At 39.8% G+C, this 72,089-nt stretch overlaps 3 protein-coding genes and 1 long non-coding RNA gene across 10 annotated transcripts; 2 read left to right on the forward strand and 2 right to left on the reverse strand.

Moving 5' to 3' along the window:
- Positions 1-1,371: 1,371 nt before the first annotated feature.
- Positions 1,372-2,148, forward strand: LOC135802934 (uncharacterized). Its single transcript, XM_065316547.1, has 2 exons — positions 1,372-1,477; positions 1,733-2,148. The coding sequence occupies exons 1-2, from the start codon at positions 1,372-1,374 to the stop codon at positions 2,146-2,148; spliced, it is 522 nt and encodes a 173-aa protein (XP_065172619.1).
- A 15,853-nt stretch (positions 2,149-18,001) lies between these two features.
- On the reverse strand, positions 18,002-18,632 carry LOC135802933 (uncharacterized). Its single transcript, XR_010550669.1, has 3 exons — positions 18,419-18,632; positions 18,156-18,358; positions 18,002-18,102 (listed from the first exon to the last, which is right to left on the reverse strand). It is a non-coding gene; the product is annotated as an uncharacterized lncRNA (long non-coding RNA).
- A 901-nt stretch (positions 18,633-19,533) lies between these two features.
- Positions 19,534-21,751, reverse strand: LOC135802924 (uncharacterized). The gene is made up of 4 exons (XM_065316535.1): positions 21,218-21,751; positions 21,069-21,162; positions 20,715-21,010; positions 19,534-20,658 (listed from the first exon to the last, which is right to left on the reverse strand). Exons 1-4 carry the CDS (start codon positions 21,413-21,415, stop codon positions 19,534-19,536), a joined length of 1,713 nt encoding a protein of 570 aa, XP_065172607.1. The 5' UTR covers positions 21,416-21,751.
- Positions 21,752-21,810: 59 nt separating this feature from the next.
- LOC135802929 (N-alpha-acetyltransferase 35, NatC auxiliary subunit-like) lies at positions 21,811-23,876 on the forward strand. 7 transcript variants are annotated; one of them, XM_065316545.1, is made up of 7 exons: positions 21,811-21,980; positions 22,040-22,131; positions 22,189-22,274; positions 22,425-22,594; positions 22,647-22,747; positions 22,878-22,941; positions 23,601-23,876. In XM_065316545.1, exons 4-7 carry the CDS (start codon positions 22,472-22,474, stop codon positions 23,790-23,792), a joined length of 480 nt encoding a protein of 159 aa, XP_065172617.1. In that variant the 5' UTR covers positions 21,811-21,980; positions 22,040-22,131; positions 22,189-22,274; positions 22,425-22,471; the 3' UTR covers positions 23,793-23,876. The 7 variants fall into 7 exon arrangements, 6 of the variants coding, with proteins under 6 accessions (XP_065172617.1, XP_065172618.1, XP_065172613.1 ...); XM_065316546.1 differs by having other exon boundaries at positions 22,040-22,126; XM_065316541.1 differs by having other exon boundaries at positions 21,823-21,980; positions 22,189-22,385; positions 22,448-22,594.
- The last annotated feature ends 48,213 nt before the right edge of the window (positions 23,877-72,089 follow it).

Genomic DNA, 72,089 nt, shown 5'->3' on the forward strand with positions numbered 1-72,089 from the left:
ATCACGACCAAAATGGACATTTTGGACTTGAGCTTATAGATGCCATAAGAAGAAAAGTCTGGTTTCAAGGTATGAGAAGATATGCGAAAATGCAAATAAGAGGATGTATTAAATTTCTGTTCAACAAACTACCTAGCGGTAAGAAGGAGGGCCTGCTAAATTTATGTCCAACGCCCCAGAGACCCTTTGTAAGAGTTCATTTAGATCATTGCGGTCCGCTACCGTCATCCAGAAATGGTAGTGATTGACGCGTTCACAAGGTTCATACAACTATTCGCCGTAACGAGCACCAGGACGTCGAACACGATCAAGAGCATCGAGAAGACTTTCAAGATATTCGGTTACCCAAAAAATTTGATAACTGATAGAGGAACGAGCTTCACATCTGAAGAATTCCAGAAATAGAGTCATGTGGGGCAAGTGTGCGCAGCGGGTAAGTGTGCGCAGCGGGTAAGTGTGCGCAGCGGGTAAGTGTGCGCAGCGGGTAAGTGTGCGCATGCCCAATTTCTAAAAAACCGTGGATAGTAGAGTAGGGGGACTGACTACATTCCGCAGTCACTACGACGTAGGACAAGGGACTGGAGTCTTGTCTGGTACGATTGCGTAGTTTCAAAATTATTGGTAGGTAAAAATTTTTGTTACAATTCTTATGATTCTTTTCAATTTTCAATTGAAATTCTTTTATAATCATGGTATGGTTATAACTATTTGTTGTATCTAAGTATCTTCGTTTATGTATCTAGTTTACGTAATTAAGTATTAAAACTTAATAAAATCACTCGCCATTGTGCAATTTTAACCTAATTCTGTACATGCGGTTTGGGTTAAGTGTGCGCATGAGGTAGTGATAGTGACAATTTTGTGGATATTAACATTTATTTTTATTTGTGTTAGGTTATTTCGATAAACATATATTGTCTAAAAAAAATTACAATGCCTAGAAATTATATACGGAAGGCTCCACATAGATCAGTCGTTACAAGTGATCAATTTGATGCTGCGAAGCGATTAATTGCTGAAGGTTGTAGTGAAAGAAGAGCAGCTAAACAAGTTGGAATGAAAGAGAGTACTCTCAGAAAACGTCTTAAATCTAACTCTACTGCAGCTAAGTTAGGCAGGTTTATTCCGACATTTAGTAAAGACCAAGAAAACGAAATCTATAATTATTTAAAAAGATGTGATGATCTCTATTACGGTCTTAATATGACCACTTTACGGACACTGATTTATGAGTATGCTGAAAGCAATAATATTTCTCACCGTTTTAATCAAACCTCGAAGATGGCAGGACGTGATTGGGTATATGGTTTCTTAAAAAGACACCCGGACTTAAATCTTCGGCAACCCACACAGACCAGCATAGCTAGAGCGATGGGGTTTAATCACGATCAAGTTAATCAGTTTTACGATAACTTATTAAGTCTTCAAGATAAATATAAGTTCAAGCCTAGTCGAATTTACAATATGGATGAGAGTGGTATAAATACTGTACCAAAAAAAATTCCTAAAGTCATATCAGTGAAAGGAAAAAGATTAGTAGGGAAAATAGTTTCAGCTGAAAGAGGACAAACAATTACATTGGTGTGTGCTATGAGTGCTACAGGAAATTATGTTCCACCAGCTTTTATATTCCCTCGTAAGAGAATGAAGGGTTATTTACGAAATAATGCACCTCCAGGAAGTATTGGAATGGTATCTGATTCTGGATTTATAAACACAAATTTGTTCTTAGAATATCTTCACCACTTCAAAGAAAACGTACAGCCAACTAAAGAAAATCCAGTCTTGTCGATATTAGATAATCATAGTAGTCATCTTTCTCTAGCTGCTATTAACTTCTGTCGTGATAATGGTATCCATTTACTTACACTTCCACCACACAGTAGCCACAAAATGCAACCATTGGATCGTGGATTTTTTGGACCATTGAAAACGAAATTTGCTTACGAATGTGATAAATGGTTAACTAGCAATCCTGGACGTGTCATTGGGCAATCAGAGGTGGCCCAACTCCTTAATGAGTCTTTTAAGAAAGTTGCAACAGTTTGTAATGCTACTTCAGGTTTTAAAACTTCTGGGATATGGCCTATCGATAGGGAAATATTTTCCGAAGAAGATTTCATAGCAGCTTCTGTGACTGATATCTAGAATAATGTCATTGCTTCTACATCGAGCGCACAATGCACATTAGAGTCTTTGCCCGGTACTTCTAGTGCTTTGATGACAAGTTCTTCGCCACCTGTAGATGGATGCTCTAATGAATTTATTCCACTATCATCAATACAACCATTTCCAAAAGCAAAAATCCAAAATAGACGAAGAGCCGGTAAAAAATCGATAATTGCTACTGATAGTCCTTTTAAATTGGAATTAGAAAAAAAAAGACAAGATGAGGAAGATAAAATAGCAAAAAAAAAGACGTCTAGAATTAAAACAAGAAAAAGCTTGTGCAAAATCACAAAAAAAACACTAAGAAGAGTGATACAACCAAAGGAAGAACTAAGGCGATTGAAAAAAAATTAGAATCTAATGAAAATGATTGTTTTTGCCCACTGTGTAGCGAAGACACATAAATAATATTTGTGAGAGTATATATTTAATATATAAATATCAAAATTTATAATAAATAATTATATGCTTAAAAATAGTTAAATAGTTGATTAAAAATATTTAACAGCATGCCGTTTCAGATATTCTAAGTGCGTATACTTACCCGCAGTGCTGCGCACATATACCCCGATATTGGGGTAAGTGTACGCATTCTGACTAAGTTTAATTTTATTCTATTTTTGAAAAGTACGAGTAGCTAAATTCAATTTTATGATATGTAACTGTTAAATCAATAACGCCTTTGAATGAAAAATTCCTTTTCAATTTATTTCATACAGAAATTATAATTTTATGATAAATTTAAAAAAAATCCGCACTCTTGCCCCAAATGACTCTACTGCTCAGAGAAGTTAATTAAACACGTTTCAAATAGTCCGCTTCACCCGCAAGCAGATGGTGTTTGCGAACGGAGCATCAGAACCATCATGCCGACGTTAATGGCGCATCTGAATGATAAGAACAGCAACGACTGGAACAAAGTACTGCCAATAGTCCAGAGAGAACTCAATGCGGCCAAGAACTCAACAACTGGGTTTGCACCATATGAAGCCTTATTCGGTTATATACCCAATTTCGACCACGATGTGCTCGACATCATTGTCGGGGAAGGAGATGCCAAAGATCACGCGGACGTTTGGAACGAAATCCACGAAAACATTAAAAAGGCGGAGATTACGTACAAAAAAAGGTACGACGCCACTTAGAGACATCCGAGCTCCTACGAACCAGGAGACGTAATCGTTGTCCAAAGACCTACAATCGCCACTGGTGAGCCGACCAAACTTCAACCACTCTACAAAGGCCCTTTCATGGTTTACAAAGTTCTGCCCTCGGACACCTATGTAATAGGAGACCTACCAATGTCGAATAGATCATTTCGAACAACGGCGCACATTTCACAAATGCGTCGATACCTCAACGAAGAAGAGAGTAGCGATGACAATCCAGCACCGGAGAACGATTGTAAGCTGTCAGAGAACGATAGCGAGCTACCAGAGAACGACAGCGTACAAGCGGAGTCAAAGAGAATGAGAAGGCCGCCACAACACCTGGCCGACGTCGTATAGGAACCAGCTGAACCAGCAAAATGAACAACAAAAGTATGTATTTGATACTGTTATAAAAGTATCAAATGATGAAACAGGAGGGATTTACTTCCAATATGCACCTGGTGGTACAGGAAAAACTTTTTTGATTTCATTAATATTAGCCACAATTCGTATACAAAATAAAATTGCACTTGCACAATTTTTGAATTATCTTATCTGCTAACATCACTAACAATTGCTAATTGCTAAATAAATGCTTTATAAATTGCTAATCTATATATATATATAAAAGAAAGTCATGCATCGGAAATGGTTGTGATGGAGCTAGCCAAACCGATTTTGAATAGGGGTCATACTCTCTATTTGGATAATTGGTATTCGCCGCCCAAGTTGTTCCTACATTTAGCGGAACAAAAACACATGTTGTGAGCCAGAGGTCTACCACATGTACACATATTGATTTGGTAAAAACAGTAGCTACTTCCCTAATCAAATCGACAACTTAATTAGCGCTGAAATTCCAGATCCAGAAGGAGATAAAAAATCTGTATGACACGGTTATTAAAAATATGATACATGGTCCTCAAGTGATTCGTAATCCATCAATCTCCGTGCATGAAAGACGGGCAAATATACAAAAAGTATCGAGAACTACCTAGGAGAACAGTTCAAAGTGATAAGTAAGTTACCCGTTATATAGACGAAGGGTCGCTGATGGCGGTAAACAAGTTGTGGGGACTACCATCTCACCATCTTAAGCCTTGAATTCTTCTTCTGCCTTGCATGCCATTTTCCCATGAATTCCCGCAAGATCTTATTTTTTACTACTTTTCTATTAGTTTACAGCCTTTTATTTTCCAACTTCTTGCTGTCATATAAAACTACCCTTTTAAAATCTAATCCCCGTAAGTCGGACGGTTTGGCACGCAGTATCTAGCGTGAAATATCCCGACTCGATTCCCAGAATCCAATGGCTGTTTTCCCCAGTCTTTAATATGTCATACACTTTCTATTTTTAACCAATTAAACTATCGCTTCCTTCCTATTTCTCTGAATTTCTATCACTCACCCATCAACCTGCTGAAGGGTTGCTGGTGAGTGACAAGGGTGTAGGAAGATCACTTCTTGACATTACTCAAACTCTACACTTCTCTACAAGACTTCATAATTTTACGCTTCGTCAACACATTTCAATTTGGTAGTCCCTACCGTCATTAAATAAAACCGTAAGTCGTGATATCAAACCTTGTGTATTATTCGTAATTATAAATAACACACTACACACACCGATCCCACAAAGTTAACAATATTCGACTCACACTCATGAATTCAAGAGTTTTGATTATAGCTAAGTTGTGCCCCATTCACCAATTTTAAAAGTAAAATATTCAACGCCCCTCATAAATGTTGAAGCTCGTAATTCTGTACGTGCAATTAAGTATATATTTAAGTATATATGTAAGTATATTACTCATAGCGGATCAGGTAATCTTCAATTTGCATAATAAAGATGCTAAAAGTATAACCTGAATGAAATACAAAATTATCAAGCAGGAAGATGTCAGTAGCGATGAATCGGCATGGCGGCTTCTAGGCTTTCCACTACATCAAAGCTTTGTTGTGTGTTTATTGAAAATAAATGTTTGTTGAAGAATAAAGGTATGTTAATCAAATTCTTGTATCCCTATTATTTTTTTTTATAATCAAATATAATTTGGAAAATGTCCACATGGGGACGGTTGAACCAAATAATATGAGGATAATATGCTTTCTAAACGTAATATAATAATAACCATTCTCTCTTTATTTTAGATGCCACGAATACGTATTCGCAAAACAGGAAAAGGCCAACATGATGATAGCGCTTACATCAATGCCTATTAAGAAGTAAGAAATGGAGCATCCATTCGAGCAACTGCTTTGAAGTATAATTTATGTCATGTATCTCTAATCAGATATAAAAGAAAAGTCGAAGCATCACAAGAGAATAATATGTACCACTGTTACTATGGGCTATAAAGCTCACAATAAAGTGTTTAATGCAGAACAGGAAAAAAAATTGGCTAAATACTTTATTCGCTGCGCTGACATATATTTCGGACTCACAAAAAACGATGTTAGAAGATTAGCTTACGGTCTGGCTGTCGAATACAACCTTAGTAAGCCAAGTACATGGGATGAGCAACAAATAGCTGGTGAGGAATGGTTTAGGGCTTTTATGAAAAGGAATCCCGAGTTGTCAGTACGCGCTGCCCAAGCCACAAGTTTATCCAGAGCTACAAGCTTCAACTCCAATAAGACTAATGTTAATGAATTTTACGTTCTAGGTGCTGGGTGATGGATTGTTATCATTTTCAACCACAAGATATCTTCAATATGGACGAGACAGGCGTTACTACAGTCCACAAGCCTGACAGGATTGTAGCAAGACGAGGATCAAGACAAGTAGGAGCAATGACATCAGGTGAACGCGGGACTCTCTTTACAATAGCTGTCGCTGTTAGTGCTTTGGGTCATGCTATTCCACCTGTTTTTGTGTACCCAAAAGTCAAATTTCAAGACCATTTTATTAGAGATGGTCCAACTGGTTGGATGCAAGAAGATAATTTTTTAGTTTTTTTGAAACATTTCCAGACGCATTCCCATGCTTCTTCATCTCATAAAGTTTTGCTTTTAATCGATAATCATTTATTACATGTGAATATAGTCTTTGGACTTTTGCAAACAAAATGGAATAGTCTTGTTGTCATTCCCACCCCATTGTTCGCATAAATTGCAACCTTTGGACAGGTCAGTATACGGACCATTCAAAAAAAAGTCGTAAATTCTGCTAGCACCGCATGTATGCATAACAACCCCGGTAAAGCCATGACGACTTATGACATCCCAAGTATTGTCGCTACTGCATTCCCAATTGCCATGACTCTAACTAATATTCAAGCTGGTTTTCGGACCACAGGCATATATCCATTTAATCGAAGTTTGTTCACTGCAGTCGACTTTTCCCCATCTTTTGTAACAGATCGATCAAATCCCAATCTACCCATAGAAATAGCTTTAATTCCCAACAATGCACCTCAAACTCAAGATGATCAATCCAACAATGAAGACCCTTTATCAGGAGACTTAGTAGAAACTGTCAGAATTCCTAACGAAAATTTAGAAGCACAAACCTACTGGAAACTTCAATGGTGACTACTGACCCACAGCCCAGCACTAGTTTCGCGTTTTGTCCAGAACGAATCAAACCTCTACCGAAAGCTCCTCAGAGAAAATCAACACGGAAAGGTAGAAAGAAGTGAAGGTCGACCATATACACTGACACTCCTGAAAAGGAAGCCATTTAAAAGGAAGCAGACGACATAGAAAAGAGAAATAATGCGCAAGCCATAACAAAGAACCTAATAGGAACCTTTGGTAAAAAAGCAACACGTAAGGCTGATAATTATAAATATATCAAGAATAAAAGTGGCAAAGTAGTAAAAAGAAATGAGCCACTGCCTCAAAACGAGGATTCTTCTGAAGACGAGGATTGTTTTTGTATTAGGTATATGCCTAGATACTCGTACATACACTAGGAGCAAGTCGGGATAACAATGGGTTCAGTGTATTGAGAGTAAGAACTGGGCTCATGAGCAATGCACTGACGGAGAACCTAGCTACGTATGCAATAATTGTGATTCCAACTAATTTTATTGTTGCACATATAGCAGGACATTTAAGTATAATTTTAAAAGTGTTTTCTTTATTATAATAAATAAGTTTTATTTCTGTATGGTACAATCGACCCCACCCCCTGGTACAATCATCATGAGATCTGAGGTCGGTTGTACCATTTCTCACCCAAAACAAAATTTACATTTATGAAGTATAATCCTACTAAGCCTACAGGCATACATCTAAAAAATGGTACAAACGTACCCAGTCTTCCCTACATTCATACATTCTCTTCAACTGCAATTTTTTTTATCGAATAAACTATATCGTGCGGTACGTATTGTTCGCGCAATTGGCATGAACGAAATATTTCAATGCAAGAACAGTGTTTTGTGGTTGAACAGTTTGCATAGTTTGCATGAGTGCAGCTAATGGAAAGATTTCAATGTTTACGGCTAATACTATTGATATACTTGAGCCGTTATCTATCTCCACGCACGACACTGTTGACGCACTTGAGCTGATATCAATGATATTTTACATGCACATGATTGCTTGGAGATATATCACACTGTTCTGGATAATTCTGTGTAAGTTCTCTTTATTGATGATTTGCGTGCTTGAATTTAGTTTATTCGAAATCGTCAGTCTGAACCCATCTCACAAAGTTTGAAAATTTATATTTCAATATGACATTGTGGAACCGAGAAAAATTCTTTCTTTCTCTTCCCAAGAGAGTCAGATACTGAGTCGGCTACCGAGTCCATCATCGACTCGGAAACCGAGACTGCTGCAGAGGTTGGCACTGATACGAGTGATAGCGATTTTCCAATTCCCAAGCGTCCGAAGAAGTTTATAATTCAAGATTCAACGGATGAAGAAGATGGTAGTACAATTTGTCCAACGCCAAAGCTTGGAAACCAGAAATTAACACGCCTATTGAATACACCCGAAAGACCCGGCGTCCGTAACGAATTTTTGGAATTGATTGGCACTTCAAACATAATGCTAAAACTAATTAATATTGTAGCATAGCGTATATTTTAATTCTTTTTTTATTCTTGTTTTCAATTTCAATTTTTATTATATACGTTGCTATATTTCTTTTGTGTATAAAATTAGCAATAGTGAACAGGGCGAGAAGTCGGTCAGACAGTCCCGGCAATCACGACAATAATAGGTAGAAACATATTAATAGCCTTTTGTTAAGTGTTCTGTTTCCAGACTAAACAAATGCAATAGACCAAATATTTTATTGAGGGTAGACCAGACAACAAAAGGACACTCTGTTCTTACTTAGACTAAACAGACTTTATACAATTGGGTGCGGGACCCGAGGTGTCCTCACGTCACATGACATTCCGCATCAGATATAAAAGGGACACCTCTGGTACCGAGGAGCAGTTCTTGTTATTAACTCACTAAGTGTACTTGGGTAAAATCTTGCATTCAAAAATAAATATTGTTGAATTATATTATTTGTTATGTCTCTTTTAACTAATATTGCTGAAACGATTCGCACACTATGTTTGACGACGAGTTTTGGCAAAACATCGTAACTGAAACTCACAGGTATGCAGAACAAACAATTTTTAATAAGAACACGATGAAAACAATTGACTGCAATTGGAAGCATGTTAGTTGCAATGAAATTAAAGTATACTTATCATTGTGCGTGATAATGGCGCAGGTTTGTAAGGCAAAAATTCAAATGAAATGGAGTAAACGAGCCATCGTAGATTCCAATTTAAAAAAAAAACTATGCCACTCAACAGATTAGTACAAATTACTAGATTTTTTTTTCATTTTGCGGCTAACACGATCAGCTACATGACGGATAAATTACGTAAAATCAACCCCGTCATTGAGTACTTTAACTAGAAGTTCCAGCAGTTGTATATAATGGAGGAGGACATTGCCATTGATGAGTCCTTGATGAAATTTAAAGGACGATTATCATACCGACAATACAATCCATCCAAACGGGCAAGGTATGGAATCAAATTTTACAAATTATGTGAGTCTGGCTCTGATTACTGCTATAAATTTAAAATCTATTCCGGGAAAGAGAAGAAATATAGAAGAAATGGTTGTGATGGAGCTAGCCAAACCGATTTTGAATAGGGGTCATACTCTCTATTTGGATAATTGGTATTCGTCGCCCAAGTTGTTCCCACATTAAGCGGAACAAAAAACACATGTTGTGGGAACTGTTCGTATGAACAGAGCCAATAGCCCACAATTTTTGCTAAAGCAAAGTTAAAAAAAAGGCGAATACCGATTAAGAAGTTGCAATGGCATTTTCGCTCTTAAATGAAAAGATAAGCGCGATGTGCACATTTAATCAACGAAGCACACATCAGTCGAAATGGTGCAAGTTACTAAGAACAAGAAGAGCAAAATTCAAGACCGAAATGTATTATAGATTACAACAAAGGCATGATTGGCATTGATCAGCAAGATCAAATGCTGGCTTGCTTTCCAATCATGCGGAAATGCGTGAAAGGATACAGAAAAATGTTCTTTTACATGTTTGACATGGCGTATACTGTTCAATAAAATTACCGAAAAAAAACAGTACTACACAGAATTTCGACTCGACGTTGCGGAAATGCTATTGCAACAGAATCCGATAGACCACGAGATGAATCCGGCGAGTGGCGAACTTCCATCACGGCTACACGCAAGGGTATGGGCTCATTTTCCGAAACATAGTGATCCGACACCTACTAAACAACATCCCACACGACAGTGTAAAGTGTGCACCAAAATGAAAAACGAAGCGAAACGACATGGGAGTGCAAAAAATTTAAAATACCTCTGCATGTGCCGGATTGTTTTGTGATTTATCATACAATTCTGGATTATTAATTTTGTTAAAATAATTTTGAACATGTTCATCTTAGAAATGAAAAATTTATATTTGTTTTTTGCATTTAAATTATATAAAATTAATAATAAATTTTTACATTTTCTTCAACTTAATTTCGAATAGGTTCTAATCTTCCGATGTTACGCGTCGACGACGGGCATTTCAACAGTTCAAACTCCTGGAAAAATACTGGCTTCAACTTCAACAGAAGAGGGGGATCGATCATCAGAGAGGGAAAAACATCACTTTGCTGTGTAGGGGAGACCGGGTACAAAAGACATCGCATATATCTATCCAAGCTCTAGATTTTTGTAAAAAGAATGGAATAGTACTGCTGTCGTTTCCGCCCCATTGTATGCACAAACTACAGCCTTTAGAATCTTTAGATAGAACAGTATTTGGACCATTCAAAAAAATTATAAACACTGCTACAGACAACTGGCAGACAATGACTATCCATTACATTCCTGGGATGGTTAGTGAAACATTTCCTCTTTCTGTCACTGATCGAAATGCAATTGCTGGATTTGCCTGTACCGGTATAAGTCCATTTAATAGGAACATATTTTCTGCTGTCGATTATGCACCATCATCTGTTACTGACCGGCCTTTACAAGTTAACAGTGAAATTCCACCAAATGACCAGTTGACCAATTTTGACCATCCTAAATCCAAGACCAGACTGTCCAGCATACATTTCTCTCAAAGATCAAACTCGCCAGTACCAGGACCAAGCGGGCTACAACAAGCAAATTCTTCTCAGCCATTTGATTTCACTCCTAAAGATCGTAGACCTTTACCACAAGCGGGTCCGAGAACTACAACAAATAAAGGACGTAAAAAACGTAAGACAGCAATATTGACGGACACGCCCAAAAAACACAATTGAAGAAGAATACCAACAAAAAAATAAAGCCAAGAAAACGGTTTTACAACCCCATACTGGAAATGACACCAGGAAGATGATATTTACGAAAGGGAAGGGAAAAGGAAAAAAGACGAAGAACGCAGCTAAAGACAAGGAAAATCAATATGATGACGAAGATTGCTTCTGTCTCGTTTGTTTAGAAACTTTTAGCAACAGTAGACCAAATGAGGAATGGATACAATGTATCGAATGTAAAATGTGGTCACATGCTGAGTGCATCAACGATGATGCAAATTATGTGTGCCATAATTGTGAGTCTGACTTAAAAACTAATGCTGAAGAGTCTGTTTATCAAAAATGATTACTATATGTTCTAACTAAACGTTAGACAGATCGTGGTCGCAAAGCCCGCCTTCTTATAACTTTGTGGATCTTATAAGCATTCGATAACACTCCATCAGACGTAGTCAATGTACTAACCGAGAGAGGAGCAGGCAGAAAAACTAACAAACATCGCAAAGACCTGAATACAAACAACAAAACAAAGGTTAAGACGCCCACACACATATCGGAAACCGTCCCAATAACGGACGGAATCAGACAGAGGGAACAGTATGAGCCCACCCTGTTCAATCTGTCATGGACAAAATAATAGGCAAAGTAAAACAAATAAAGCCGGATACCGCATGGGCCGAAAGTCACATAGCATCATCTGCTATGCAGACGATGCTCTGCTTATAACTGAAGAGGACGACCTACAACGACTGCTGCAAACCTTCGCCCGCGCAACCGGGATTACAACCTGCAAGTATCCGCGGAAACAGAAATACCTGGTAAGCGGTAAACACCCCATTCGTGCAAAATTACAGCTAGGTTCACACATCATAGATCGGGTATTGAGCTTCAACTACCTGGGGGTAGAAGTGACAAGCGATAGACGGCTCACGGTACGAGGTTGGCAACGCGGCCAACAAAGCACGACGAATCTCGGGCGCGCTAAACAGCATCATATGGCGCAATAAATACCTATCACGGGGTAAAGCCCGGGTCTACAAGACCGCCGGTCGAGCCAGTTCTCACCTACGCTGTGGAAACAAGGGCAGCACCGCCATTACCAAACAAATATATCGCACAACGAGATGCGTACCCTACGCGCTATCAAAGTCACACTAAGAGACCATGTCGCAGCCACGACATCCGGCAGGGCTCAGTACAAAGATATAGCGTGTTGGGCGAGTTGGGCTGCCGTAATGGAGGATCACGTGGAACGCATGACAGCTTACAGCGCATAACACATTGGCCATGACCGCAAAACCTATGAAGACAAGACCGCTCGGCCGTCCACCTAAGAGATGGTCCGACAGCATGACGTCAAAATCCCAGGAGAACACTGGAGAGACTTAAGAGAACAGGCAGACATGCCTATTAAGAAGACAGAAAGAAGAAGAAGATTCTATATGATAATACTTAATTGATCTCATAACTTAAAATAGGAATAATTTGTTTTGTTCTCTTGAAACATTTTTGAGCATTTAAAGTATAAATTTTTATCTGTGTCATTAATTAAATTAAATGCAAAGTCTATTAATAAATAATTTGCTGATTTAATATGTCTATTAGATTCATTACAAACCCCTTTATCCTGTTACATTCGACCCACAACGCGTTACTTTCGGCCTGCTTAGGTGGTCAAAAGTAACTGACAATTTTTTAAAGTCTCTGAGATTCATATAAAACACATAATAATAAGGTAAATCAAGATACTAATGTAAAGAATATAAACGGAATGTATTTATGGCTATATAAATTTTATTAAAATAATAACACCTAACTAGAAACCAAGGTAAAAGTGCAAAATGTTACTTTTGTACCCGGTCTCCCCTACCACCCGGAAGCGTATTTGCATACTCAAAAACCGTATTGAAAACTTCAGAACCTTTCCTTCAATGGTTAAAACATTTTATCGCCTATACACGATTAGTGAAAACAAACATAACCAACTTCTTCTATTAGCCGGTCATTCTACGCATACAAAAAATATTGATTCCATTATACTTGCTCGTGAATATGGAATCTTACTATTTTCATTCCCTTCTCACACGACCCACCGAATTCAACCATTGAATCGGCGAAAAGACATATCGAGATCAGCAATTCAGACAACGATGCCAAGACGAAATGAGTCAACAGACGAAGAAAAAGAGAGCGAATGAAATTGAATGAGAATGAATTAACGATCCTCGGCCCCACCCGAAGTCGCTGGCAAATGACGCAGAGAAACATGCATGGCCGCCAGCAGTTATTTGATAATGAATAACCGCTGGATAAGACACTCGAGTCAAGAATTGAATAGTTGTACACGCGTTACACACTGAAGTTCACAGTAATATTAATCTATAATTAATAGTTCAGGAATATCCTGCTGCTTTGCAGTGGTATTACATTTAATTTTGATTTATTTTTAACATGTTAATGTAGTCACTAATTTCCATTTGTGGATTTAATATATGTATCGTTTTGTGATACATTTTTTAGTTTTGAATTATTTGGTTTTACGGGTTCACTGGTATTGCATTTAAGTGTAATTCGTTGTAACGTGTTGTGATACTGTTTGCTGTTGCTGCACGTTTTGGTTATGTTTTGCCTAACGAGCACGGCATTTACGTTTAGTGCATGTAAATTTATATTTTTGCAGGTTTTTATCTTGAAGGTATATTTTGGCCGAGTACCTTCACTTGTACATGAGAGCCGTTTCTTTATCCGTCCCAAGAAGTTGATGCGGACTAGCCAACAGACGGCGACAAACGTGACGACGTGCCGCTAATGGTGCGATTCGCGATTCGCACGTTACATACGAAGCAAGCTGGTGGACGCATCGCTTGTCAATGCTACAGAGCGGCGCGTAAACAAAGCGAAACCTGAACTGTCATTTTTCCAATGTCACTTACCCAGGATGTTCGCGAACTCGGTTTTCGGTGCAAGTCTGGGGTTGTATTAAATTTTTAAATTTTATATTTTACTATTAGATGGTATTTCTCCAGCAGAATTAGGCGCTTGATGAGCTCTAAAACGGTGGGGTTTTCTCTTCAGGCAAACTCTTATAGGTGCTCTCTTAGTACTGGAAAAACTTTACTTTCTGCGTCGCGCGCAGCATCATTTTTGAATCCTGGACCAGAATTTGCTTCCACGCCCGCCATTATTGTACCGACCCAGTGATTTATTTTTGATGGTGCGTATATATGCCGCCCGTCCTAGATCGCCCACCTGCGTGTTCGGCACGCCTTCGTGCATCGGTCATAACGGTGGTACTGGGGGTACATGCCGGAAAGTAAATTGGTTCGTATCATGGATGCAATCCCATCTATCCCAGCCAAAGCACCGCGCACTTTTTGACGTGATAACGTCTTTTAAAATCGTTTTACGGGTGACCGGTTCAGAAACTGTGTCGCGAGGGCCTCACGAGGCCGATCGCAGGTATACCCCTGGAACAACCTTAGGCTCCCCGCACACTACAAACTTTTATCGGCCGATATTTTTGATCCGGGATTTGGCGGGCTGTGAGCGCGCACACTACACGCCAACTAAACAGTTGGGTTGTGGTGAGGGTGCGCACACTGAGCAACAGTCGGCCGACTGCACCAATACTCTGGAGCGAACTAAATTGATGATCCAAAGTCGGCCGACTATAAACAATGGAAGCGGGGTAGTAGCGACGAAACTCATACTGATATCGCAGTCGGCGATAGTTGGCCTGGTTGTGCGATAGTTTGGATTTGAACGCAGTTGGTGGCCCATCAAACTTGTTTATCGGCGATACAAAATCGTTGTGGAATGCGGACTTGCATACATCTTCTGGCGCACGGGTATAAGGCGAGCCAAACTATCGGCCGATAAAGTTTGTAGTGTGCGGGAACGCCAGTTTTTATCGTTGAATGTTTAACAGTAAAACAAAATGTGAAGTGCAAGTGAAGTGTTACAACAATTGCAACAAACAAAACTTATATCACCAATAAGACGTTATCACGTAAACATCTCGATCGTAAACCTACTTTTACAAACAACCATTTTTAGTGAGCCTATTTGTTACGTTAAATTTTCTTATAAAGAGGTATGAGCTTTGCTGTATCATATTTCTCCCACTTCATCCAGCACCCATCATCGAACGCGCGCGCCTGCGCACGCCAGCGCAAAGATTCTCCAACATCATTAACATTGCCCAAAGTGAATTCCTCTGCAGCAGGAATTTGACAGCAGAAAGTGTCACTTCCGCGCGCAATGTGCGGAGCGCGCGGAAGTTTCAAATCTATCTGTTCTTCAATTACACAAATTAGCTTATTATTTCTATTTTTGTTCTTTACTGACATTTTAAAAAACGCAATTATGGTATTTATTATTTCTTGTTTTTGATTTTAAATTGCGTTTGAAGAAGAGTAATCGAAAAAATAATATCTTTGATATGTTACATATATGGATTTCTTTATTACAAATTTATCTGAAGAATTTACTGGCTTTTTGCGACTTTTTTCTAATATGTAAACTTTTGGGTGGAACTCTCTTAGAAACTGCATTAGAAAAATGCAGATATACTAAATGCATGTAATTCTCTCTCAGTCTCTCAACTTCGCTTCAGAACGTTTTAAAGTTCTCAACAATATCAACATGATGACTGCTTTTAATCGTGCCTTGGATTTTTCATCTAACTCAACTAAAAATCGCCCTGAATTTAGTCTCTGTCCGCTCTACAACTATTGTATGTGAGCAGCTATAGTGTTATTGCAAATATAAACGTGAACGTCCTCAAGAATATATTGATAGACGCTCCAAAGCAATACATTTCGCCGCCAGCCCTTACGACAAAATCAATTTTATAATTAAGCCAAGTTTTAATACTAAATTATACTTCATACTATTTGAATACAAATATTAAATTGATTATCATTTTAGAAGCAGTGATAAAAGTACAAAATACCTACTTGTCTTTTAGCATCGTACCCCCTGCGTTGTCATAGTTACCATAATTTACTGATTTAATAAGATTTTAGATGAATTTATGAGAATCCCAACAAAATGGATTTGCGCATTCCGTAAGTCCGACAAAAGGAGTTATCCCAATTATCATATTGCTGTCTCAGTGTAACTCTCATATTAACTATTAATAATTATTACTGTTTTATTCATAACTAGCGGACCCAACTGACTTCGTTCTGTTAAAAAAATTTGGAATGTGGCAGATTTTGTTTCTCTCTATTTTATATTCGGTGCAAAAAATTCTCCTGAATAGGACAGTCACTCCCTTGACAGGCCGCTTCCACGAACTTTCGCCACCCTTTCAAGAACAAATTATATTAGTGGGACCCACTAAAACACCCCGAATTGTGTCACATGCAATACTTAGTGATCGTAAATAAATTAACCACTTTGCACAAAAAACGAAATGAAACAATCAAACAAAAATGAATCAAAGAAAACTGCGGAATTTGGTTCGTTTGTCAGTGGACAAAAGAAAACTCAGTAGAAAACACATTGCACAAAACACCATATAAAACAATAAATCAAAAATAAGTCGAAGAAGGCTGCAGAATTTGTTTCGTTAATCGATTGAAAAAAGAGCACCAGCTTTCCCGTTTCCCGGTAATTATTCCAATTTTTGTCGCCGTAAAACCACCCTTAGACTTTATAGTATATTAAAGAAGAGTAGCTAAATTGATTGGAAGCGTTGTTGAGTGGAAGCGGTTACCAACACATTTTGCGATTCATTTTTATATTTTTAGATAATAAAATTAGTAATTTTAAAGTGTATTTGGCACGATTAGTTCAGTTAATCAAGTTTTACATACTTACACTTATAATATGTAAGTTACTCTTTTATTACCACACTAAATTTATCTAGAAACTAAAAATAATTTATATGGCAAAACAACGTTTGCCGGGTTAACTAGTTATTTATAAATTATTTAAATTAATTTAAAGAATTTGGGGTAGTTTTTAAGGGTGAGTTTAGGACTTAGGTCATTTAGCTTCGGATACTTAAGTGAACCGAAGACCAAAGAATGGCATATTCTTTAATAAATCTTAGAAAATTTGATTTATACTAATAGTTAATTCTACTTTCCTAAAAATCCGAAAATAAAATAAAAATAAAATAAAAGCGCATCAGTCATAAACTTCACCCACTAAAAGGAATGCGTTTTTTTATTGTTAACTTATGAAGAGTCCAAGAAGTATGGCAAACTCGTAGAAGGGTGAGTTAATAAATACTTTCGAAAGTCAATAATACGTGCAAGAAATCCGAAATATACCTGTGGGTATAATAGTTAATTAGCGGTAACGTTGCGAATCATCTTGTTAATTTATTTCATAGTGGCAATTTACTGGTAATATAAACAAACTCAGGAGCGTTTGAATCAATTTATATACTGTGGATAAATTTCTATCTATTAAAGAATATTGATACATAATATTGAATTAAACTTCTTGGTTTGAGTTTGACATGACAAAATTAAGTAAAATATTATTTATTATTAGAACTAAATCAGTATTTTTCTCTTGAATCAGAACAAAGGAAATTAATACAGTGATTGTAATATTTAGGTAGAAGAAATAGATTTCTAACCCTCTTGGGGTTTATCCTCCTCTCTGATGACGCCGAGTATTCGTGTTGCACTATTTTGAAACTATATAGGAATTGGAATCTTTCATAATATCCGGCATTGTCCAATTCTTTACCCAAATGTACAATATTTTCAGTAATAAAATCTGCAGTTAATACATCATCTTCCAATTCTGCATACTCTGGAATCCATATAATGCATGCATCCTGTTTCATTCGTTGTTGTAAGTTGGCAACAATATCACATATCACGTCAGTTTGTATTTGTGCATATTTAATGTATACGGTGTTTAATTTACTCAAGTCTTTCGCTATATTGAAGACATCGGCTATAATGTCATACAATTCACGCATCAGTGCAATATCTTCAAATTTTCCACCATGTCGCAACGAACGCAGTTTCATTTCAAGCTTCCGAGTACGACGAGTCGTGGTACTAAAAGAAGATGTTGATAGAATAATTAAAGAAGCGGTAATAAAGATCAATACCTCGCGTACGATGAATGACTTCGTGTCGTGACACTACCCGCCTCAGAGTAGGCGTCGTCGCCGTCAAGTGCACAATCCGCCCGATCTTTGCGACTTTCGCGAACAACTTTCAATCGTTCAAAATGCAGTTCATACATTTTGCCCGACCACGCTCGCTTTCACATTTTCAATATTCTCCACTAAAGTATCCGTAAGTTGGCAAACTATAAATGAAGAGATGGCGTTACTGGCTTCATAAAAATCAATCACTTAATACCACTTACGATAACCATTTTTGTTGATTTGCGCGGTCAAGAGGGAATCCTCTATGATCTCAATGAACTCCTTAAACAAGTGTCCTGACAAGTAGCAATTCAAAGCTTGGTCGACGTTGTAACATTGTTCCAAATAGATGTAAGCCGCCGCCCTGTGCTTTCCGTTAGTCATGCACACATTTGCTAACTTTTCAAACCAAACATGCTTTTCCTCATTATTCAATCACGGTATAAGATGAACAGCTTCCTTCCAGCATACTCCAGAAACTAACAGTTCGATAGCTCTTAACTTTAAGCCAGCTTTGCAACAAACCGGCGGCAGCCTCTTATACATTCCGTTTGCAATATACTTCTCGCACAATAATTGTGAAACTCTGAGCATCGCATCGCCATCATCCTTATTCATCGCCTTAAAAACATCGTCGAGTACAGCCTTATCTTTGATATACTCCATAAAGTCCGCTAAGTTTTTTTCACGTTTCCTATACAAAATTAACAAGTAACCTGCAGCTTTGTAACTCCCACCCTCATTGGCCATCAAGAATCTTCTACTAATCGGACTGCTGTTTTTGCAAAGTTCTAAAAATCTTCTATACACCTGCGGATCCATGCCGGCCAGCTGTGCAATTGTCGCTGCCAATTCAACATCATAGAGTGCCAACGCCTGTTTGTACATTTCATTGGGATCACCATACATTTTTAACATGTTAATAACGTCAGCTACTTGAAGCAGCACTTTTGTTGTGTATATCCCGCCAATCTGATTCACAAGAAATCGTAATGATTCGTAAGAATCATAATTATGTTTTACAAAAAGTGCAATACAGATAATTCTATAGTGATCCAGATCATTTTCATCACTTTTATATTTAGAGCAAACTTCAATGATTGCATCAAAATCTTGCGTCGCTTGTCTTCTACTGGATACTCATTCACAAACAAGAAGTCAGTACGGGTCAATGTCGACTTGTTTTTCAATGGTAACAGAAACTTGATGACTGATTCAGTACTACCAAGCGATTTCACAAAAACAGGCACGTTTTGGTGAAACAAATCCACGGCAAATCGCCTTAGGAAGTACGTCCGTTTTGAACAGCAGAGTCTTCTAATGAGGATTATACATTTCATAAAACTTCCATCAGCGGTAAGCGCGGGCGTTTTCTCAAAATAATTGGTCGTACAGTAACTAATTCAATGTTTCCACGAGGCATTTCCAAAATCACACTGCCATCATCATCCGCCATACAAATCAATATCGTTCCCTTTTCGATTCGTCGAGACCAGGAAATTTCGTTGATTGGTGGCAATGACTGTGTCAATAAACGTTCAACAGTTATGCAATACATTCGATCCATTGGATCATCATAGCAGGTAATAGTTATCAGTAAATACAACTCAGTATAGTTAAGTACTGAAGTGACTCCTTTCGCAAAGCACTTCTGGTTAATGTACAATTCCCCATTCTGGAGTAATACACAATCCACTTTCAATTCAGAAAAATTAAATACTGATTGTATACTACTGGTTCTATAAGCATCCGCGGATATCACATTGATAATGTTACTATTGCTTGTTTTATAAGCATAATTAACATTTTCTGTAACCTCCTGATGATCATTGTTTTTATCACCATCAAGCCTTACAATACGTTTCATACATGTATTGTTTACAAATCCAATGGCCATCAAACAATCTGTATCATCAATTACACTTAATAAATATTTCGTCCATGTGACAGGTAAGTTATTGGATTTTAATTTTAAGTTAATTGGGTGATCTTCTTGCCATTTTTCGTCCCGCTTCCGATACACGTGTGCAACTTCCTGTGAATCTATAAGTATCAAGATATTTTCATGTGCAACCACATTATTAATCGGTTCATTAGTATTTAAAATTGAATCAATTACTCCACAAGGTGGAATAACGCTTTTCTTGTAATCAAATTCCTGTAAACTGTTGCCAATATGAACATATACCCTGTGACAATCTTCCACAGAGGTTACTACTTGGACTAGTTCATAGATAGCGACGCAATCGTAATATATCATTTCAATCGAATATGTGTCTTCTATTGTTTGATTTAATCTAAATGCAATCATTAATTTCTCAGTTTCTTCAGTAAACCTGAATTTATGTAACCATATGAAGTTTGATTGCATATATACATCTAGAAAATACTTTTCCTTGGAATATGACAAAATAGTAAAGATACGGCCGCAAGTACTAAATTGTATGTCTTGAACATTTCCCTATATAAAAGAAGAATTATTGTTACAATAAAGTTTCAACTACTTTATCTACTTACATTAGAAGATGGGAAAATTGTATTATAGTACTCTCCATTTCGTTCATGCATAACAATATATGACGTCGAATCGTCGCTTTTGCAAACAGTTGCGAGTGTATTGTGTTTTGGCCGAAATGCCGTTTTCGAACAAAGCCCAGGAACCTTCATGTTTGTTATAGTATAAAATAGTCGACACTCATTATCAAAAATTCGAATGACTCGTTCATTGGCTAACTGTGAATTTACCAAGAAAAACCTTTCACCAACTTGCCAACTTATAAATGCATCCTGTGATAAGTGTTTGTATGTACTTTCTAAAACAAAAAAAAACATTAAATACATAAGCTTATTAATCAATCAGATTATTGATACCTGGTGGATGACTCTCCTTCAAGTATGATGCAACTGCTTTCCCTTTAAATTGTTTTTTGACATCCCCCCAGCCCAAATAAACACTTTGTTCACCCTACAAACATTTACTTTTAAAAGAAATGACAAGCAATCACTAATTAAAGAATCACCTTGTGTTCTGGATTATCTTCAGCTAATAAAATTAGATTGAAAGTTGCATAATTTATGCAATACACCATCACTTTACCAGATTGGTAGGCAACTGCCAAGGAATCATGTTCAGAATTCCATGAAGTTGCAATTACACAGTCATCATTTACTACTGGAATATTTATGGAAACCACTTCTGGAGTGTTACAATCAATCATAAATATTCTAGTGGAAGTTGACACAAATGCCAAATTCACTAGAGCTATGTAGTCCAAATCTGAGAGGTAATGATATCTTTGCCAATGTCTATCTCAAGGGATGCTTTTTCCTCATTATTACTTGTTACAAGTTTTATAAAGTATGCAGATTGATTTTGAGTGTGATCTTGTTGATGTATCAATAGGCACACAAATGAACCACAGTGAATACCTTTTATGATTCCACAATTATGTGAATGTGGATAAGATCTTACTTTGTTGATGTTTAAGTTCTGCATTGCAAATGTAGGCAGAATAAGAACGTTGGTACTACACTTGTACTCAACATGAATTATGTTTCAAAGTACATATGAAAGAGTTAGGTTATAAACGTGTTTCTATGATGCGATTCTGTGTTCACTATAAGGCTTATAAGTAAGTATAAGTAATGAGCGTGTTGTTCGTGTGGTGCACGAGTGTGGTGCATGGGCTTTGCCGGTGTATGCATCAGTTGAAGGTTTGGCGCCTTTGAAATGCACATGCCCATACACATAAAGTAAACACTGTGCGCTGATCTTATATAAAAGTAAGTATTATAAAAGTATTATTATATATTTATATGCATTTATCACTTGTCACACACAGGTCTAGATACTTGGAAAAAATTAATAATTCTGCATGAAGTACATGCACAGAACCTGACTGTACTGAATGTACCAAATGGAATCAACAGTGAAGTACACTTGATGCTGAATGCCTTCATTACATTTCAAGTGTAACAATCAAATTTTTAGAACCACTTCAAAATGTATTCTAGAGTGTAATTTGAGTATGGAGTATACAAAAGAAGTAACGACAAATGATAACCAAGGCATGCAAGGTAATGTGATATCACCATCAATGACACCAACTAATAGTGTGTCCAATGGTGGTACCAAAGCCCAGAATAATTGGGTGGACATAACAAAAGAGTTTCAGACATCAGTTCAAGGTTTGCTAGGAAAATCTGATTAGTATCATCATTTTATAGATAAAGACTCTAACAAGTTGCAGACTTGGAACTAGGAGAACTGCTTCATGACACTGTTTGGTTGTTTTGAAGCTATGTCTGCTATTGAGATGATTGATCCAAAGATGGATGCAGGCATGCTATGCAACAGGGGTAACAAGAAAGCCAACTCTTTTGATCAATCAATTGAAGTAAATGAATATAGCAAACCAGAATGGCAATATCTTTAAAATATTGTTTTAGGATGGAAGTTTATTGTTATGGGGCATAAGTAACTTAGACTTAATTGGAATAATTGATACAACTTTGGCATGCATGTTATTATGGCTGGAAGGACATTCTTTGTAAGAGTACAGACTCTTAGGGCATTTTGTATTGCCATATATAAGCTATTTGATATTATAAAGGACTATATTCAGAAATAAGTCTAACTTAATGGATTAATTTTATATAAATGTATTTTTATATGTGCAGAGCAATGGTTTTTGAAGAAGAAGATTTTCAAGGGATCCAGTACAGATATTATTTGTATCCAGATGTAAGTGAACAGTGCATGATTGGAATGCTGCATGAAGTTGAAGAAGAACTGACACATTAATAAAGAATGAGTCTTCTGATACTTTATCTACTACAAAATCCATTTTGTTTGGATTCTCATGAATTCACCTAAAATCTTGTTAAATCGGTAAATTATGGTAACTATGACAACTTATGCCAGTTTTCAGATAAATCTCAAATAAAGAACCATATATGCAACATATAAAAGATATTATTTTTTCGATTACTCTTCTTCAAAGGCTATTTAAAATCAAAACAAGAAATCGTAAATTTTCATTATTGCGTTTTTTAAATGTCAGTAAAGAATCAAAATTGAAATAATAAGTATTAATTTGTGTACTTGAAGAACACATAGATTACCCGCGCGCGTGTAGTGACACTCACTGTCAAATTCTAAGCTGCAGAGAAATTGACTGGCCAATGTTGTCAATGTTGGAGAAACTTGGGCTATGCGCAGGTGCGTGTTTGATGCTAGGCTGGATGAAGTGGAGAAATAGGATACAGGGCAAGTCGGATGATTTCTGATGAGAAAAATTTAACGTCACAAACGGGCAGGGCGCTTAACCCGAGCCGCGCGCAAAATAGGTTCACCAAAATGCACGCTGTACCTTGGCTGGATACGAACAATTTTACTTTCAGGCTATGACCGATTCATGGAAGGCAAACAACACGGTGGACGATTTAGACGGCATGCACCACTACGAAGTAAAATTTTGTCCCGAACATCCTGCAACATACACGGGCGTGGAAGCGTTCTGGTCCAAATTGGAAGTGTCAAGTGCTTGGGGAGCATCTACAAGGGTTTGCCTGGAGGGAGGAAACTCTCACTAGGCTGCTGAGCTCACCAAGCGCCTAATTCGGTTGAGAATACCATCTAATAATAAAATATAAAATAAAAAATTTAGTACAACCCTGCAGACTTGCACTTGAAAATAAAGCCGAGTCTGTGCATTTCGAACACTACGCGAATATCCTGTATATGACCTTGGAAAAACGACAGTTTAGGCTAGGCCTCTTGCATTGTTGCGCTGCTCTGCACCGACGAACGAAGCGTCCTCTCAGCTTCGCTACGTATGCAACGTGCGAATCGCACAGAATCGCACCATTAGGCGCGGCACGTCGTCATTTTGTCGCTGTCTGTTGGTTAGTCTGCATCAGTTTCTTGGAGACGAATAAAGAAACGGTTCATGTACAAGTGAAGCATTTTCAATAAAATAAATAATAACCCTTCAGATAAAATTTCGCAAAATATAAATTTACATGCACTAAACGCCGCCGTGCCTGTTGGCCAAAACATAACCAAAACGTGCAGCAACAGCAAACAGTATCACAACACGTTACAACGAATTAATATAAATACAATACAATACCAGTGAACCCGTAAAAGAACATAACTTGAACTAAAACTAAAAAAATGTATCACAAAACGATACAACTATTAAATCCACAAATGGAAATTAGTGACTACATTAACATGTTAAAAATAAATCAAAAATTAAATGTAATACACGCAAAGCAGCAGGGGATATTCACAGACTATTAATTGGCAGATTAATATTACTGTGAACTTCCAGTGTAACGTACAACTATTCAATTCTTGACTCGAGTGTCTTATCCAGCGGTTATTCATTATGAAATCACTGCTGGCGGGCATGCGTGTTTCTCTGCGTCATTTGCCAGCGACTTCGGGTGGGGCCGAAGATCGTTAATTCAGTCTCATTCGCTCGCTTTTTCTTCGTTTGTAGACTCTCGTCTTGGCAGTTCAGCGTTGTCTGAATTGCTGACCTTGCGAACTGTCTTAATCTTCACCGATCCAATGGTTGATGTCGGTGGGTCGTATGAGAAGGGAACGAAAATAAATCGCAAGATATAGGAATGTCATCTTCATCAAATTCATGTTTTAAACCGTCGTGACTATTCAGGCATCGTGCTCCAACCGATTGCATCTAACACCAAAATTACGGCGCGAAAGTTGTGCGTTATTGATTACACAATGTGTTCATCGGTTCTGGTAATTCGTATAAGGGTGATTATACAAAAGTTGGGTAACTTTTGAGGATATTTTGTTTACTATAGTTATTAAATCAAATTTCTACAAATTCGGGTGTATATGATGGCTAATCTAATGAATATATTGTTCCAAATCGGGCCAGTCACTTTTTTAAGTAGATTGTGAGATATTTAAAAATTTCAGATTATGACTGCCAGGGGACTGACGAGGGTAACATAGTACTGATAAAATACACAATTTTGTAAGGATTATAATGAATTTTATTAAAAATTTGTACGAATCTTTTAAGATTCAATAATGGCACACACATGTCTTTATGTCTTATTTTTCGAAAACATCAATTTTTTCCTTAAGTTGGTAAAAAACTCTCTTCCCTTTTGTAATGAGGTCTGGTACAGGTAGTTTTTTTTATTATTTGATCCACGGGAACATCTGACACATCTTTTTCATCCAATTTAAACGGAGTGCCATTCTGGTTACAAATTTTGAGAAAAGTTACTCTTACTTCATCGTCTTCATCAACCGAAGAGCAGACCGCTGCATAATGATATTCTATTTTCTTTGTGAGATATTTGACCAAAACATAATCACCACTACTATAACGACTTTGATGGTGCGAATAACCGCTAGTTCCTGGTGCTGATCGATCGCTATCCAATTCAGACCGATCGTCATTGTCTTTAATGTATGTAGATAATGGTACGTCATCTTCAGAGTCTGAGAATACGGTAGAAGTATTTGGACGTGTACTATTTTTAGCACATAATTCTGGCTGATATCTAATAGACCCTAGCTTGAAATGATTACATCCATCGGTATCACAAAAACAACTTCATTGTAAAATTGTTGGGAATATAAGATACCTGATACCGCGATACCTGACAAAGGACTGACGCCAAAGGACTGATGAAAGACATAATTTGAGGTTATAATCAGAACTAATGTTTTTTTCGGTAATTTCGAATATCAACAAACAACATTATAACTAAAAATGCGCCGAATATTCGTTTGGTATTCGGTATTCGGCGTATTCGGCATTTTTTCAGTTACGCATTATTTTTCCAAACTTTCCCAGCCAAAATGGTTGCTTCAAGAATGTTTCCGGTGATCTTTTTGATGACCAAACGCGTACCGTTACATAATTGAGGTGGATTCAAATTACGGAGGAGAATAACAGGGGAACCAATCTTTAATGAAAGATTATGTGGTGGCATTCCAGGGATATCTAATGAATTTAAAAATTCAATCGGAAAATTTACACTTTCATTTTCATCAACAACAGTATCGATTGATTTAAAAGACATCAGATCGCCTGGTAACAACTGTTGTATCTGGAAGTTAATTTCGTCAACATCAACGTTTTTGGCTGCCAAAATCGCCCGTTGACTAAGCCATTCATGATTCAAATAATTATTCTCTATATCCGTGAAAATACTCTGAATCAATTCATTTTTATCCTGAACAACAGTGCAAAAATTGTCTGGTAGTTTAATGCATTGCGTAAATCGTTGCAGTTCCTATTTCATCGTTCCAATATCTAGTAGTTGTTTGGAAAATATTTGTGCTGATGGATCATTTTGCAATTGAACGCGCATATTTATGGTCAATCGAAGTGTTTCAACATTTCGCCACATAAAGAATGATTGTTTTAAACATGCATTAATTCATCCATGAAAAGTAGAGCGAGGTATATAACCGGCAAGGTCTGCCGGAAGTCACCAGACAAAAGTAAGATAGCACCACCGAAAAGTTTATTATTGCTGTTCAAATCTTGCATAGTTCTGTTTAATGCTTCAAGTGAATATTTGTGTGCCATTGTGCACTCATCCCAAATTATTATAGAACTCTTCCGCAACACTGCAGCTATTCCACTATTCTTTTGATGTTACATTGGATCTGGTTTATTGCGAACGTCCAATGGCAGCTTGAATATTGAATGTGCTGTTCGCCCACCATCCAGTAAAGTAGCCGCAATGCCTGACGATGCTACTGCTAATGCGATTTTTTGTTGCGACCGTATTTTGGCGAGAATCAACGATATTAAAATGTCTACCGGTTCCACCGGGTGCATCCAAGAAAAAAAACCGCCTGTTCAGCAGCAACAGCCAGCATAATCCGATCATAAATAATTTTTGCCCCATGTCAGTAATGGTTCACTGTTCATGATAATTGTTAAGCAAACTTCCATGGTCATATATTGCTTTTCTCGTTGTAAATCGGTACATAAAATCGGTGGCTGGACGATTAGGTGATGGCATACCATAATGATTAAGAGGTAACGAAATAAGAACACATAAACTCGATCAAGACCCCAATGCTTCATTGTACATCTCTGGTGTATAATCTAAGTGTTTTGGCATTGATTTGTTTGTCTAATTCGGTGCAAGATGTCTTCTGTCATACAATTTTTATATTTTCCCACAAAGTTTGTGTTTGCGAGGGATAAATATGTCGTCAAAATAATTGCAAACAACTGACGAATGTTATTCGGTGTTGATGTCAACGCAGCATCAGCAAGCGTTAAGTCCCTACCGTCTTCTAGCAATTGCAGTTCACGACATGCATCCTGGTATGTATTGAATACTCGACCATTAACTGTTCGTAAAAATTCAAAAGACGTTGGTCCGGGAACATTCACCAATAACAACGTAAATAGAAGCACCACGTTGCTTTGGATGTACCGTGTAAAGTCTCCCAATGTCTTAGCTTTGAATATGCCTGTAATGGAAGGATGTGGTTTTCTTGTTTCCGTGGTTCTACCTTTACCGGAAATGTTCCAGATGTGAAATAACGTGGAACATCACCATATACCAATACCTTTCGCGAATTGGCCAAAAACATCAGATTTTTGACACAATGTAAAAAATTCAGTTAGAGTCGTTTTCGGAGCTTCGAACGCTCTTTGGAGAACATTTTCTTCTGTGAAGTATACACGTTGACCGTTTTCAAGACGTATTGCCAGATGTTGAACAGCAGGATCTCTTTCGTGGATGGGAAAGCTGAGAATATGCCAAATAGCTTCATTGCTGCTAATGTATCTGCCCATTCGGTATCGTGCTATTTCGTCATTTTTATTTATGTTTTGTACTTCAAATATGGCCAAATCACTGCCTTTGTTTACATATTTACAAATATACTTAATTGATTTAACAGAACTGCAAAGCTCAACATTGATATGAGCTTTATAATTTTTTGAAAGTAGTGGTGAGTATGGTACCACCCACTGATTATCAAACTCAAATTGATTTGGAAAGTTCGGGAGTCGCATTGTAAATGGGTGGCCACCATTCTCAGTACTTCTGCGGCGATACATTGGATAACCATCAATATCCGTGATCTTATCATTCGTATGCGGCTTTGGGAAGTTTTTTTTACAGTTTCCATTTTCCATGCACGGTGACGTCATGTTGAAAGCACCGCATGGCCCATGGATCATGTGTTTGGTGACAATATCAAATAATTCTTGATCAATTAATGGGTCTGGAATTTCGGCTGAAATTATTTGATCGATTTCTTCAAGACGGATTCTATCTTTAAGCCAAACCAAAATGTGGGCATGAGGCAAACCTCGCTTTTGCCACTATATCGTATACAGCCAACAACTGGTCTACTAAAAAATTTTCCAATAATATCACAATTGCTCTTTCCTCTGCTTGTTCAATAAAATTATACAGGCACCGAGTCGTCACGCGCTCTTCACAATCGCCCATAAAATAAATTTGAAGAAATTTCGGATTGTTACCAGGCATTGGCATCAGTGATCCGATTTTATGGTACACCTGGCCTTGAATTTTGAATGTAGTTTCAAAATTACGTCCATCGGATGCACGATCGCAAATTTTAGTTGCTCCAAATGACGTCATTTGGAAGCAAGAATTAAATTTGCGTATCTTACGCAAAAATAATTTGGAATCATCTGAATTGCCAGTAAGAAGGGATAATAATGCACAGCACATGCCGGCTGCTTCATTCCGAAATTTCAATGCCTGACAATATTGACATACTTTATCCATTCCACCGATAGCAATTTTTGAATGCGCTGAGTAGTTAATATCTGGTGCATATTCAAAGGCAAGCCGAACGAATGATGCACGTGTTAATGAGCGGCTGATCCGTTGCCTTTTTCGATCTAGTACTCGTACTGTAGCTATGTTTCGTTCTCGTGCCGCTCTTGTTCTCGTAATATTCTGTTGCAGACGTTCGTCACGCTGTCCTTGAGATTCTTGGGCACGACTTCCCGCGCATCTTGATTTTGAGTTGTATTTCTTGCTCTTGATTTGTTCTGGTAATTGCTGATTTCCTTTTCAACATCATCGTTTGCGTCGTGACCTCTTTGCTGCTCAAAAGGTTGAGGTGCGGGTTTGATTTTCGGGTGCAGCATTTCTATTGAAAATAATAATTTAATATTCTCCAAACAAAAACATCAACAGGTCAACTGCAACTCATACGTACACACATACACACGTCTATGCTTAGGGGGGAAGCTACGAAGCAACGCACAAAGAGGAGGCAGAGATAATAGAAAACATTATATTTGTGTGCTCTTTTTCTCCCGTAGGCTAAACCATATAAGCGAATATGTTTGTTTCCTTTTAGTGTCGTTTAGTGTTCTCTAAAAAAGTTTTCACTTCAAAAAGTATTCTAGTAACCTTCTCCAAACAAAAACAACAGCCGGCCGACTTCAACCCACACGTACTAACATACGCACATCTATGCTTATGGGGAAGCTATGATTCATCGCATAAAGGGGAGACGAAAATAATAGAAAACATTGTATTTGTGTGCTCTTTTTCTCCCGCAGGCTAAACCATATAAGCGATAACGTCTGCTTCTTTTTAGTATCGTTTAGTGTCCTCTAAAGATGTTTTCACTTTAAAAAGTATCATAGTAACCTTCTCCCAACAAAAACAACAACCGGTCGACTTCAACTCACACGTACTAACGTACGCACGTCTATGGTTAGGGGGAAGCTATGAATCATCACATAAAGAGGAGACGAATATAATTGAAAACTTTGTATTTGTGTTCTCTTATTTGTATTTTTTTGTATTTTTAGTGTCGTTTAGTGCCTTTAGGCCTTCCTGGCCTTTAGTTATAAACATGGTTATTAACTCGACTTTCTGTTATATATATATATACATAGATAGATAAGATATCTAAGATAAGATAATGCATAAAAAAACTAAGAATAATTAATAGTATCTAATATATGCATAATGCATAAAAAAACTAAGAATAATTAATAGTAACTAATATATACATAATGGATAAATAAAACTAAGAATATCTAATAGTATCTAATATATACATATGGATAAAAAAAACTAAGAATAATTAATAGTAACTAATATATACATAATGGATAAATAAAACTAAGAATATCTAATAGTATCTAATATATACATAATGGATAAAAAAACTAAGAATAACTAATTGTAAAAAGCGGCTTTCGAATACATATTGCGCACCACTGGTATTCATCACGAATAAATTCGCTTAAATAGTTTGTATTAACGCTATTGAACAAACGACGACCCGAGATAATTTTTTGTCCTACTAACAATTTATACACAGTAAAACAATCACTGCACACATGTACGTTCCCACTTCTTCTTCTTCTTCTTCTTCTTCTCTTATGTAGGCAATAGCCTGTTTTTCTTCATTGTATTACATCTGACCATCTTTTCCTAGGTCTTCCCAGCGACCTGCGCCCTTGTGGCGATTTGTCGCGTGCTACTCTGACTATTCTTGTGGTCTCCATCCTACTGACGTGATTGTTCCATTCTGACCTTCTGTGTTGTATCCACTCATTGATTTCCTTTACTTCGCACCTCTCTCTAATCTGCTTACTTGGTATTCTGTCCCTGAGAGTTGTACCTTCTATTGTTCTTAGCGTGCGCAGTATCTGACAGTTCCATCAAGCTCTTGATTTTTGAGGTGTCTGCTCGTGTTTCCGAGGTGTATGTCATTATTGGCCTTATCACTGCTTTATATATTCTTCCGCGAACTTGTTTGGATATGTGCTTGTTCCGTAGTATAGGTCCTTTCAGGCATCCAGCAATTTTGTTTGCTTTTATTGTTTGTTGGAGTACTTCGTGATACAAGTCACCATAGCTAGTGGTGGGGATTCCCAAATATGTGAACTGTGACACCTGTTCTATGACTTTGCCTTCCAACTCTAGTTTGCACCTTGTTGGTTCTGGTGCAAGTACCATACATTTAGTTTTAGATGAAGATATCTTCATGTTAAATGTTCTAGCAGTTGTGTTCAAAACGTGTAGCATTCGTTGCAGGTCGTCTTCATTGTGCGCGATAAGTACAGCATCGTCCGCAAAGCACATGATGTTTAGCTGATGTTGGTGCATTTTATAGCCCTTCATGGATCTTACTCCCGCTATCATCTCATCCATGATCATATTGAATAGGAGAGGGCTTAAACTATCTCCCTGGCGAATGCCACTCCCAGCTTTGATGGGCATTAGAGTCCGACTGTTAACTTTGGCTTCAAAGTAGTTGTGGCTGTACATATCTTCAACAGTCTTTATCACGTCTAGCGGGACTGATCTTTTGTGTAATACTTGAATTACATCCTCTAGTCGTACCCTGTCGAAAGCTTTTTCAAAGTCAACAAAACAAGTGTAAGCGGGCCTGTTAAATTCAATTGCTTTTTCTTTCAGCTGTCGGATCACAAATACAGCGTCAGCGCATGACCTACCAGTTCGAAAGCCTTGTTGTTCTTCTGCTATTGACGTTTTTGCTAGTAGCTTATTGGTGATTATTTTAGTGAGTAGTTTGAGGGTAGTGCTCAGAAGAGTAATGCCGCGATAGTTGTTGGGGTCATTTCTTGCGCCTTTCTTAAACATTAGAATAAGGATGCTCACTTTCCATTCGGCTGGAATTTTCTGGTTCTTAAGAATCTTAGAGAATAGCTTGGTCAATTCTTCTATCAATGCAGTTCCCCCATATTTTAGCAGCTCGTTAGGTATTTGGTCTCTCCCTGCTGATTTGCGGTTTTTTAGGTTTCGTAGGGCGTTGGTAACATCGTCCTGGTCAATGTTCGTAACTTCTGTTGACCTTATATCTGGGATATTGCGGGTGTTATCGGTTGGCACTTCTGCGATATTCGAGGAATATAGTGTGCTTAGATATTTACTCCATGTGTCATCGTCAATCGCTTCTGCTTTGATAATTTCGTTTAGGTCTGATCTTTGACGCCTAATAAATTTCCAGATATCCTTTTGCAAACCGTAAAAATCGCTCTCCATTTGTTTTGAGTATGTTTCCCAGTAATTGTCCTTATGCCACCTAACTAGCAAGTTGGTCTCGTTGCGAATTCTCTTATATTTTCGGTAGGCTTGTGCTGTTCTTGTGTGTTTGTATTCTAAAAAGGCTTTCTTCTTCTCTATGCACTTCTCTTTGACCTCTTCAGCGAACCAGGGGGTATGTTTGGCAAATGGGTTGTATTGAGTAGTTCTCCTCATTCCAAGTGCTTCATGAGCGGCGGATATAATATTGGTTTTTAATTTCTGCCAGCTGTCTTCTACAGTGTTCTCTGCTTGTATTCTATTACTATCTATTTTTAGAGTTAGTCTTCTTTGGTACAGATCTCTTATTGATGGTTGTTGGAGTAATTCAACCATTGGTTTCATTGTTGTCTCTCTTCCTACTGGTTTATTCTTCTTGTAGATGTTTAATCAAATTTTGCATAGAAGTAGGTTGTGGTCACTACCTATGTTTGCAGGTGTGAGACATCTTACATCAATAATCTGTGCTGGGTTTATGTGTCGGTTGGTGATCATGTAGTCAATCATTGAGCAGTGTCCTCTTGTATTCTGGTATGTATATTTGTATTGTATTGGGTGGTTAAAAAAAGTATTATTTATCCGGAGCTCATTATCTGCACATAAATTAATTAAAAGTTTGCCATTTTCGTTAATCACATCCTCGTTAAATCTTTGTTTTATTTCTGGGATAACAGAGTTTCCAATCCGTGCATTGAAATCCCCTAGTATTATTGTTCTTTCATGGGTAGGGATTTCATCAATCACTTCTTGTAGATGAGTATAGAAGTCTTCTCGCACTGCCTGGGTTCTGCAACTTTCAGGTGCATAAATGCTAATAACATTGTGTGCTCGGTTGTTGATGTTGAGTTTTACTTTTATAATTCTTTCTGAAATATATTGTGTTTCAATAATTAGGAGGACTAGGTTCTTGTGTATTAATAGACCGACACCTTCCTTTGCGAGTACTTCTTTACTCACTCCACTATATGCCAGCAGGTACTCCCCGATTACTGATTGGCCTTTTCCTTTTTTGTGTGTCTCTTGCAGGGCACAGATGTCAATTTTCCTCTCTCGTAGTTCTTTCTCTAGCTCTTGGTCCCTCTTATTCAATGATTTTATGTTCCAAGTCGCAAATCTTACATTCTTCTGCCGTTTTCGTCGTCGTGTTTTTGTTTTCCTAACCTCACTTCCTTGGATTTTTGCATGGGTCGTCAACGGTTTATCAGTCCTTTTCCGAGGCAATGCAATGGTTCTGTGAGCATTAATTCGTTTTTCCCCAAGATCGGTTGCTAGCCGGGTCTTGGAACCTTCCTTCTTTATCCAGGCTTAGGACTGGCCACATGCCATGCGTCGTCATGCGGGCGAAGTTCCCACTTGATATTATAAAAAATGAACGGCACACGTTCCACATCAATGCAGTGATTGTCGCCGTGGCCCTCGTTGTCATCCCCATAATAAAAATCGAACCAGTCGTTGTGGCAGAGTTTCATGAAAAAATCTCTTTCTTCGGTGATAAAATTGCGAAAGAAGAAGTTATTCCATACAACACTATCGTCATACCACAATGCTGCTAACTCTTCTTCGCTAATTTTATCAACGCGATCCCATACTTCTGCCCAACGACTGTACGATATTTCCTATAATTTTTTAAAATAATTATTATAAATTATAGCGGTAAACACACATAAATTTTGCCAATAATGGAATTAATCTCAACGGTATTTCGCCTATATAATTTGTATACTTTTCACCATTTGAAACAATTTTAGTTACAATGCGGTTAACGAAAGGGTTTCTAGGCGGAACATTTTTTAAGTAAAAGTACAATTAAAGTTTCTGTTCTAATACTGATTTGGATTGTGGTTTTAAAAATGTAACGTTTCACGTGCACGTTCTAAGTGCTTAGGGAGGATGCCATGAATTGCAATGTCTATGCTTAGGAGGCTACGAATTGCACGAAGGTGAGACGGAGATAAAAACATTATATTTTGTGTGCTCTTTTTTTCCTGTAGGCTAAAACCATATAAGTTAAATATGTTTTGTTTCCTTTAGTGTCGTTTAGTGTTCTCTAAAGGAGTTTCTTTACTTCAGAAAGTATCCTAGTAACCTTCTCCAAACAAAAACATCAACTGATCAACTTCAACCCACACGTACACACATACACACGTCTATGCGTGTGTGACGGGGATAATAGAAAACTTTAGGGACATGATATCACAAATAATTAGCAATAAATTAAAATTAAGTGACTATAATTTGAGATTTAAACTATCCTATCTTTCAAGTTGGATCGAACTGCACATGGTGTGCGAATTTTATTATAATCGGTTAAGTGGTTTAGGGGTCCATTGAGGACAAACATTGTGACACGAGATTTATATATATTAAGATAAAATTTGCGAAGAACGTATTAATAAGTTAATAAATGAAAGCAATCAAACTTGAAATCAACATTATTTTAACATCTTAAGTCCACATATTTATTTTTTGACCTATAGTATAGTTTAACATTCATTTTAAAACCTAATACAACATTTATTTTTAATCCCTAGTTCAATATTCAGGAGCACTTAGAAACACTCTAGCTAAATTAGCTAAATGTGCTTATTTTGACTTATACTTTGCCCACCAATTAAAAGGGCTCTGGTTTCTTGGTAGTAGTAAACTTTCAGCTTCACAACTGTCCAATTCCACGGCGATTGGGCTTTTAGAATTTTCCGAATTGACAGGATTCGTCGAGGAAAGTTCTTCATAACAATTCCAAAATGTTACATGAGATTCCACTAAAAAATTTGAAACATTTTGTGGAGGTCTTCCTCTGTTTGTAGCTTCATTTTCGCTTGAGCTTTCAGCATCAGGGTCGCTTCTTTGAATCGCTTCTAGAAAAAGCTTTCTTCTTACTAGTTCATAATTTTCTTGGGCAAAATTCTCGTTCTAAATCGGGGATCCAACAATGTGAAAAGGCAGTAGTATTTGTCTTCTTCCAAATTTTTAAAACGACTCTGAACTTCTTCTCGTAGTTTTTGTACCATTTCTGGTACATTTGAACATATTTCTGAAATTTCGTGGTGCTCGCACACCGTTGAATAGTGTCCGCCTGCGCAGAAACCGCAGACGAACGGGCGAGCACAGAAGCGAGCGGTGTGGCCGGGCTTGCAGCAGCGTCGGCACAGCAAGCCGAGCTTGTCGGGGCGCCTTGGTTCAATACGGCATGGAATGCCGTCAATGTGCTTAACTGCGAAGATGCTCTCGCTGTTAGCAGTACGGGCCACCGACACGATGGTTTCGAAGCGCTCGGAGTCGTCGCTTGAGCGCATGCGTCGGATGTATCTATACGACTTCGTACCCCAGGCCGGCAAGTTCAGCCTGGATGCGCTCCTCGCTGAGCTCCATGCCGACGCCGATGAGGACGGTGTTCAGGGGCCTCTCGCTCTCGAGCCCCGTCGTTGCGTTATGAATTTTGGCCTCCGTTAAGCACCGTGTCAGCTCACGGAAATCATTCACCGTGTCGACGTTGAACCAAATGCCGGCCCTGGAATTTGAAATTCGGTGAGGTAAATTGTATTTAATTAGGAAGTTCTTCACCGATACATAGCGCGCGCGGTCCTTCAGCAGGATGCCGGGCGGGGAGTTGGGGTCCCTTTTGCGATGTGCCTTCGGTGCTGCGAGCAGATCACGAGCATCGAGAGGGCGTGAAGGTTCCTTGATAGCGGAGGCGGCGACGGATGCGGCAGTGGAGGCGGGAGCGGCGGCCTTGCGGCGGGCCTGCTTTACCCTGCTTTGCTGCTTTACCCTGCTTTGCTGCTTTACCCTGCTTTGCTGCTTTACCCTGCTTTGCTGCTTTACCCTGCTTTGCTGCTTTACCCTGCTTTGCTGCTTTACCCTGCTTTGCTGCTTTACCCTGCTTTTGTATGTTTTACCCTGCTTTGCTGCTTTACCCTGCTTTGCTGCTTTACCCTGCTTTGCTGCTTTACCCTGCTTTGCTGCTTTACCCTGCTTTGCTGCTTTACCCTGCAGCACAAAATTGCTCTCGGCGTCGCTCGCAGAGTGGCCGGATTCCGGAACGGAGCCTGCCGGGGCGGCGACGGCAGCGGCATTGGCCGTAGTCAGCCGCTCCCCGGCGGCGACGGCAGCGGCATTGGCCGTAGTCAGCCGCTCCCCGGCGTCCTTGCCGGCAACGTCCGGGAACAACTTGCGCCCAGTGACGCCCGCTGGAAATGTCGAGCGGGCGCAACTTTCTTCGTAGGTGGTGGGGGCGCAGCGCATGCAGCGCCATAAGTAGATCCGTTAGGCGGCGTATCTCGGCAGTCATGGCGGTTAGTTGCTCGGCCTGCGACTTCTGCTCGGCCTGCGACTTCTGCTCGGCCTGCGACTTCTGCTCGGCCTGCGACTTCAGCTGTTCGCGCAGCATCGCGTTCTCCAGGTCCCTCGGATGGGAGGCGGCGGACACGCGGCCGGCGGAGAGGCCCAGAAGTCTCTGAGGCTGCAGATGGTGGCTCGACCGGCGACGGGGGCGCGTATAAAAGCAGCCGGTATCGGGAGCTGCGACGAGCGCCGCAGAAGTCGCGGGCAGCGTCGCCGTGGAGGTGGTGGGTGAGGGAGGAGCGGCTGCACGACGGAGCCGTTCCGCGTCGGACGTGCGGGCACGTTCGACAGGGCGGCCGTCATCGTCGAGCAGCTTCGCTCGAACGCGCCCTGCGGGCAGCTTCTTGCGCCATCGCGCGATTTAGTTTTTAAGAAATGACTCACGGACTTACCTGGCGAGCGCGTTGGTGCAGTGGCGGAGTTCTCGAGGCGGTAGTGACTCCAGTGGAGATGCTGAAACTGTCGTGTTCAGTCTGTTTTTATGTGGGGTAACATACTTTTTTTTATATAATAGCTGCTTCCATCTTGACACTTAAATCGTGGTGAAAATCAGATTTTCTTATGCACTTTGGCGCGTTGAAGATGCTTTTTGGTATTTTGTTCTGTAAGATTTGTATCTTGTTGCTTGATCTGGATCGTTAAAGCGTAGCCAAAAATCTGACTTACCTAAGTCCATAGGCGCGGCGACAGGATTTCTGTAGGTGCACTCGGGGATGATGTGGATGAGATCTCCATGAGATGTTCTTGCAAATCTCTCGCTTTCTCTTCTAAAAGAATGCACTAGGGACGTCAATGCAAATGTTGTCGTTGGCAATGAAAACGTCACCATAGTCATTATTTAGTATAGAAGATAGAGCACCCGCCGAAATTGATATTTTAAAGTTTTAATAAATTCGGTAAGGTACGAATCCCTGGTAGCGTTGGAAAGAATTGTAGAATTATTTCCATACAAATGAGAAAGTCGTTCCACGTTTGGTTCTGCGATGGAGGTTCTCTTCCTGGAGGCATTGAGTCAATTGACATTTTTGTCGATACATTGTGAACGACAAACCGTATTTAATTTTAGCCGCCGTGTTTTAGGCGGGAGCGGCGGCCTTGCGGCGGGCCTGCTTTGCTGCTTTACCCTGCAGCACAAAGTTGCCCTCGGCGTCGCTCGCAGAGTGACCGGCTTCCGAAACGGAGCCTTAAGGGGCGGCGGTGGTGGTGGCGGCAGTTTGGGGCCGCGTTGAGGCTGCAGCGCTTCCGGGTCGTGTGGCGGGTGCTGATTTCCCTACGGGGCAGCCATAACGGGGGTGGCGGTAGCAGGCTGGCGATGCTCGCGCCTGGCTTGCCCAACCCCTGCTGCTGCTTCCAAATGCCAGCCCCATAAGCCACTCCTCGGATTACGTCTCCTCGCGCGTTGCGTTTACGAGGGGTAGAGCGTACGGACCTACGATAGAATTACCCTTCTCTAAAGTATTTAAAAAGTTGCAATTTTCAACTACACATACGTCACTAGTTCTTCGTCTATATCCAGGTGAGATATAGTTTACCAAGCCATTCGGTGTACTGGATATTAGGTATTTTAAATTGTTTGTCTTTTTGTAGTCCAACCATCTTCAAGCTTTGTGTACAGCATTTGAGGGCTTTTGAATTTGTATTTCTAAACAATCTATTATACAACTGACAAAATGGTATTTATGTCTGAAAGTTATAGGTAAAGTTCGTTTTATTGCTTTTTTTTACAAATTTACAATAAAAGGTTGCAAGACGCTACTAGTTATTGGTATATATTTTAGAGATATCTTACTTACATAACTCACTTACTTTCCAAAATCATTTGCAAGTTCTGTAAATTTTGTGTCTAATCTAATTTTTTAGACCAAAATAATATATATTTACTATATGTATATAGGTAAAGTACCCAATCATTGGCACTCTAAGAGAGAACTGCATGTCAGTCTGAATTATATTGTCATAAAATCCTACTTCATATTAGTTTTCAATAAACAAAACATGTGACAAAATCAAAGCAGCCACTTAATCTTTGTTTTTGCAACAGTTTATAAGTGATTGAATAATAATAAATAAACATATGCTCAAAAATCCAAAGACTGCAGAAAATCCTATTATTGCATAGAAAATCTCAATATTGGCCCCTACTCGTCTAATTATTGGCATGTAGTTCAAGTAGGAGATATGTAGGTACATATCTATCAATAAAGTTGAAAATACTTACTTAACGTATAATTAAAAGCATTATTTTATTAATTAAATATCTGCCTTTATTTACATATAATCTATCTTATAGTAGGTATTTAAATGTGCATAAAATATTTTTGTAATTCAATTTATATGCCTAACATAAACACTTTTTCTTATTCAAGCTACTAGTTTCACTTTATCAGTACTCAAATGGCTATCCTTGGAGATCTTTTTAACATTTATGCTTAACCACCAACAAAATATTAAATGAGTCGGATTATGAACCTACTTTAAAACAAATACTCAACATCCCTATTTTATACCCCTTCCTAGTTCAGTGTTCTAGAACCAAAAAGTGCTTAATTTCTGTTATTGTTAACTTCTTTGTTACTTAATATGACTATCATGATCAAGGATCTAAAATGAATAAAAACAATATTAGCACTCAATATTCTATTATGGGCACTACTGCCAATAATTAGCTTTTTAGTTATTGGCACGGGTGCTGTAAGAATAGACTCCTGATAAATTCTGATCCATATGTTGGCACATGTAATAAATCAATGTGATAAAAGATATATTCAGGAAATAATCTTGAATCTATTGCCTAAACGTGTAATTAAGCATATCAAATTAATTCAAAAAGTATCTATTAGCCGAATAGCTGCGATATACAATGATTAAAAAAGGTCTCAATCTTAAGAAAACAAAAATAACTACACCAAATCACAAACACAAAATATCCAAGCTGTTGTATCTAAATCGCCATATTAGTTATTAGAACAGTGTGTAGTCAAATTTTGAACAGAAAAATATACTATTGTACAATTTAATGCATATCAAACTTGAATTATCTATGGTTTCCCTTGTTTTTCGAATTAAAACATAAAGTGCCAATAATTGAGGAGTGCCAACGATTGGGTGTTTTACCCTATAATATTTACTCCAATGTAGAATCTTGGCTTTTTCTTAATTTTTCTAATAGTATTTTGAATAATTTGCTCCATCTCTTGTTGAATCACTTGTTCATTTAGACTACTACTTTCCGAAGAAGCTTTTATTTGTAAAGAGGATATTATTGATGAAGCGGAGTCTGAGTGAGTCACAGACACAGTTGATTGTGTAAATAATGATACATCACTATCTGACTGTTCTTCGTTGGTACTGAAACATACCTTCTAGACACCTTGATACTAGCAGATGTGGATAGCATTTTCACCTAGAACGGAGAAGTTGAAACACATGTTTGGTTTTTCATTGGTGATGTTGCCATGTTTCTAGGTATTATTTGAGTCTGTGTGCTTTTACTTCTGAATTTATGAAACATGGATACTTGTATTGGTTTGTCTGTTGTTATTGGCGTACACTCTACTAGTTGAGGTTCATCTGTTTTGCCTTTTTCAGCAAATACATACTGTATTTCGAATTAATTAGTATTAACTGTATAGTTACATACCTGAGCTTGGAGCTGGTGGAACCTCAGCCATGGACGGTCGAGCCATGCTGTTCTGCAACATGGCGTCAAATCTCCTGTTCGTTGCCCGGAAGCCTGTCCGACGTTGGGCGGCAGGTGGACCTGCGTCAGGAGGATGTGGTGAACGCATTTTGGGCGGCACGTTCCTTGTAGTTGCACAAGGGGCGCGTGGTCGAATAAAGTCAGCCAGCGCCCATGATATATGCGACGTACCAACCGTCTTTACACCCTTGACGTACCGCACTTGTTTAACACGCCTTTCGTGAATAAATTGGTCTCTGCATCAATTAACCGCTGGTTTCAAAAGTTCACGATGATATCGATGCGGGACAGAAAATAGGCACCGATGATGGGTTTGTCAACGTCTGCGATTAGAAAGCGCTGCTACACAAATTTTCGTCGGAGACACAAAACGTTCGGCGCAGCGCGTTATACGTCCGTAGTGGTGAAATCGTAATCTGTTCGCGGCGACTAATTCGTACGTGTACCTTTGAGTCTCATTTGGGTACATTACCCGCGGGAAAACACCTACATCCGCACCTGTGTCTGTCAAATACATGTTCACGAGTCTCTGCCCCCGTAAAATTGGCGGCGCGTTGCCAGAAACGCAGTCGGACGCCGCATTTATCGACCACTAGGTGCGTTTCCCGAACTCGCGACATGATACAGGGAGGAGTACAATTTTGCGCATCATTGCCATACCTGTAATACCAGCAGTAGTATGTTTGTCGGCTTGGTGAGCGTCCTCGGGAGAAGAGGGCACCTGTCGAAGCTCACCGATTTCCCGCTGATGATTGTGGATCTGTGTGGTTAAAGCCATGAGTTGTTTGCCCAGAGTGGAGATAATGGACCTCATTTCATGGACGAATGCCGGCTTGCTAGTTGATGAAGTTATGGTTGATGATACGGGTGTCGGGGCAGGAATCTTGTGGACGCTATCTCCGCCCACTTATCTAAGGAAGCGTCTGCTGCGGCCCAGATATCGTGCATGTTATCGGGCAAACGGTCTAACTACATCATGCGCAACTGATTCTGCAATTGCATTTCCCACAAGCGAACGCAGATGGCGAAGATATTGTGAGGGCAATCGATCGCCATTCGGCTCGTTCTCGAGGCACCGACGCACTTTCTACTCGTACGACTCAGCTATGCACGAGATGAGCGTCGCCTTGAGTAGATTATATGAATCATCCGCTAATGGTCGAGTGATAATTTTGGGTACTATCCGGCGATCTGCAGTGGAGAGATGGCGCAATACTGCTAGGAATTTAAACTTGCCTGATATAAAGTTTTCCGCCTGAAAATGAAGCTCCGCCAGGGTAAACCATGATGCGATGTCGTTATCGTCTCGGGGCGGTAAGCGAATCGCACTTGTGTTGACAGTGAGTTGTCCCTGACAAACCCACCGTGGTCTGCGGTGGTGGTGACACTGTCGTTGTGGTGGTCGTCGTTGTTGTTGCCATTGCCTGTTGTTAAGGTTGATTGATGATACATTAATGCGATAATGTATTTATTTGCAAATAGTACAAAGGAATTTTTACTCGTTTGGACAGCCAAGCACATTTGTCATGCATCCAAATTTTGCATTTGAGGCACTGAATCATTCTATCTTCCCTATTCTCATCACAAAGAGTACAATATCTTTATCATTATTATCTTTCTTATTGGATGCTCCTGTTTCTATTTTGTGCTTCGCAAGAGTTTCTTTTTGTTTTCCACATTTTTGCGAATAATCTTTATACGGAGAAGCCTATTGTAGAGGCGCGTTTACGCGATGTATTCTTCAAGAATGGCACTGGAGAAATAATATTTAAGCATTGTTTTACATTATCAGCTGGCGCAGGTTGCAAGGTAATAATGGATTCAACGGCAATAATATCAATAGAAAGAGTTTCAATATCAATTGGTGAAAGCAATTGAGAAGTTGATGGAAGAGATTGCATAAGGACTTCTGCAACATCAATTATTTCGCATTACGTATTTTGGACCATAGTATGTGGTTTTAATACAGTAATATCGTCATCACTATCCATGGCAAAAGAACAGTCATCTCTAAACCCATATCTGTTACATGGCCACAATACTGTGCATTTAAATCCATTCTTGCAATTTCCATACGTGCGGATTTTGGGTAAGCGACACTCATTTTCCTCATTGTTTAATTGTTTCACCAGGATGCGATCTTAGTCAAACTGCTGATGCCTCGTTGTAATAAGTTTTGAGTGACTTAAAAAGAACCGATGCAGTGGTTGAAGACGGTGTGTCGTATGAGACGGGAACAAAAGGAATACGATACCATTCCCGAGCAAATATAATGGCATCAATATTTTTTGTATAGGTGGAATGACCATCTAATAGAAAAAGGATTTGTTTTTGCTCGCGCTTCGCTATTTGTGTATAGGCATTAAAATGTTTTAATCATTGACAGAAAAGTACTGAGGTAATCCATCCGCTCTTTGAGTATGCAAATACACTTCCGGGTGGTGCTCCTGATTTCGGGCTAGTCATCTATACGAGATCGTTTGAAATTAACATCGGCGGCTGATATTCACCTGCTGCCTACATAGCGCATATGCATGTATGTGTATATGCATGTATGGGCATATGCGTGTATGCGCATCCATGTTTCTCCACTTGTCGCTGCACCAACCTGATGTTTTCTCCTTGCTGCAATAATATTTGATTGGGACTGAAGTTGTGTTGGTCTAATATTTGTTCATATTCGGCAAAGAAGATTGAATAGACGTTGCTTCTGGAGTTCGTAAACCAAGGAAGTGTTGTCTTTCATTAATCTGTAGTACCAGTTCTTTCCTGCCATCTTTGTCGTCTTGTTGAATCGATGTTTTATGTTATATTTTTCAGCCAACTGATAAGCCAATTTTATCAAATTCTTGATTGGCTCGAAAAAAGAACGTTCCCCTCTAAGCGCATGTTCCGCTAATTCTTTTTCCATTTCTTTCCACATAGCTCTTGGTCTACCAAAGCTTGTTTGGGTGTTTAATCCACGCAAATGTCGGCGGAGTGTTGGTTTGTGAATGTTATATGTCCTATGTGCCACATTAAATCTCATTTCATTATTTCCAATTTTAACTAAGGCCTCCTTCATATTCTCTGGTTTCCAGCTATTATAGATTCTTTTCGACATTTTATTGGATCTGCAATTATTTATAAAGTACGATCAAGTACTCGTATGATATTAAAACGATAAATCAAACTACGCTGACATGGTTAGAGGCACTGAACTTTAAAAACCTATTAGTGGTTTTTTATCTGTGAGTCGGGACCCCGAGTTTTACTCGGGGGGTCGCAGGCTGAAATAAAGTGGCAAGGTTTTCTTTTCATCCAAAATTTGTCGACACTTTGCGAATAAAATTCAATTTTAAGCATGCCATAAGCCAGACCTTTTGACTTGTCCAAAAAAGGGTTTAAAATCCATCTCCGCCCAAAGTTTCTGTTGCGTAGAGTTGAAATTTTAACAAGAAGTGAGAGTTTATTATTTAAACGCCAATAACAATCCAGTGTTGCTTAGTTTTACATAAAAGAACTACCCTAGAGCTAAAGATAAAATGCTTTGACTTTATCTTTAGCTGTCAAAATATTTTCTTCTCTACCTTGGAGGTTCTTGTTCAAATTATTAAGGTGGCTAAAAAGATCTGCCAAAAATGCTAATTTCAAGAGCCAAATAGGGTCCGAAAAACGATGGGCATAATCAGATTTTGCATCTTGTAAGAACATTAACAATTCAGCTCTCAGTTCTAGAACTCTTGACAATACCTTTTCTTTGGATAGCCACCTGACTTCTGTGTGATAAAGAAAATAAATAAAAAAATAAAATAAATAATGAAGTGAGCCCATATTTTCAGAAACGCAAGACTTTTCCCTTAATAGAATGCACTATTTTTATTACCTCATTGAGCACGTCATTTAAATCAGAAGGTACTACCTTACAGGCTAGACCCTGGAATCTTGGGGCGCTCCGGCAATTTTCAGTTCCATGGCCGAACTCCTGACATCTTCTACATTGTGATTTTTTCGTAGGCTTTATGTAGCGTTCGTAATGGATGAATGAACGTCTATGCTTTTGATTTTTTTAATGTCATTTATTGTCTCCGACGTGAGTTTAATGAGGTATGATCGACTTTTCGAGTCATCCTTCTTGCTTTTCATTTTCCGCACGTATAGTACGCCCGGATGTTGCTGTTTGTAAACTTCGTTAGTTCCTTCTTCCAAAAAATGGTACCACTTTAATGACTAGAGATTTGGTAGAAGCCCGTCCGTTTGCGCTTGTGGAAAAATACCCAATTGATGGTCGAATAAATTAATGAGTTTCTTGTAGTCGTTGTCCGATTTCACGAATATTTTTGTTCTGTTCCCGTAAATGATTGTTGGAGTTTGCATGGTAGTAGTAATGATTTTCTGGTGAAATTGTTTATAATTGATAATTTTAGATTTGTGTCGTCGTTGCATTTATATCGATTTCAATGTTAGAACGGTTGATTTTTTGTTGTGCGAGATTTCGTACCGTTTTCGTTTTGATCGTTGCTTTTCTGCTTGCGTCTTTTATTTTGCACCTCCTGGAAAGGCTCTTCTTTCTCTTCTTCCTGAGCTTCTTCTCGGTCGATGTAGATTTTTTCTTCCATTGACAGTTCGTTATATCTGTTCTTGACGGGCAAAGCATATCTATCTCGCGATAGATTTTTGTCGTGAATCTTATCCTTCGTTTCAATAAAATGCTTAATTGAGCCGTTTATTTTGAAAGTGACCTAACTCCGTTTTTCAATTTTTTACCGGTTACCATGGTTACAAGTACAACTTCATGTTATTTATCAGTGACGCATTTCAGATTGCTTATATTCAGAGAAAATACGGTACATTTTTGGCTAATATAAAGTTTTCCGAATTAATTGAATAACTAAGACGTGTAGTTTGAAAAGTGGCCTAACCTACTTTATAGTTACATCAGGATATTTAATACTATTGATAATGTCGGAAAGCAGCGATGAAGGTAATTTAATTAATTCAGTATTTACAAGTTCACCCTTACTTTGGGACAATTGCGTTAGTTAATTAACCTGTAATGTTTAATTAATATAAAACTTAAAATTTAATATTAAATTATAGAAATTATTGCACCCATGAGAAGAACTGGAGAAGACCCAATTTAGTTCAGATAGCAGTTGTTAGCCAGTAATTAATACTAAAAAAAAAGCGAATAAGAAAAGAGTTATAGAACAATATTCCTCGTCAGAGGATGAAGATTCAAATAAATAATGGAGAAAAGATAGATGCACCCATATAACTCAAAAGTGCGAAAGATTAAACGGAATTCAGGAAAGATATTGTAGTCAAACCAGAAATATTGATCATGAAAAAAATCGAAAAACAAAGATTGTAGTAGTTTGGAATGCGTGCACAAAAATTATGTTTTAAGAAGAAAGAAAGAATATTTTGAGAAGTTTTGGGATTGGCAGATTTTAGCAAACAAAATGTACATTTCAAGTGAAGCTGTCTGTGAAACCAAGACGATTTTTCACCTAGAAACATCTAAATTAGTGTTGAAATTTGGACTTGGGCATCTTCTAATTTTATAATGAATCTGGCTGTTAATTTTGAAAGTGGCCCAACTCCATTCTTGATAAGGAAACGCACGTTATTTACTTAATAATTGCCACTATTTTAACAGGAGCTTTAAATTTAACATCCTTACAAACGCTTAAGCAGTATGACTCCTTAGTATCTTATACGTATATTTTTAAATCATGAAAAACGCAAAACTTTCAATATCTCGATTTGAAGATAAATGGAGTTAGGCCACTTTCAAAATAAGCGGCTCAATTAGTTGCTCAATTGGTGGGTGTTGTCTTCGTCGTGGGTGTCGTCTACGTCGTGGGTGTCGTCTACGTCGTGGGTGTCGTCTATTCCGTGGGTGTCGACTTCTCCGTGGGTGTCGACTTCTCCGTTGGTGTCGACTTCCTCCGTGGGTGCCGGGAATTCTCCGTGGGTATCGACTTCCGTGGGTGTCGACTTCCCGTGGGTGTCGACTTCTCCGTGGGTGTCGACTTCTCCGTGGGTGTCGACTTCTCCGTGGGTGTCGACTTCTCCGTGGGTGTCGACTTCTCCGTGGGTGTCGACTTCTCCGTGGGTGTCGACTTCTCCGTGGGTGTCGACTCTCCCGTGGGTGTCGTGGTCTCCGTGGTTCCGTGGGTGTCGTCTTCCGTGGCCCCGTGCGCTCGCCTCTCTCCGTGGTCTCCGGGTGCCGTTTCCCCCGTGGGTGTCGTTTCCCCCGTGGGTGTCGTTGTTTCCGTGGGCGTCGTCTTCACGGCTGGCTCCGAGTCGCCGGAAACCCGACGGACTCGGCTTTTTCCGCGCTTTCGACTCGGCGGCGGAACAAAGATTCACTTTAAGGTAGATCTTGACCTTCGACTGGGCCGGTCGCTGAAGATGCTGTCGATGTGGGAGGAAAGTCGGAGAGGGCGGCGTCCACGCCGTCCATGGAAGCTGCCGAAGAAGCTACTTCTGTAGCTGGTTTTGTTGATGGTATTTTTCTATAATCTTTCTTATAATCTCGCAAACTCCTCAGACGCTCTGACTAGGGTGATAGCGCTCGAGCTCAGAGAGCCGACTGTTCGGCCCGAGCCCGCATGCTATGGCTTTATTTTTTGTATTACATATTATTCTTTTTATTAGAGGTGTAAAATTCGCTTAACAGATGGCTGGCCGGATCGAGTGACCAGCGTGTAGTCGGCCTGCGAAGGCGCCGTACCCGACCCACTAAAAACACACCTCGAGAGTTTGCCCCGGATGGGCTTGGAACCCAGAACCAGAAAACCGAAATGCTCCTAAGGTATTGCTACCCAGGGGAGCGGTCTTAGAAGCGATTTCTGTGACAGTATGGAGGACGGGTGCTGTGCGCGGCGGGAGCGCAATAATGGTCGCTCCTAAGTGGTAAGACGGCGACCGTTCCCATACTCCTGAAGCGCAGTTACACGCCCCATCCTTGGCATTGAAATCGCCGGCGACGATGACGGGGACGCGATTTGGGGTGGCTGAAGACTCTCCCCAAATCTTGTGGCCTAGGTTTTGCCTTTGGCGGGCAATACGCCGCGCAAAACCTGGAGCGGGGTGTCGGTGAGCCTGATGCCAATGGACTCTGATCGCCGCCGGTGTCGGGCCCAATCCTGAAGGAAGTTTATGCTTCTACGGATGTACACAGCTACTCCCGCCGGTACAGCGTGCACTGGGTCTGTCGCGACGGACCACAAACGTAGTTTTGCAGGAACGAATGATGCCGATAAATGTAAGTTCCGGTGATGCACGGCAACGTGAATGTTGCGGCCTCTAGGAATACTTCTAGTTCCCATGTGCAGACGGACGCCATTCGCATTCCATGACGATGCGTAGATCCCCAGCCGTGGCTATTATCGGGCGAAGAAGAAACGAACCGAGTGGAGAAAGTGGCCGAAGCCGAAGAATGGGCGCCTTACTGCGTTGGAGCTGGCGGCGCAGGGTTGAGTTTGCCTGGCGCAGAAGGCCGGCATTGATAGAGGCGAAGGTTTGCAGCAGCATATTCGCAAATACGGGCATCATCCCCTGCATCGTTTGGAGCAGCGAGTCCTGGATGCTGGCTGCACCGGAGGCGGCGCATGCCGCTGTCGCTGCACCATAGGATAGCGTGGGAACGCTGGGCCTGGGCAAGCGGGGTGACCAGCGATGCTGGTGCAGGTGTAGCGCCGGCGCCGCTGTGCGAACAGCGGCCGGAGACCCGGGAAACGGCTGGCGTTGTGCTGGAATGCAGCCTGGGGATGCCTTTCGTACAGGTGGAGGGTGGCTGCGTGCTGGGTACGAGCCGGGCAATTGTGGGCGAACGCCGGGTGCGCTCCGTCACAATTTGGTGCGCATTCCGGTGGTGTGCGCGGTCCCTCTTTGTGCGCGCAGTCGTCGGTGCGATGCGCACCAGCGCAAAACCGCAGACGAACGGGCGCGAGCACGAAGCGGGCCGAGTGTCCAGGCTTGGCATCGCCTGCAAAGCGAGCCGTGGGGATCGGGGCGTTTGTGCTCGAATTTGCACCTGAGCCCGTGGATTCTCTCCACCGTGAAAATGCTTCCCGGGGTTGCTGGCTGATCGCGCGATGGAGATGTTCGTCTCTGCTGCGATCGTTGCCGTCGCTGGAACGCAGGCGGCGAAGCGCCACCACCCTCGCACCCCATTGCTGCGAGCTCCTGCTTTAATGACGTTCTCGGCAGTTCCGGGGCCGATGCCGAGGAGAACGGTCCGGATGGGCCAGTTCATGCTCCAACATGAAAAGTATGATATCGAAGCCTTGCTCAGCGAGTTGCTTCGTGACCCCCTGAAGTCTTTAATGGTCTCTCAGGTTGAACCATACACCCGCCCGGCCGGAGCGGGCGGTACTGAATCGGATCTGTTCTCTTCCAGATACGTAAGTACCTGGAGGTATGGTTCTGTCCCGCAGCAGGAATGCCTGGCGGGACGTCGGTGTCACACATACGCACAGCGCAGCAACCATCCCGTCCAACGGTCTGCGTTATGGCGGCGGCTTTTTCGGCCCTTTCCGCCTTTAGGTCGCGCTTAACCGTACAGCGCTGGTAGCACAAACTCGCCCCTCGTCGTCGGGGTGTGGCGGTCTGGGTGGTGGTAGGCCGGCGTAGGCCCCTGGACGGCCGGGGCGCCGGCGATGACGTCCACTGCCGGTGGTAGAGGCAGCAGACCGGAACGACAGCCGTGGCGCGGTTTTGTCGATTTGGCCTTTGGCTGGCGGCGGTGGACGCGGCGGCAGTGGACGCGTGGCGGTATGTTTTGTGCCGGGGGCAGCAATTGCCCAGCCTTTGCATTCAGGCGGCTAATCCGCGATGGGCTGAGATATCCCACGCTTACGGGTCGCACCGCTGTTCGAGACGCTCAATGATCGCATTCTGATCAACGAGCGGGGGCGGCGGCTGGGGTGGTTGAGCGGATCCGCACAAACGCACCGGTTTCGCTGTCTCTTGTCGGTTTGTCGGTGGGCATTCTTCACCGTGGAGCCATTCCGTCGTGGGTACTGCTCCGCGGGTGTCGTCTCCGTGGGTATCGTCTCCGTGGGTATCGTCTCCGTGGGTGCCGTCTCCGTGGTATCAGTTCCGTGGGTGTCAGTTCCGTGGGTGTCGTCTCCGTGGGGTGCGTCGTCTCCGGTGGGAGTCGTAGTCCGTGGGCGCTCGCCCGGGGTGTCGTCTCCGTGGGAGCCGTGGTCTCCGTGGGCGTCAACCTCGTGGGTGTCGTCTCCGTGGGGAGTCGTGCACTTCGTGGGCGTCGTCCTCATGGCTGGCTCCGAGTCGTCGTGGAGAAAACCCGACGGACCTGCTTTTCCCCGCTTCTTTGACCGAGTGGCGGAACAAGATCTACCCTGAGGTAGATCTGACCTTCGACTGGGTCGTGGTCGCAGATGATGCTGTCGTTGTGGAGGAGTTGGAGAGGGCGGTCCGTGTCGCTTCGTCCATGTGAAACCGCCGAAGACGCTGCTCCTCGTAGCTGGTTTGTTGATGGTATTTTTTCAATAATCTTCGCAATCTTCTCTATATCTTAGCGAACTCTATATCGCTCGACTTGGTGCTGGCGCTCGAGCTCAGAGAGTCGACACTTTTTCGGAAAACATTTAATAAATATTAACAATAAATAAAACAATACAACTTAAAATTACTTACATAGTAAAACTTAAAAATATTGTTACAATTTAATTATTAGTTTATATACAGTTCCTTCTAACCTAGATTACCTGTATGTACATGATTTTATGTTTATAGTTAATTATTTATTTACAAAATTATTATTTTACAGTCGCTTGTGCCCTAAACAGGTTGTAAACGAAAAAAACACAAAATAGAGACGTTAGTAAAAAAGGAAAGGTTTAATTTAATGGGATTTGGTTAAGTGTTTTTTGGTTATTTTTATAGTGATTTTGAAGTGGATGTGATAAAATGTTTTCGGTTAAATTGGAGGCTAAAATGTGGTGTTTAAAATTAGTGTGTTAAGTTTTCTAATGACGTTTAGTATAGAATGCAGCCGGTTTGTTTGTGAATTGATGATGTGTTCTAATACGGGAGTTTCTGTTAATTTTTAGGATGCTCTGCAAAAATAGGAGTTTTGGAATAATTGGAATTTGTTTTGGTTTGAGTGTGATGCTAATGAAGTGACTTGGGATCCATAAGTTAAGATTGGGAGGATGTATGTTTTGTAAATTTGGGTTTTTAAATAAGGATTTAGTGTTGAATGGTTACCAATTACGGGATAAAGTTTATTTTTGGCGCGTTTCTGGGATTTTACCAATGGTTGTGTTAATGTGTTTTTGAAAGTTAGTTTTTATCTATGATAATCTGAGGTATTTGGTTTCAGGAGTTTCTGGATGTTTTTGCTATTTAATATTAAAGTTGGAGTGAACTAAACGTTTAATACTTCTACCGAAATAAGTAATAGTGGATTTTTTGGGGTTAGGGAGAAGTTTCCATTTGTTATAATACTTTTCTAATTCTACAAGGTGTTGCTGGGTATATTTGTTTGCTTGGGAAGCTTGGGTTGAGGTGGTAATTATGGCTGTGTCGTCAGCAAAAAGAGCAATTTCTGTATTTGGGTGGGTAGGAATGTCGTTAGTGTAAATATTGTAAAGTTGAGGAGAAAGGACGCCGCCTTGCGGGACGCCAGTGGTAATTACTTGAGGGTTTGAAAAAGAGTTTTGGAGTTTTACCTGAAAGGTTCGGTTATTCAGGTAGTTGCGGATTAAGAGTACTAAATTTTTAGGGTAATTAAGTTGGATTAGTTTAAAGATTAGAGCATCATGCCAGATAGTGTCGAAAGCTTTAGTGAGGTCAATTGTCGTTAAAGAAGTAATTTTGTTTAAGTTAGTGTTACGGGTTATAATTTTGTTTCTAAGGGTGTGTTTGGATAGTTCGGAATTTATGATTTTTTCATTAAATTTACCTAACATGGATATTAAACTAATGGGACGGTAATTTTGTGGAAAAAGTGGATTTTTATTAGGTTTGGGGATTGGTATAATTATTGAGTGTTTAAATTGGTTTGGAAAATACGATAGTTTATATCATGCATTATAAATGTTAACTAAATGTGATATTATATTGTTAGGATAATTTTTGATCATTTCATTAGTAATACGGTCGTGTCCAGGAGATTTTTTGTTAGGTAATTTTTTAATTAGTGCTTTGATGGATTGAAAGTTAGTAATTGGTGTGATGATTTCAGGGGAAGGTTCGTTTATGTAGGTTTTAATAGTGGATTTAACTAGTTTATGGGTGGAATTTTCATGCAAATGATGTGTAAGGTTTGAGACTTTAGCGAATTCATCGGCTAATGCGTTGGATTTTTCGGATTTTAGGAATTTCATGCCATTGGTTGTGTGAAGAGGTGAATTTACGTGGGCTGGGGATTTAAGTTGTTTAATTAATTTGTAGGATGATGGGAGGTTTTTAATGTTGTTAAGTTTTTTTTTTGCCATTGCAGATTGCGACTATGTTTTCGTTAATTTCTGCGGGATAATTTGCTGCTGTGGTTTTAAAACATGGTGGATTTGGTATTTTGGGAAAATTTAATGTAATTTTGTTTTTGGTGTGATTAAGTTTAAAATATGATCTGGTAATTGGAGATTGTGGGATGAGGTGTGGTCGAATTTAGTGTTTCTAGAATATGAAATTAGCGTAGATTTAGTGGATATTGTCAAGAGCTACATCGATGTGATTAGTGGTTTGAAGGGGAGAGCTAAATGACCGGGTTTTAAGTGATGTTTAAAGTTTTTTCCAAAGGTTTTGAGGGTATAAGAGAGGATTGCTAGGGGTTATGAGTCAGGTAGCATATTTAATATTTGCCGTTAGGATTAGTGGAATGGTTGTGGCAGGTGGTGATGTCGTGCATTAAAATCCCGCTCTACTACGTGTGGAGTTTGGTTTAGTGAAGAACAATTTTAATTCGTTAATGTTAGGTGGGTTGCTAACATTTTGTTATTTGGATATTTTCTACTAGGATGCTAATGGAATTTTGAGTGTCGGGTAATTTGTCAAAATGGATTTCTTTTAATGTAAATTGCTAAGTTACAGGATGGGATTAGGTTGTACTTACTATTTTTGGAGGAATTTAACTGATTTTGTGGCTTCTTGTACGCATGCAATGTGGATTTTATTGTTTTCTAAGAAAATGTCTAAACGTAAGGACTTTATTGTGAAGGGAACATGCATTCCAGGTAGTTATTTTAAGTGAGCGGGTTGATCTACTATATACATTTTAAGATTATATGAGTTTCCACTCCGTTGGGGCGCTATCTAATTCGGGTTTAATTCTTCTCAAATTTTGTATGATATTTATGTAAGAGCTATAGGGGTTTTTCGTGCTGTTGGGTGTCAATGGGGGTTATTTGTTGTTTTAAAGATTTTTGTGGGTTTTTATTTTAGGTGTTGGGAAATTGCGATCGTTATTGGTATTGAAATTAGGGGTTTGTCTACTATTTTACCGTTCTTGTCGTTCACATACCTGACGTATGCAGGACATCCGGTGTAGTTTGCAGGACATCCGGTGTAGTTGGCAGGGTGGGGGCCGCTGCAGTTGGTGCACTGTGGGGGGGCCTCGTGATCCTTGTCGCAGTCCTGGGTGAGATGCGGTTTTGTGCATTTTACGCACCTCGGCGCGCTGTGGCAATTTTCTGTTCCGTGCCCAAACTCTTGGCACCGTCGGCACATGGTGACCAATGTTGGGCGGCTGTACGTCTCGTAGCGGATGTGCGCTCCGTCTATGTTGTTAATTTTCTTGATGTCATTGATGTTCGTCTCGGCCGTTAGTTTTAGGAGGTACGAACGGCTTTCTGTGTTTTTCTTGCTCATTAGTTTTTTTACGTACAGAACACCGGGATGTTGCTGTTTGTAAAATTTACTCAGCTCTTCTTCTTCCAAGAATGGCACCGCGTTTGGCACCAAATTTGGAGAGTACATATGAATTTATAATTAATTTGGTCCATTATGCTTTTAGCAGTAGAGATCGTTTCCGTATTGTAATCATTGGTAGTTAGAATCTTTAGCACACACCAGATTTGGGGTATTTGCGAGTTCAAAGCTTTGACGGCCCTAGCTTTAGAGGCCCATCTAGTGTCGGCGTGTTTTTTCAAAGAAATATTTAAGTGTTTCATTAAAGTTTCCCATCTGACCGTTGAACTCGAAAAAAACACAAATATTTTCTGGATTATTCCAAAAAAATGTGATCATACCAGGTGTCACACTAGCAGCGTGTACGCCAGATAAATTCAAAGAATGCGCTGCACACGGCACATAATCAGCATTTTCATTAATTTGTTTTATTTTGGCTTGGACTCCGTTATATTTACCGGCCATATTACTACCATTGTCGTAGCCTTGGCCACGAAGATCTTGAATATTCAATCCATCAACTTCTAATTTCTCTATAATCTCTTTCGACAATCCCTCGCCTGTTTTTTCATGAGACTGGATGAAATCTATGAATCGTTCTTCGTTTGTAACTTTCTGCTCGGATACTTTTACGAATCTCATTATTTGTGACATCTGTTCTTTATGCGATACGTCTGGCGTACAATCAAAAAGTATGGAAAAGTATTTTGCCGCATGAACATCGTCTAAAATTTGTTTTTTGACCTCAGAGGCAAGAATATCTACAAGCTCGTTTTGAATATAAGGCGTAAAATACGAAATATTTCCTTTATGAAGTGATTCAATGTGCGCTCTAAGTTCAGGGCCGAATTTTGAAATCATATCCACGGCACTTAAGAAAACTCCAGATCCTGATTCTCCAATACGCTCATGAGAGCCTCTGAGCGGTAAATTATTTTCCGCGCAAAACAAAAGTATGCTGGTACACACTTTTAAAATATGTCTCCACTTATTTGTTTCTTGATCAATAGCATTTTGTAAGGATGCATCTATTGCAGTCTTACTTTTTATTTTCTGTTCAAGCATTTTCCACTTAATACAATTTTCTCTATGAAATGTAGAGTTTTCGTGCTCAGGAATACGTGGATTTAAATGACGCCAATCATTAAATCCTTTTTGTGCATCAACCAGTACCGGCATTATTTGCTTAGTCGAGGAAGAACCGAAAAGTATACATGAGAAACAAAATATTGCATCTCTTTTTTTACTGTAAAGGCCTGGGTACCATCTCGCCATTGCTCATTTTTTTTGTAAACCAATGTTTATGAAATTTTCGTCCTGCGTCTTCAGTTGAAGAAATATTTTGACTAACATTTCCTTGATCAGGACCTTTCTCGACAAGAAAACAACGAATGTGGTCAGTTAATGGTAACCATGAACCAGGATCGTTTGTGTCTAACTGGATCTTATCAGTAGCAGCTGCTTTTTCAATTTCTTCTTCTTCTTCTTCTGGGATTAGGCATAACTGTGCCTGTTCATCCACTCTACAATAGTCCGTCTTTCCAACGTTTGCGAGGCCTTCCTGGAGATCTTTTGCCTATGGGGATTGAGTCCCGTGCTATCTTCACGGTTCTTGTTTCTTGCTATGCCTCGTTATGTGTTCGTTCCATCTGTTTTTCGGTGACTGGTCCATTCATTGATGTTCTCGATATGGCATGCTTTTCTTGGCATCGGTGTTCCTGATTCTATCTCTAAGAGTCTTGTTCTTCTGATGCGTCGTAGGATTTCATCTCTGCCGTATTACACATTCTTGCCGTTTGCGTGGTTTCCGGAAGCGTAGTTTCACAGGTATAGGTAAGGATTGGGCGGATGACTGCCTTGTATATTCTGCTCTTTGTATATTTCCAGATTGTTATTCCTCCAGATCGTGTCGTTGAGGCAGCCCGCTATTCTGTACGCTTATCCACCCGTGGCTTTTAATTTTTCTTCGGTTTGTCCCAAGTTGCTGGTTAGTAGAGCTTTTGATAATTGAATTTATTGACCTGTTCGATGATTTTCCATCGGGATTTCTAGTTTGCACCTTATTGGGTTTATGCTGATTGTCATGCACTTGGTTTTTCCGATGATATCTGCATAAACATTTTCGCAGTGGTGTTGAATTCGTGAAGTATCTGCCGCAGATCATCCTCGCCTCTTTAAGTTAGTAGAATGTTACGCCAGCACTACGCTTATGGTATTGTCGCCCATGGGGTACCCACGTTTTCTTTTGACCTTTTTCACGATTTCATCCATAATTATATTAAATAATAGCGGGCTGAGGGAGTCGCCTTGTCTGATGCCCGTTCCTGTGGGTGCCAACATGCCTCGAAGCGGATCGAGTAGTTTCGAGGTTATGTTGACGGTCCTAAGCCCGTGTAAAAGAGGAAGGTTCTAGGGTCAGGCTAGCGACCTGCCCTACGTAAAATAATCCCAAGTGCTCAAAGAAAACACTCTACGCCTCGGAATGCTTTTTCAATTTGAATTTCAAAACTTGGACTGGTGGTGATGGGTAAGGTCAAGTCTTGCTGGGATGGGTTGACTGGTTCTTCACATTTTATCTTTAAATTGTTTCCAGATTTAATTCCAGACATACCAGGGAGGGCCAAAACGTCATCATTGGATACATCTTCCTGACTGTTTTCTGGTTGTGTGACTGTCCACTTTCGTAAGGTATTTCCCATTTTTTTTTGCTTCCATCTCTCTAATGCGTTTTCTCTTACGAAATTCAGAACTCGGTGGACGTTTTTGAGACATGTTGTTTGTTATAGTGTGTCCTTAAGCTTACGGTAACCGACAGGTAATATTTCTGAAAAAAAGAATCGCGAATTACGTCTAGTCTAGTAGGTATATAATATAGTTCAGAAAACTTCGTGTTTCGGCTGTCTTACTAGCCATTTTTTCGTTACTTTTTTATTGTTTTTAAATCTTTCAAATCTCCGATGATGAACGCCGATAAATACCGAAGGCTCAAGTTTCAAAATTCCCACCAACAGAATATTCAAATCTCCGATGAACGCCGACAAATACCGAAGGCTCAATTTGTCTGATGTGTCGTGCGTTACGTGACGACTGACGCGTCAGAACTGTATCGGTTTATACATACACCACCACAGCACGTTACGCACTAGTGTGAGCGTTACCATACTAAATGTATCAAACCGATAATAATCCAGCTTTACATGTATTGTGTTGTTATTTTAAGATCGCTTGAAAAATTTGATATAGATAGTACAGTAGGGCGCGTCCACATCATGTTCGCAATAAAACAAAATGTACCTACCAGCTACCATGCATGAGATAAAACTAGATACTAGTCTGGTCATTTCTGCGCCCCTCCTGGGTCTGCGCCCTGTGCCTGGGCACTGCTGGCACCGCCCTAGTTACGGCACTGATTATTAACAGAAAGAGAATATTTGTAGTTATTTTTTTTGTCTTGCCGTAGGTACTTGTCATAGATTTTCTCATTGACAGCCATGGTATGTTCTAATTGTGTAATTTTTGTTTTAAGAAAAACATTTTCTTCACGAAGTTGCTTTATTAGAGTTGCGAGGTCAATTTCGTTTGCGGTGGTCGTCATCGGGTAGGCAGTTGAGGGCTGTTGGTTGGTATCGCGTTGCGACATGTTGGTATAGTTGATGTTCGAAGGTTCGAAGGTTCGATCGAGACTGCCGGAGCCCGAATGCTATGGCTTTTTTTTTTTTTTGCTTAGACTGAGCGTTTCGGGCGTAGCCCTGACTGCTTGTCTTTAACGCGGTGAGAGAAGTAGTTTTAAACTAAACCATTGAGTATGCGAAAAGGGTTGAGCCGCGACTCAGGTCATCTGCCCTATTCTACTGATGTAAGCAACTCTCGCTGTCTTTTGAAAGCTTGTCTGATGTTATCCTCCGTGCTACCGCATCTTCCAACGGATCCTGATGTTAAGGCAAGCTGTGGAGCATGTCGTCCGGGTCCTCAAATAGTAGGAGAGAGAGGTGGCCACCCTGATGGCCCTCCTGAGCGATCTGTATGTATGTTGATAGAACAGGCGATTCTCCACGCAGACCATTGGCGTACGAAGCTCGTGCGGCAATGACTTGTTGTACGATATTGCGTTTAACCGATCGCGCCAGATTGTTGCAGCGGAGATGAGGTGAAAGCTTGAGATGGTATGATTGGCAGTTTGACACCGAAGTTTGCTGTACGGTTCCAGATCAGGAAGCGGGTAAAGTGTACCACCAAGATACCTGGTTTGGAAGTCAGCTTGATTTTGGAGGTTCCAAACTGTATCCTCAAATTGCGCTTCTGTTTGGACCCAACGCCCAAAACTTCCGTCTTCTGCTGGTTAATGCTTATTCTCAGATTCCGGCAGTAACAGCGTAGGCGCTCGAGGGCGTTCTCCAAGAGAAGCTTAGCTCTCGAAAATCGGATGCCACGATAGCCACATGGTCAGCAAACTGCAGGGTGGGAGTCCGGTTTACGGTGCTGTCTGTAGCAGTTGGCATGTCGCCAACTAGTATATTGTAGAGAAGAGGGGAAAGAGGACCTCCTTGGGGGAGCCCATCCCTTGCTTCTCTTACTGACGACCGGAAACTTCCAATCTCTACGGTAAATTTTCTATCCTGAATGATTCTGGAGACTACTGTCACGAGTTGAGTGGAAAAGCCCACACTCTTCATCTTAGCAATCAGAATCATCTCTCTGGAGACTGTGTCGTAGGCTTTTTCGAAGTCAATGAATGCTACAAGGGACCTTTTGTTGAGGGCTTCTTCTCGCCGTAGAATTGCCGACAAGTGCACTGCCTGGTGCACGGCACCTCTCCTACCCGTGAAACCAAACTGGGCTACATGCACGGCCTTTAGCACACGGATTTCCTCCTTCAAGAACGGGAGAATTGCCTTTTCGTGCACTCTTGCGAATACCGGAGTGATAGATATAGGTCTCCGATTCTTCAAAAGTTCCGGATTTCTCGACTTTTTCGGGATGGTGACGATTTTCGCAATATTCCAAGACGAGGGATACCATTCATTCGCAGCGATTTTATTAAACAGTTTTGCCAAAGTCTGTTTACCGGCTTCAGGTAGAAGTTTTAAGGCATTGACAGGAATTCCGTCGACGCCAGGCGATTTCTTCCGGCTCATCGCTGCCAGGACTTCACTAACTGATTCTGTCGTGTGGCTGATGGCACCAGGCAGCGGTTGGTTGGACGGTTTATACAGCTCGCCGGGTGCCCTTCTCTGTACTAGAGAGTTCTGGAAGCATTTCTCCAGGTACTGGGCGGTGTACTCGGCCTTCCCCTTATCATCAAAGAGAAGATCGCCTTCGTCTGTCCGGATTGCGTTATTAGAAATTACACCCCCTTTTAGTCTGCGAATGATGGGCCAAAGAGCGTCGTTGTCGGCGGCTTCCTGTACGGACCTGTTCCAATTGTTGCTCCGTTTTGATTTCAGCATGTCCCTTACTTGTTGGTGATGCTTATTGTACAATCTACGATGTTGGGGATCGGAGTATCTTGCAAAGAGGAGCTTTGCCCTATTTTTCCTCTCAATCAGGCCTCTTTGTTCCCTGGAGAGTCTCGGTCGGTGGTCTACCATGACGGTCTTACTGGATTGGGTAAGAGCCCAGGATATTCTGCTTTCCAGGTTGCTGAGCATCTCTTCGGGGTGTTTGTTATCCGTTTTGCCTTTGTACGAGGTCATCAGGTATGCGTAGTTTGGCCAGTTGATGAACTGTTTAGGGCTAGACCGTAGATGGGCAGGGTAGCCGGCGACGTTGGTAAAAATAGGAAAGTGGTCTGACGACAGCTTTTCAAGACAGATAGGTTTCAAGATTTTTGCGTTCTTGACAAGAAAAAGGTCAATAATGTCCCCCTTCGGCCATTGGATGGGATTGACGTGGGCGTGTCCGGAGCGAAGATAGATATCTTGGATTTGGTGGCTAATTTGTTAAGATTTTTGCCTGAATCTGTGGTACAGCGACACCCCCACTGGACGTGCTTGCAATTTAGGTCGCCTGCGATGACAAGATTTTCAAAGGCAGAGAACAGGATGTTAATGTTTAGCAGTTCGTTATTGGAATTTGGCGAGCGGTATGCCGAAAAAATGGCCGTTCTCCGTCCCCCGAGCTCTACCTCGATGCCCACTAATTCTAGGAGTCATCAGGAAGGTCAATTTCTATGACGTTGAAACAAATTGAGCTTTTCATTGCGATCAAAACTCCGCCGCCTTTTGTGCGAAGCCTGTCTTTACGGATAATCCTATAACCCGGCAGGTTAAAGGGGATACTAGGCTTCAGAAACGTTTCCTGGATGCAGGCCACGTCAATATCATTTTCTGTCAACAAGTTGACTAATTCTAATCTATGATTTCTAACCGAATTAGCATTCCATGACAAAATGTTAAGGTTCTTAGCCATTACGTGGGATTAAGCCTTTTTCCACCATCATTTTAGACAAAATTCTTTCGAGGACTCGTTCGACCGCTGCTTCGATAGTTGCCTCTGACATTTGGCCGCTTGCGCTAGACGTGCAACTTGCATAAGACGTACCTTGTCTCACGACCGACTTGGCGAGAAGATTGCGTTGGTGTTCCTCTCGCTTGGCTCTCAGAGTCTTGGGATGCGCCGGGCATTCAGAGCTGGAGGCGGCGTGCTCCCCATTGCAATTAGCACATTTCAACTTATCCTTTTCTGAGCGATTGCACTCAGAAGACCTGTGATCTCCTGCACACTTAACACACTTCTGGGCCATGTTGCACCTATACGAGACGTGGCCCCACTTTTGGCACCGGTAGCACTGCCTGTAGTCTGGTGAGTTCTTTTTCTTCTCAACCTGGACGCCCAGTCCGTCGATATGTTTAAGGTTATACAGATTCAGGCCCTTTTCAGATTTCTCGGTGTTGACAACCACCACCGGAAGGTCGCCTTTCTGTTTGGAAGACATTCTCTTAACGCTTGTCACCGGATAGTCTTGGTCCAGCAGAAAAGCTTGGAGATCTTCGCTCGGCATTGTTGTTGGAACGTTCTTGATGACAAAGTGAAGCTGCTTCTCATCTTCCAATTGCCAACTGCAGTACTTTATGTTAGAAATTTTGCACAACTTAATCAGATTGCGATAATCATCGGGAGTTTCAGTGAAGACCTCGTATCCCCGTTTCTTTGTCAGAATATTCCCAGCAAGCTTAATGTTATTCTGCTTGATTAGGTGTTGAACGATGAGAGGATCTTCCTTATTGTCGATTAGAAGCACTGGAGGCTTCTTTAGTTTAGCTTTGTCCTGCATTGTAGGGGCAGGCGGGGTCGTCGCAATCGATGGTTGCGAAGCCGAGCTGTCGAGGACAACCAGCGTCTTACCTTCCGATACGATGTGTTTGTACACAGGCTTTTTAATCTCTTGAGTAGCTGACAAAGTCTTGGTGATGCTAAGTGGTTTCGAGCCCTTCGATGAGAAGCGGCGTTTCTTCGAGCTGACCGTGTTGACGGAAGACACTGATTCTGCATCGTCATTAAGGAAGTTTGTCTCCATAATATCTTCTTCCACTTCGAGCACATCAAATGGATTTACCTTATTGATGACATTGTCCTTGAGCTTAAGAGCTCTTTTGCCCTTTAGAGTTTTATTAGGTTTGACGAATTCTGGATTTATGGAGGATTCACTTTCCGATTGCTTTCTTGCTTTTTCTTGCTCTTGCAGGCGCTTTAAGTGGAATAGAAGTTGGCTAATCTTCCCGCTTTGATAGTTGACCATTGCGATTAAATCCTCCCTGGAGCTGGAGGCGGTGATTACTGGAGGATTATCATCCTGGTTGGATGGGCCAGCTTCCAAAAGATCATCTGGGTCCGGCGGACCCATTTTCGGATATGCTTCACTAGATATGCACTGAACACACTGTATGTGCCTTAGACGGACACACTGTATATTAGAAACTTCGATGCACTGAATGAATTGTCTTGGGATTCACTTTGGTTAAAAGTTTTGTTAAAACACTGTATATTTGCACGGACACACTGTATGAAGTGTGCCCGAACACTTGGTATAATTCCGTCTGGCGCGCGCGATCGATAACTGGCACAGTTAACACCGACACGTGTTGCTCCGACCGAGGCTCGATGTGGCTATGGCTTTATATCCAACTGTTTATTTAAAGACACGAGAAGGATTGACAGCTCCATCTAACGGTTGACACTTTAGATAGCTCAAGCAAGCATATTGATAGTAGAGGTGGATTTTAATATTATCTCTGGTGATTAGTCTGTAGACGTTGAGCTGTTGCAAGCATCATTAGCGTGACTGTTTTTTTGTGATAATTCCTCAATTTGCAAGTCTACCGTATCTGGAATAGACTCTCTATATATTGTAGGACGCATTCAACATTCCACGTTGATGTATACTTTGGTTTGGAGGACGATTTTTGAAAATACCGCGTATGAATTGTGTTATTAATTTTTCATTTGAGTGGTCTTGTCGCGTGAAAATAGATATCGCTGCCCTGTCTGAATTAAGTGTGCCATATTCATAACCGAAATTAAACCTGCTAGTACGAAATTCCACTATCTTGATGTCGTCTGTGTTATGGAAATCGTAATTTTTATCTTTCGTGAATAACCCCACCAAGTCTTAAAAGAAAATTCATATTGTTTTGGCGTAGATTTTGTGACAGAGTCTACTATGATATTTACTGCTTTGAGCGGGAGTCCTTGATTTAAATATTTTTGACTGATAAGTACGCCACTACCAGGGAAAGCGTCCTCGCCAGCGGATGTTTTGATTCTACAGGGAGACAATAATAAATGATTGTTAGGTTTAAGTACAGTGGGCGACGGTTGCTATGAAAAGATTGGACACAGGCAATTAAATACAGCGGAAAATTGAGTCGATGAAGCTAGTGGACAAGACCCTCGTGCCATACTCGGTCGAATGCCTGCCGGACGTCGAGCAGCAGCATGGCAGTGTGACGGCGACGGTTCATGTTTTCGGCGACGTACTCGGTGTCTCGGAGCAGCTGGTGAAGGGTACCGTGCTCCTTTCTAAAACCACACTGGTCGTGCTGAATGATGTTGTGCGCATCGATATGATCTTGGAGTCTTTTGAGGATAACGCCCTCCGCCAGTTTGGAGATTGCAGACAACAGGCTGATCGGGCGGAAGCTGTCCGGCTGCGTGGGCGGTTTACCATGTTTCGGGATGCAGATGACTATGGCCTCTTTCCATGCGTCGGGGAAATAGCCGAGTCGCAGCATTCCGTTGACGATGTTACAGATGTAAACCCGGTGTCTCTTTGGCAAGAGTTTCAGCATCTTGTTGCTGACACCGTCCATGCCGGCTGTTTTCGGATCTTCAGTGCCCGGATGAGGCTCGAAATCTCGTCGGGGGAGGTGAACTGCGGGGCGAGCCGTGGGAAGTGTAGTTCAGCACAGGGTTTGTCAGCGTGCCGCATGAGTGCGCGGTTAACGGTTGCATTATAACATCCCGCACTTCCCTTGCGTAGCGTGAGGGTAATGCGGCCAGCACCTTTAAGTACCGCTGCTGGTTGCTTAAAATATCGGTCGACGATAATTGCGATTCAATCATCGCCAACCACATCTCCGGGTGCGCGGCAACAAACTCCGGGAGTCTCTGCGGAGTTACTATCGCTACCGCTTCTTCTTCACTCACTTGATTATGAGTCGTAATAACGCCACGCGCAAAGTTTATCCGGTTTATTTAATTCGGATCACGTCGGTTTTGATTCAGATAACGTCAGGGTCACCAATTTGTTGTAATGCGTTATTATTATGTGTTTGAAAATGCAGTTTAGTGAAAAGAAGCAAGATTATTTAGTGAGTCGATGTGAGAACTACTGAACTGAACTCGAAGCCAGAGGTGTCCCTTTTATATCTGATGCGGAACCCCTCGGGTCCGCACCCAAATGTAAAATGTCTGTTTAGAACAGAGTGACCCTTTGTTGTCTGCTCTATGGTTGTACGCTCGATCCTTCAAGGATGTTTAGTCTATTACTGTTTAGTCTGAACAAAACAGAGTAACCCCTTGTATTCTGGGTACGAATCGCTTAACTCAAGGCTCTTGACATATTTATACCTATCCAGTGGTAATAATTGCCGGGACCGTCTGGCCGACGTCTCGCCCTATTCACTATTGCTAACTTACAAACACAAAAGAAATGTTTCAACGAATATAACAAAAATTAAAATTAAAAATAAGAATTAACAAGAATTTGGAAAGCCCAGATGATGAAATGTACCCCACAAAAGTATCTATGACAATAGTTTAAAGGTAATTTTTTATTATTAAAAGTTATACGTGATTTCTTTTGGATTTACATTTTATATATTGGGTGTTTCGCCCTGAGGGCATCTTCATAAACTGATTTTTGTGTGGTGTGTTAGGGGGTGTTCTGTGTGTTAAGTGTTCGTGTTTTATTTTATGTTTGCAAATTTGGATGTTTTCTTTAATGTTTAGGCATTTGTCTGTAGATGATTTTAGTATTGTTATTGATATTGTGATATCTATTGTATTGTGTGTGGATTTTTTTATTGCATTTTTGTGTTTCTGAAGTCTAATTTGCATATTCCTATAATATTCTAATAAAATTATCATTTCTTGATTACACTTTTGGACTTTGATGCCATTAACCCATCATTAACATAAAGTGCAAGATAAACTAAATAGCCATCGATAGTTTCAATAAACACACATTTCTCACTATCTATACTCTGAAAGTTAAAGGCTTCTAAGAACTTTACAAACTTAGCATTCCAGCATCTTGGAGACTGTTTAAGTCCGTAGATACTTTGCACACCAGATATTCTAAATTCTTAATTTTGAAGCCTTCAGGTTGTTCCATGTAATGTTTTGACGTCGAATTGCATCGTTTCAAGATCTTCTTCTGCACATATAGCTAATATGATTCGTATTTACTCATACCGTAGAACAGGCGCAAAGGTTTCCTGGTAGTCAATTCCTTCCCGTTGAGAATATCCCTTTGCTACAAGCCTGGCTTTGTGCCTGTTTACTTGCCCATTACTATCAGTTTTTAATGCATATAATGATTTAATTGTTTCTATGTAAGAAGCTGGGGCAGTATCAACAGTATACGCCACTATATGCACTATATATACGCCACTCTATGAGCATAATACTTTATAGATTATAATTTCTATTATTTTCATTTTCTGCTGCATTGTCTTCATTCTCTTCTTCTCCCTCTAAGGGGGCTAAACTCAGGTCAAATGTTTTGCGCTTTTTGTCGTTGGGTATTATGTTTTCATCTTCTTTTTTATTAAACACAATGTCACTACATACATAAATTTTACGACTCTCTTTATCCCATAGACAGATAATTTTGAGACTCACCATCGTAACCTACCATAATCCTTTTCCGACTTTTTGCATCAAATTTTGTCTTTTTTTTTCTTTTGGTGTACTCAAATACCTGAACCAAAAACTCGTATGTTACTCTCATTTGGTTTACAGTTGAACCAACTCTCATACGCGGTTTTGTCGTTACTCTGCTTTGTGACCACACGATTTAATAAGAAAATTGCAGTGAGTAGATGTAATGTGAGAGTTCTAAGCCCGCCTCCGCCTCATTCCGCCTCAGCATCAGCGCCACCTAGCTTGTAGAGCACTGTAATTTGGTAGCGCGTCGGTAAGGGGTGAACTGTAATTTGAATAAAAAGTTGGGAGTTTTGTTTCTATTTATTTATTAAATACATTATAGTTTTACATTGTAGTTCTCCTTTTATAAATTAAAATGCCCCCAAGCAAGACTGGAAATACCATCTTCTAAAATACACCTTTTATCATCTTCAAAACTTAAACATTTCTTATATTGCTCTGAAGTGTGAATATTGTGTAATTCCGTTTGGAATACTACTTGCTTAACATAATGTGAATAATGTGATATTATTTTTTACAACACATTTTTTTGTTCCTTTTGCTTTTTTAGCACCTATTACATTGGATGTTAACATATGACTATAGCATTTCGATTTAAGACCAATACATTTTTGCATAACTCTACCTCCATATTCATCCTTAAATAAACCTAGCTGTGCTTTATTTTGTTGTTTTTATGTTGTAAACATTTCCTTTCTCAAGTTTGATGTATCGAAAGAGTGTTGGATTGTTTAATATAACATCATAGATGCTTTTGTCATAACAATGAATAGTTAGGCTGTCTGTATCAATGTATAGGAGTTTGCTTTTTGCATTATTTGGATATATCGTTTTAATAAAATTATTAAAATCATAAATTAATATTTTTGATATTTCAAATTGCAAAACCAACGAACAATGGTTTATTGCAATATACTTTAGTAGGATTTAATTGGACTTACTGGAGTTTCATTAAAAATTTTACAACTATGAAAGTTAGGTTTACTGATTAGTGAACGTGCACCTATCTTTTCATCTCAATTTCCCAATTTTTTACAAATGTAACAGCATTCGCTTAAATACATTTTCCATGGGTTTCCCAAAGGTGCGTTTATCATTGCTTATAAAATGCTTTCAAAATTCATTGACTGCTGTGACGTAATTTTGTATTAGAGTGTTATATATGGCTTCAACCAATCCTGATTATTTAAACTTTAAAACTCTATTGATCCTACGCAATTTTAGACCAAACGCTAGGGCTTGCTTTAGAAATTTCTGTAATGTATACTTATAATTTGTTTGTTTTGTAATGTTGTTAATAATTTTTTAGTTTTTTGAATCAGGTGGTTTCATAGTTTTCAGGTAAAGTGGAAGTCATTATGTTCGGTATGCACCCAGTAGTGTCTGGATAGTCAATATCCAGCATCAAAATATACCCGATCTCCGAATCATCAGCAACGAGAAACATCCAGATTTTGAAAATTTTCAAGCCATTCAAATTTGCCAATGGGTAAATACTGACTTTAGGCAACCATGTAAAATTAACTGCATCTAAATAACATAAGAAAAGTAACTACGCGGTTTTGAAACATCGTATGGTATAGTATGTTATTCATTGTTGGCATGCGCATACCGATGGTAACGATGACTAATACCTCCACGCATATTTATTTTACAGCAAAAAATTCAGCATAGTGTGATCGGTTAATAGTTCAATTTCTACTTTAGTTGATTTTAACATGGCATCAAAGAAACTTAAACCTGGTGCTGTAAAATAGTGAGCTGGATCTAAATTATATGTTTTATAGCAGGTGTGTGTGTTTATGCGTATGCCTAATAAGTACCGTCTACCGTATATGGTCATTTGGAAGAAAGATGTACATTTTAGTATTCAGCTAAAGAATGGCTACAGATTATTAAGACGACTGTAAAATTTGTCTTTATCCGGTAGTGAGTTTCATTAGCTTTTTGCCAATCGTCCAAATATTCATATAGAAATACTCCTTTTCTAGTCATCAATATTTTGCATTTCCAAATTTGAGAAAATTTAGCAACGTGATTATATGAAGTTATATTTTGTACTAGATTATTAAGACTACATAGCGTATATTGAAACAGGTCTAAAAATGTTTTTTCATGATTTATTATCACATACGTCAACTAATATAGATTTGCTAAATGGAAATGTATTTCTTTATTGCTGAGCATTACTTCAATATCTTGCCCATCGCTTGCTAAATCTTTAACAAAGAGATGTGATTAATCGTACCGTTAAATTGTAAGAAAATTACTACAGGTATTATTATCGGAAGTTTATATTTAAATTACATTTTATGATGTGCAGCGCCACATTACTATACCTGTTAAATGGCGGTGATCAAGCGCTATAGTTATCAATGGAAATTCTTTCTAACAAATGGGTATCTTCAAACATATATTTTAACGCCTCAAATCCTGTAGGTTGAATAATGGAATTAATAGATTTAAAAATATGTATTATAGACCTATGTTTAACGTCCTGAGTTAATTTTTCGTAAATACTGTTGAACAATCAGGTCCTGTGTATGTAACAAATTTATTCTTCTCCTCATCAAAATCGCAAATTATATAGTATGCAAAAGAATATGGGACATGTTTATGTGTTTTTGCGTAAATGATCTATTTGGATCAGGTGCACAGCAGCACTAATAGGAATCTGCTTGTGACTCAAAATCTACAACTACAATGAAAAGCATTCTTATCTTTTTTCTGAAAATTTGTAAATTTCATTATGCTTTCTCTTGTACTTGCTCCCCTGTATATGTAGTTATGGATTTTGGACTATCCGGTAATCGCAAGCAAACTCCTGTACAACCATACATTAAATGATCATCTAATTTTAAATGAATTATTAAAATATTGTAAGCATCCATCACATAAATATAGTCTACCATTGTGTGAATTAATTTGACTATCTACTAATCGTGATAGGAGTGTTTAATTAATTACATGATGAAATTTTCATTATTTTTTGCAGCTGTAATAGAATTTATATGAAGTTCTTTTTGTTTTGAATGAGTAAAGCGGCCCCTCTATCATATGCGAATTAGACTCATTATCAAAATATAAACCATAAACATTAATGCTTACATTATTATTTTTCTCAACAATGTGAATATCACTGATACTGCACGGGAAACGTTTTTAAGTTAATTCTATCGATATGCTGGTACTTTTGAGGACGGTGCAATGTTCGTCAATGGGGTACATAGCATGAATTTCTACAACCAACTGATGCAGTAGGGTGGGCGTCATAATGAAAAAGCGCAACAAATCCAGCGCCAAAACTCAGGTAGCGAACCCCAGACCATTGATCAGGTCGGCCAATTAAACCAATCGATCGGTGTGCGCGCTTGCGAAGAGACTCCATACTGATAGTAGTCGGCCGATATGGTTTAGTTTTGAACGCAGTTGGGTAGCCCTATCAAACTTATTTATCGGCCGATACAAAATCGTTGTAGTATGCGGACTTGCATACATCTTCATCCTGATTATCGACCAAACTATCGGCCGATAGAAAGTCCTGATTATTCAGCAATTGACTTTATAGTCATTTCTTCGATATCTATCCGCATTTACGGCTAGTCTTAAACATTTATTTTCATATTATAGCAGTTTTGTGATATGGGTTTTGAGGATACCTGCCCATATGGGAGCTCCATATTTTGTTTCCCTACAATTTCATTATCTGATTGTGAGTATCTACTCTCATCTCATCAATCATCTGATGGTGTCATCTGCAAACAATGCTATTTTCGTACTGGGTGTTTTGGGTATATCACTCATAAACAAAATATAAAGTCTAGGTCCCAAGACAGAGCCTTGCGGGATCCCTGCCTCTATTTTCATAGGTTTTGAGATGCTGCATCCAATTTTTACTTTTAGTGATCTGTTTGTTAGGTAGCTGTGTAGTAGCTTGATTAGCTGAGGATGGATATTCATGTAGATAAGCATATATGAGCCCAGGCACCCAGACTGTGTCAAACGCTTTTCAATGTCAAGCAGAATACATGTGGGTTATTTTCCTTCTTCAGATTCTTTTATGTTGTTGATGACCCTTGTTGGATAGTGGAATGTTTTTCTCTGGATCCAAATTGCTCATTCATTAAAATTTGTTTGTTTTCAATTTCTGCGTTTAGTGTTTGTAGAATAGCTTTTCAGCTACTTTGCCTAGGGTGTTTTAGAGGCTTATCAGCCTATAACTACTTGGATCATGTGTTGACTTGTTTGGCTTTAAAATTGGAAGGATTATGGCGCTTTTTCAAACCGTGAGAAAGTAGTTTAGTCTAATGCAAGAATTAATGATTTCAGGGATAAATACTATGCACTTTTGGCTCAGATTTTTTAATATAATATTTTGTATTTGGTCAGGACCAGGAGCTTTAGGTGGTAGGGTATTAATTATGGCTTTTTATTTCTTTTGGTTTAATAGATAGTTTATTTATTTATAGTTTCCAGTAGAGTGGTTTGTCCGTTGTAGGGAGCTTAATTTCGCAAAATGATTTACGGGATATTGGCTTTATTTGCATTATTAAATTCACGTAACTGCCGTTTGAGTTTTATCGAACTAAATTATTTTTGTGCGTTGGGTTTCAGAGATTTTACAACATGCCATATAGAATTATGATTGGGTATGATTTGTTGTAGTTTACTTTCCCATACTTTGTTTTTGTTATATTTAATGTTTGCTTTTATTTGTTGATTTAATGTTTGCCATTTTAGTAGTAGAGCCTGGTCCCTGTTTTTTTTTTATATAATCTGCGGAGCGCGTTTCCGGTGATTAATTTTATTGAGTATCTCGGCTTGGGGAATTTGTTTTATTTTGCTTTGCTTAATTTTATTGATGGATTTCTGCTTCTGGCTTCTTTTGTAGAGTTCACTAGTATCTCTATTTGCTGGTCTATATTCTCAATTGTGCACATTTTGCTCGGAATTTTAATGTTACTATTGAGGTTTGCCCTGAATAAATACCAGTTAGCATTTTTGTAGTATAGACGGGTTCTATTTGGTTCTTGTGGGTATGTGATGTTATGCAATTTAAAACGGACTGGAAAATGATCGGAGCAAAGTTCATGCAGAGCTATTGCTTCTCCGGATACATTTTTTGCAATAGCAATATCGACTGTAGATGGGTTATTGCCGTTATTTGGGTAGTTGGTGGGATCATTTGGGTAAATTATTATAACGTTTTGTTGATTCATATAATTATAAAGGATATTACCATTTGTATTTGGGGTACTTTTACTCCAGAATGCATTTTTTTGAATTTAAGTCGCATAATAGAATATGTTTGCCTGACTGTTTGAATATTATGTCTAAGTCAAGAGTGTTAAGTTTACAATCAGGGGGACTGTACCAAGTGGTGACTGTGAGTTGTGAATTAATTTTAATTTGCAATAGCTCTAAATGGCTTAGTTTGTTATCATGCAGTTGTAAGAATTGTATATTATTTTTGACTAAAAACGCTACTCCTCCCCTAAAGTTATCGCGATCTTTTCTTATAATGTCGTAGTTTTTTATCTTAAGTATTTTGTCTGGGGATAGTTTTGTTTCATTGATAGCTAGTATGTCAACGTTATATTTTTCGAGAAATATGCCAACTTCTCCAGTTTTGGTTATTAGCCCAGTAGCATTCCACAAATACATATTTAAGTTATTTATCGCCATTCGGGTTGAAAGTCATACATATGTAGGGTTTTTCATTATCGCTTTTAGTGTTTGACAGTTTTACATTTAATTCTTTGATCTGCTTTAGCATTTTACTTACATCAATCATAGAGTGAAGTTTGTCGAGTTCAGCCATTAATTCGCTGAATTTGTCGGCTCTGGTGTTGGTATCTTGTCTGGTTTGTGTTTGCGGTTGAGGCACTTGGGGGCCTTGCCAGGCATGTGTCCTTGTTTGTTGCTTGGGGAGAGCCGATGCTGCTGTCCTCCTAGCTTCACGTCGCACATGTTGAGGGTGGTCTATCTTCCTTCTCTTGCGGCGTTTCTCAAGTGCTTGTAGGTACGCTGGCTCCTTGGTGTTCTTTAATTTGGTGACTTTGGAAGCATCCAAGTCATCTGTGTTAATTAATGCTAAAATTTCTTCATCAGTCTTCTCCGTATATAGGTTGTAAATTATTTTTGGAAATTTACGATCTTCAGGAGATGTAAATGTATGGTATTCCGTTTTGGATGCATTGAACTGATCACTAAGTAGTTTCGTTTGTTCTTTTATCTTGCATTGTATCGTTGTTCTATTCGGTGTGTATTTCATGCGGAAATTTCCAGCACCAACTAATTCTTCAATAAAGGTCTCAAATCTAGTTGTGGACGTGGGTCTGGTGTGCACAACAAGTGGCTTTGGTTTTATCGGAGCTTTGGTCATTTTTCAAGGATTTTCCAGTATTTCTGGTTTTTCCATTTCCTGATCATTATCAGTATTTTTCGCTTCTTGTTCGATGTCAGCAGCTAGTGCATCATAACGATTTTTTGTGCTAACCGTTACTACCTGTCTCGGTGGTAGTAATTCGTTGAGTAGTTTTGCGTTGATCCTATTCGAGTTCTCTGAAGAAGAGGCGATTTTGCTGCTGGATTTCAGTCTTTTGGAAGCGATGACATCTTCTTCTATAGCATCCCTAGCAACTTTCAGAAGCCGTTGGTTAGGAATTGCCATGGTTTGGCTTGACAGCCGAAGGCTGCACTTTTTCGTTAAAGTTTCTTCTCTTTTGGCTTTTATTTTCACACTTTCTGCGCTTAACACGTTCGTACCACTTGAGGGTTCGAACGAGACTCGACATGCGACATAATGAAAACAAAAATGCACAACCATCCAGCGTCAAAACTCGGAGCGAACTGAATCATTGGTCGAGTGGGCCGACTAAACAATCGGTCGGTGTGCGCGCTTGCGGAGAGCTCCATACTGATATAGCAGTCGGCCGATAGTTTAGTTTGAACGCAGTTTAGTAGCCTATCAAACTTATTTATCGGCCGATACAAAATCGTTGTAGTATGCCGGCTTGCATACATCTTCATACTGATTATAAGCCCGACCAATCTATCGGCCGAAAGAAAGTTTGTGGTTTGCGGGGGCTCTAAATTGACCGTCTTCTTGACTTGACTTTTCAAAACGTCTTTCTTCCTTCGTCAAAGGAGATATCTCTGGCAACTCTTCTATCTCCCAAAAATTTGAAATCTCAAAATCGTTTATTGCTTAATTGCTAGACATATTAGATATTTTCGAATGCATGTGCATTGCTCATCTATAACCTATTCCAATTTTGTTTTTTGTAGTGTGGGTAGATATTTGCCCTACATAAAGCAGACTCGCAAATAACTCGGAACCGATTATCATGTTGATGCCACCGGGTTTATTAAAGTTTTGATGAACCAGTTTGATATTTGGTGGTTATACGTCTGGTATATTTTTTTACTTGACGAGCCAACGCCCAGACGTATAATCTCTTGCCTGATAATGATAACGTGCGCGCGCGCGCACTTATGAAACTTACTTA

Source organism: Atheta coriaria, unplaced genomic scaffold (assembly GCF_025399875.1).
Source record: "Atheta coriaria isolate IRGN ID8LTWV9N9 unplaced genomic scaffold, Caltech_Dcor_3.1 hic_scaffold_68_pilon, whole genome shotgun sequence".
Taxonomy (NCBI): Eukaryota; Metazoa; Arthropoda; class Insecta; order Coleoptera; family Staphylinidae; genus Dalotia; species Dalotia coriaria.

Coding starts and splice junctions, on each gene's coding strand:
- LOC135802929 (XM_065316545.1), top strand. CDS start 22,472: ATGACACTGTTTGGTTGTTTTGAAGCTATGTCTGCTATTGAGATGATT. Junction 22,595..22,646: donor CTTTTGATCAATCAATTGAA/GTAAATGAATAT, acceptor ATATTGTTTTAG/GATGGAAGTTTATTGTTATG. Junction 22,748..22,877: donor TGGCTGGAAGGACATTCTTT/GTAAGAGTACAG, acceptor TTATATGTGCAG/AGCAATGGTTTTTGAAGAAG.
- LOC135802934 (XM_065316547.1), top strand. CDS start 1,372: ATGGGGTTTAATCACGATCAAGTTAATCAGTTTTACGATAACTTATTA. Junction 1,478..1,732: donor TTACAATATGGATGAGAGTG/GTATAAATACTG, acceptor ATTTGTTCTTAG/AATATCTTCACCACTTCAAA.
- LOC135802924 (XM_065316535.1), bottom strand. CDS start 21,415: ATGATTGATTGTAACACTCCAGAAGTGGTTTCCATAAATATTCCAGTA. Junction 21,163..21,217: donor AAGATAATCCAGAACACAAG/GTGATTCTTTAA, acceptor AAATGTTTGTAG/GGTGAACAAAGTGTTTATTT. Junction 21,011..21,068: donor GAAGGAGAGTCATCCACCAG/GTATCAATAATC, acceptor TTTTTGTTTTAG/AAAGTACATACAAACACTTA.